The following is a 62554-nucleotide window of genomic DNA, read 5'->3' as shown; positions in this document are numbered from 1 at the left end:
GCGTGGTGAGAAATACAAATGGAAATGATATAGAGGCTAGTAAGTTTGGGTCACCTCTTCCAGTGCTAGTAAACTGGAACTATTTCTGGAGCCTAAAATCATCAGAAGGCTTTCACTTAGTTCTAAGAGCTCAAAATGGATTTAGCATTCCAACAAATGCCTCAAAATCCAATTAAAAATAAGAGATGAGCCAGGTGTAGAGGCGCACGCCTTTAATCTCAGCACTCGGGAGGCAGAGGTAGGGGGATCTCAGTGAGTTCAAGGCCACTCCGAGACTACATAGTGAATTCTAGGCCAGCCTGGGCTACAGACCTTACCTCGAAATACCAATAAATAAATAAATAAAAATAAATAAATAAAAGAATAAAAAAATAGGAGATGTTCCTTCAATCTAAATCTTAAACACACATGCTAAGGCTGGGGCTGCAGTTCCGTTGAGACAGTGCTTGTCTCACATGCACTAAGCTCTGGGTTCCATCCTCAGCACCACGTAAACTAGGCATGGTGGTACATGCCTGTAATCCTAGCGCTCCAGAGGTGGAGGTCACCTTAGGCCACACGGCGATTTTGAGGCCAGTCTGAGAGACATGAATCCCTGCCTCAGAAAAAAACTGTAGCTCATGTTTAATTTCAAAGAAGGCCTGAAATAAGCTAATGCTTGCAGAACATCACCCCCTCTAAAGTGACACACATGAGCGAGGAGGAAGCAGTCCCTACTGGAATGTGACCCAGGGAAGACAGGGCAGGTTTATAGGCTTGCTTGTTCTTCACCAGGAGCAAAGGTCGTGGTCAAAGTCTGAGGAGGAGGAGACACACATAGGTCCACACTTAGAGACATGGGAGTGACACAGGGGAGGCCAGTGTGGGTGAAACTTTGGACAGGCTGTTGGCAGTAAAGGCTGCTGCCCTTCCCAGAATCACCTCTGCACAGTGGGTATCCATCTGACTACTGGGGTCAGGACTCTATGCAGTGAGGTTCCCAGAGGAGACTGGATGAGAGTTACTTTCCCATGACATGTAGAAATGTGAACAGAGCTCGTGGTGGTTAATGTTGTCAACGTGACAGCATCTAGAACCACCTGGGAGACAAATGCCTGAGCACGTCTCTAAGGGAGTTTATACATTTGGTTGAGGAGGAGTGGCCCACCCCAACTGTGGGTAGCGCCCTCCTATAAAGTTCCACACTAAATAAAGAGAAAACGAGCTGAGCATCAGCATTCATTGCTGTTTCCTGACTGTGGAGGCAATACGACCAGCTACCTTCCACTCCTGCTGCCATGCCTTCCCTACCAAATTGTGACCCAAAGTAAGCCCTTACTTAAGTTGCTGTTGTCAGGTATTTTTCACAGCAACAAGAAAAATAAGTAATACAGAACTCAGACACTAAAAAACGTGACATCCAGACAAGGGCACTACAGATCCCGTGTGGTGTCCAAAGTCCAGATGCCTGACCCTTTGTTACAATGACAGCAACAGGTGTGCTGCTGTGCCAGGTGTGGTATATGCTTTATATGCAGTCTCCTTTGAGTTCCTCAGCATAGGGAAGGGCGTGCCCTGATCACTTCTAGTTAAAAATGAGGAAACCAGGTCAGGTGTGGGCCTTTAATCCCAGCACTCGGGAGGCAGAGGTAGAAGGATTGCTGTGAGCTCAAGGCCACCCTGAGACTACATAGTGGATTCCAGGTCAGACTGGGCTGCAGTGAGACCCTACCTCGAAAAATCAAGGAAACAAACAAACAAAAAAACTAGCTGGGTATGGTTGCCCATGCCTATAATCTCAGTCCTAAGAAGGCTGTGGCAGAAGGACTCAGGGCCAGCCTGGGCTAGAGTGAGGTCTTGTCTCAGAAAACAAAACAAAACAAAAAAACCACAAAACAAAACAAAAAAACCACAAAACAAAATGAATAAATGAAACTGAATCAAAGCAGAGCTAGAAAGTGGCAAGACTGGCATTTGGCCACTGGCTAAAGCCAAAACCTGTGGCCTCTACCCTTGTCTTGTGCTTCTGAACAAGTCAAAGCAGGTGCACCCTGCACCCATGAGCACCCTAAGAATCTCATTTAGCAGCATGTGGGGCTGAGACTCTACAGAAAATTTTGTGATGGAATGAGGAGGGCCCTGAGAGGCAGAATCTAAGTTGCTGTCAGCCCTGGCTGCTCTATGAAGGTCACCAAATTGACAAAGCCAGGCAGGAGTCCATTGTGGGGATATAGGGAGCCAGGAGCTGCCTTCTCTTTGGTGAGCATAAGAGGCAAGCAGCCAGAAGGAGCTTTTCTGTAACGTGTGATTAGCCTTAGGGGACCTGCGGTCTGTCATCATGGGCTTTTCCTGAGTGATCTGAGTCAGGGCACTAGCCCACTCACCTGTCTGCCATCCACCCGGCCTTCACTGGGGATCAGGTAACACATGACACGGTAAGAAGTAACATGAGATCTGACGGTGGAAGCCAAGGGATGGGTACTCATGATTCTGGATTCTACTTCTTTGTACCTGACATGTGGTACAAAGTGTGGGATCAGGAGTTGTGATGCCAGGGCAAGCCTGCCCCACAGAGGCACTGGTATCATCCTTCCCCATCCCTGGAGGACAGGGATGTTCCAAACACAGTGGGGGCTCACAGAGAGTGGAGTAGCTGGGCATCAGGGCTGGGGCTCCTGAGAATCATACACCTCCTGATCTCACAGCTACCAGCAAGGAGAGGCTACTCAGAGGTGTGAAGTTTTAGCTTCCTTTTGATCTGTCACAAATAGCACTCCTGCTGTGCAGATGCCCCCAAGAAGTTCTAAAGCACTGGCTTCGCCTCCTGTGGTAGGAGGCCTGCTTCTACCAAACACAGAATGGAGGTGGCCAGGAGTGGCTGCAGGAGGTCTGGGAGGCCCCTAATTGGCAAAGAATATGGGCATGAGGTGTGTTTTTCTCTGGGCATGATTTGGTGCTTTCAGAGATCTACAACTCAGTGTCAGGAGGCCCTGACTAATGGGGGGGAGGAGAAAACATCTATTTAAAGAGGGGTTGGGGAGATGGCTCAGTGGATGAAGTGTTTGCTACACAGTATGGGGACCAGAGTTTTGATATCCAGCACCCATGTACATGCTGAGTAGGCATGGCAGCTCACAGTTCCACAAGCACACACACACATGGAACCACATCCAGGCACACAGGCATAGAAACATTGACAGATATTTATGTACACACAGAACCACATGCCAAGATCCATGCAGTCACACAGCACACACAGCGACAGTGCTAATGCACATGGAGAACCACACAGATCAGATGATGAGCAGTCACAGATCCAGATCCATGTGTACCCACCAACACGTCCCCATCCTGACAGATCCACCTATGCACACATGCAGGTACCATTTCTCCACAGCCTCTTTTGAATCTTTGTTCTTGCCCCTTTTGGGAGCTCTCACACCCTGACAGGGTGGCTAGGGAGTGATGACAGTGTACATTTCAGAACTAATCCTAGCCTTGCCAGGACTCTAATCTTAAAAGACAATCACCAGTAAATAATCACATTTAATGTTTACAGAACAAACTTGTTCTTCACTACTCAGTTCATTATGAACTTGAATTGTGGTAATTTTAAAGTCTAGAAACCAACTTGGGGCTCAAGCAGTAACATCTTCAGTGGGCAGTGATCTGCTACACTTTGGGCAAAGTCTTGAACCTCCTTGTGTGTTTCTGAGCTTCAGAATGGTGCTGGCAAATCACAGCACAGCCCTATATCCTGTTGCACCATATGGAGATGACAGCAACTGTCACCGAGTTAGCTCTACAAGCTCAGAGAAGTGCTCTCCTCTGGGCTCAGCTCTGGTCTAAGGAGCAGCCCTAGATACCATGCGGCAGAGCTTCCCAGGCCCCAAGGGCAGCAGGGGCTTCTGAAGGACCACAGTGCTGCACCTGTACTGTCATCTCTACCATGTGTATCGTTGCCAGTGCTTGACAGCTGGGTCATGACCTCAGAGTGCCAGCTGTGGGGAGGTGACACAGCACAGCTGTGCTTCCTCCAAGGGCTCCTGTGGTAGGTAGTTCTGGCCCATCTGGAACATGGCCGTCTTCTGAGCAGGGTCTTGGGTTTGGGAGGCATGTGCTCAGAGCTTGCTATTCTTCTGAAACTGGGCTACCAGGCTGAGGATCTGCTCAGAAGCTTTGATGTTCTTGGAGCCTAGGTAGGCGATGCTATTGGGGGCTGTCTCCTCTAGGTAGTAGCGGTAATTGACCATGAGGCCACATGAGCTGGTGAGGCCTTTCAAGCTACTGTCTGCCAGCCAGTTGATGCGCCACATCACAGCCCCATTCTGCAGATGGAAGTTGGCCACTGGATTCAGGGCGTAGCCTCGGTGCTTCTCCCCATACAGGTACCAGGCACACAGCCTCATCAGGGGTGTCTGCAGTGCCTGCACCAGCTTCTCAGACTTCATCCATTCGCCACTGCTCAGGAAGCCCTTGAGAGTCTCATGAACAGGGCTGCCTGTGACTTCAGTGATTTCCTTGTACTCTGAGTCTGTGAATAGTTCATTCCTCCCCTGTTCCTTTGCTTGTGTGGTTAGAAGTCCCAAAAGCCACTTGGTGAATCCAGGTATAGGTGACAGGCTTGAGAAGACCCCCAGGTGAGGAAACTCCTTCTGCACAGCAGGTAGGTGGAGGAAGGAAGGTAGAGAAAACACTTTCAGCACATGTGGTATGCACACAAACACCACTCAGTACAAAGTCTATGCATCAACTGTGGCATGCTGTGCAGCTGGCAGCAATGTCTGACAGGGATCCTGTTTTCTTTCTTTCAAGACACCTTTATGAGGAACTTGGTGTGCCCGGAAACAACCCGAGTCCCTAAGACAAGCCTAAGGGTGGTGTCTCCAACCATACCTCTGTCACACTGTAAACTGGGAATGGGGAGCCTTGCCTAAAATCAGACACGGAATGTGGCCCTGTTTCTGACCACAGCAGCCCAGAGCCATGTCTCAGGCTCAGCACACAGATGCCCAGTGACACACATGGCTTAAAGGAGGCCAGGGAATAGGAGCTACAGGTATGTCACCATATGACATGGCTTAATCACTACAGTGCAAATTACACAGAGATTTTCAATGATTATTTCCAAAAACTCAGTATTTGCTGGCTACAAATATAGGTCCACAAAGGGTTTTATTTTAATTTATGAAGAAAGGAAACCATTCTACAACCCTGAGAAAGTCTGAGAAGGTGTGGTGCCTTCTGCCTGTCTCTGCAACTTTTACATGTTGGAGGCACTTATTTTTACACCTACCTGTTCAGGAATTTATGTCACAGACACTTTCTAATGTAATGTATAATTCAAAATAATGACTTTAATGATAGAATACTAAAATTTCAGTAACAGTATGGTTCTTCTCACTGGGCATGTAGAGTGGCTTTCATACTCCAATGAGCCTTTCCATGCAGAAGGGGAACAGCTTTTGCCAGTCTGCTGGGGGCAGCCCAGAGCCTGGTGTCTGGAAATGGCCCATCAAGTGGCTACTGGACCAAGAAGCCAATCAACTCTTCTCAGATACAGTTACTAGGCAGAATATTCAGAATTCTGGATTCCAGGCCTACTCTCGCGGCTTTCTTCTCCCAGTGTCCCCCCTTCCAATGACACTCGTTAACAAAATCAGCAAAGAAAAGGGAAAAGAAACAACTTAACTGGATGTGGCTTATCATTACCTCTGGGGAAAATGACAGAGAATTCCAGCCAAATGCTAAGCTCATTAAAACTTATTGCTGCCAAGCATGGTGGCACAGGCTTAGTATCTGAGCTACCTGGGAGGCTAAGGCAGGAGGACTGTGAGTTCAAGGCCAGTCTGGGAAACTTAGTGAGTTCTTACTGCAAAATAAAAAGGGGAGCTGGGGATGTAGCTCAGTGGTACTTTCCCTTCATGTGGACAGCCCTGAGTTAAGTCCCCAGCATGACAAACCGACAAACCTGATTCCTAATAACACAGAATGCAACATGAAGCATGAACCTGCTTCAACTATACTCTGTGTATTCTAAAGAAGAGTGTCAACCACAGTGCCCAGTGCAACCACAGAGAAGTCATACAGCAGAGAACAGCTCCCATGGAGACAATGTCTGAGGTCTGGTCTTACTTCCTGTGGTTCACCAGATTCCCTGCTGAGGCAGGAACAAAAGCTGAGCCCCGGACAAACCAGAGCACAGGTAGCAAAGAAATAGGAGCCAGCCCAACTCAAGTTCACACATTTACTTCATTTATGCTGCCTGGTCTAACCTAGCACTTTTTCACAATCTGCAGACTGGGTGGGAAGCCTGGAAAGGGTCAGCTTGGCATGGCAGGGGACCATGAAATGGATCATGTGGACTGCTGCAGCTTAAAGTGAAGGGAAGCTGCCCTGACATGTGCATAGCTAGGAAAGCCAGGCAAAGTCTCCCTGGAGAGCTCACTAGCCTTAGAACATGCCTGTGCTCTGCTCTATCCCACTGTGCAGCAGTCCTGTGGCTCTTCTGCTCCTCCTCCTCCACCTCTCTCTCTGCATGTGTATGTGTAGCATGCATGGTGTCTGTTCAGATGCACACACATGTGAAGGCCAGAGAATACTGGGTGTCCTTTCCTACTGCTCTTTTTTGTTGTTTCCTCAAGGCAGAATCTCTCAGTGAACCTGGAAACCTGGAGCTGTCCTCCCCCCCCCCCCCCCGCCCAGTTAGCCTGGCTGACCTGTGAGTCCCAGCAATTCTCCTTTGTCTATCCTCCACAAGGCTGGGCTTACAGGTGTGCATGGCCACACCAAGCTTTTTATAGGTGAATGCTAGGGTGGAATTCAGGCTCCTTCAGATCCTCATGCTTGCACTAGCCTCATCCTTTCTCTCTTGATCCTGTATCTCCAGAGAGGTGGACACAACTCGTCACCCAACATAACACCAGACACCTAGCAACTGAGCCACCTCAGGAGCCACAGCTTGCTCTGCTGGGCTTACCTGCAGCTCCTTGACGACTCGCTTTATGAGGAAGGTCCCCAGCTCTACTCCCTGCAGGCCCTGCTGGGCCAGGCTGATGGAATAGAAGATGGCAGCTGTAATCCTGTTCTTCTCCTCTGTTTCAGATGGAGGGTACTCCTTCACGATTGCCTGGAAAACATCAACGATGCCCCTAAAGCCAAGCTGGAGCTTGTGCTGCTCATGCTTCCACTCGCCCTTTTTTACTGCTCACAGAACAATGCACATGGAATGTAAAGCATGGATGGAGACCTCCCATCAGTTCAGGTGCAGGCCAGCTGTTGTTTTGACAACTCTCAGGAGGTAATAATTTCACAGATTCCCTCACTGTTTGCTGAGTATTATGTCTTTTCCATTATTTTGAAATTCTCATGCAAGCTTTGCTGACTAGCAGTCCCTTTCTGTCTTTTTCAGGTCTTTTTGCAAGCTGAAGCTTGCTCCTTACATTGAGGTGTTCCACACTGAGCCTTTGTCAAGGCCAATTGACCACGCATTAGGAATTTCTTTAGATTTTCTTCAAAGTCCTACAGCCCCTATCCACTAGTTATCTCTGCTCCTTTTCTCTGAACTCTTGTTTCTCAGATTCTCAGGATGCAGTCCAATAAACTTTTTTTCTTTTTCAAAAAATAATTCATTCATTTACTTATGAGGTGGGAGGGAAGGGAGGAGGGAGAAAGCAAGCAATCATGGGCATGCCTGAACCCCTTGCCACAGCAAATGAACTCCAGACACATGTATCATTCTGTGCATGTGGCTTCATGTGGCCATTGGGAACTGAACCTGGGGTGGCAAGCTTTGAAAGCAAGCTTTCTTAACTGCTGAGCCATCTCCCCAGCCAGTTTTCCTTTTTGTTAAATGTAGCTTTTTTAAAAAAATATTCATTTATTTGCAAACAGAGAGAGATATAAGAGAGAGAGAGGCAGAGAGAACGGGTACACCAAGGCCTCTAGCCACTGTAAATGAACTCCAGATGTATACACCTCTTTGTGTGTCTGGCTCTACATGGGTTCTGGGGAATTGAACCTAGGTGGTTAGACTTTGCAGGCAAGTGCCTTAACCACTAAGCTATCTCTCCAGCCCAGCTTTTTTTAAAATTGAATTCCAGACGCGTGTGCCATGCTGTGAGCATATGGGACCTTGTGTGCTTGAATCACTTTGTGTGTCTGGCTTATGTAGTCGAACATGGGTCCTTAGGCTTAAGGCATCTCTCCAGCCCCTATGTAGCTTTTTAAAAATTTTTATTTATTTATTTATTTGACAGTGACAGAAAGAGGCGGGGGGGGGGGTGAGGGAGGGAGGGAATGGGCATGCCAGGGCCTCCAGACACTGCAAATGAACTCCAGATGCATGCACCCCCTTGTGCATCTGGCTAACGTGGGTCCTGGGGAATCGAGCCTTGAACCGGGGTCCTTAGACTTCACAGGCAAGCGCTTAACCGCTAAGCCATCTCTCCAGCCCTATGTAGCTTAAAAAAAAAAAAACTTATTTCTTTGCAAGTGGGAGGTGGGAGGGGAAATGGGACATACCAGGGACTGTTGCCACTGCAAATGAATCCCAGATAAATGTACCATTTTGTGCGCATGACATTATGTGGGTATTGGGGAACCAAACCCAGGCTGTCAGGCTTTGCAAGCAAGTGCTTTAGCCACTAAGCCATCTCTGCAGTACTCCGTCTATCTTTTTGATTTGGGGCAAAACATCCTCATTTTGCTTAAATGAAACAGATCTGACAGTGTGGTCACTGGTCCACTGTCTTATGTGCTGAATGTGTATTTCAGAGCTTCCTGCAAGATGCCTTCAGAAGATGAGCTCCCACAGAAAAGTGTGGGTCAACTCACAAGCTCTGTTCCCTGTCACCCACTGGCCCACAGAACCAAGACTGTCTTAGTAGTTTCTCAATCACAGCTATACCAGGTCCTCAACTACCTTTCTCTCTTTTCCTCCATCACCACTATTTTCTGTTAACAGACCACAATCCTTCCCAACTCAAAGTCATTACATGTGAATGTCATCTTGTGCCTAAACTATGTTGCTCACTCCTGTATCCTGTAACTACACACTTACCTACCCAATCACAACATCCACTAAAGCTCAAAGCAATTTCTTTTTGAAGAGAACAGGGGTCTGGAGAGATAGCTCAGAGAGGTATTTCCTGCACAAGCATGAGCACCTGAGACCACCCAAGTTTGATTTTCCTGGCACCCACATAACAGCTGAGTATGGTTATGTGTCTGTAACCTTAGCCTTATGGGGATCAACGACTGGGTAACCACTGGGGTTCATGCAAATGTCATGCTCCGGAATCAATGACTCATCTCAAGGAAGCATGTATGTAGATGAGCAATGGAGGGGGACATCTGATGTTCTTTGGCCTCCTCATGTGTGCATGGGGTGCATGCATTTGCACATAGGCATGCATACACCAGACATCCACACCACCACATATACTACAAAAATATTAAATATTTAATTGCAAAAAAGAGGAGATAAACCATGCTACACTACCCTTTAAAGGACATGGTGACAGGCTCATCTTGTTCAGAAGTGACCGCTGACAGTACCTGGATATTGTTGGAAATGTCATTGGTCAGCGCCACATGTAAAACGATCAGGGGCTCCCCAGGGGTTGAGCAGTGGGAGAAGAAGTAACATCTCCTGTAAGGCCCCACACGACGCTTCATATCCATCCAGTTTTTCACAGGGTGCACTGCCTCAGACCTGATGACATTATAAAGAGATAACACAAAGGCATGACCTACAAGCTAAGTGGCAACTGCTGATTCCTATTCATGGTATCTACTAAAGTCAAAGAAAAATTTCAATAATGTGGCCATTGACTCTTCTGGACGACTCCAAGAAAATCATCTTAAAAGTAGCACAGCAATGACAGAAATTGCAATTAATGTGCTCTACTTCTGAACACCAGATTTATTTATTTAGTAATGGAGACAAAACGTCTCTCTCTGTAACCCTGGCTGGTCTAATGTTTTGTAGCTACAGTTGGCCATATTCTCAAACTCACAGGGATCCTTATGCTTTGGCCCTGAGTGGTGGGCTGGCAGGTACAAGCCACCTGACTCATCACGCTGTTTTCAGAGCATTTTGTGAGGCTCTTGGGGGAGTTCAATGCAAACTTATTGGAGTGCTTCACTGTTGAACAGTGTCTTGTTCTTTGTTTCCATGTGGCAAACCTGCAGATACACATCTCCCAATCTTACCCCACCACTATTCCGTTTCTAGCATCAGAAAGGACAGCACACATGATGGTTGCTGACGGCATTGGACAGTTTTCAAGTCTTAAGTTCCATAGGTGAGCAGAGAATGTGGGTGGAAAAACAGAATACACAGCCCATGTTACAAGTGAACAACTGCCCTGGAAATGCTGTAATTTATGCATGATAGAGCTGAGAGATTTTATCCCAGTGGGAAATTTTAACATCTAGGTAAGTACTGTCTTTACCACTCATGCCATACAACTCTGGTGACAGGGCTTTGGGAAGTCATAAAATGGGCCTGTTTATGTTAATTATGAGGTTATCAGACTGATGGGGGTGTTTCTGTGTCCTGCCTCTATCTTAGTATTCCATGGGAATGCTGTGTATGATATTTATCAGGATAAAATAAAATGGCATACAACACAAGAACACACAGATGGGCATACTTACTCACTGACTTTCTGAAGCACCTCACATGGTGAATGCCAGGTGACTCGTTCCAGATTCAGGAAGCCTGAAGAAAACCATTCGGAGAGCATGCCTTTCAGCACCCCATTCATCTCCTGGGATGGAGAGAGAAGGCAGAGAGTAGCCCCAGAGAAACAATCCCTCAGTCCAGGAGCCCTGTTTATCCACTCAGACAAGGATCTTCATGTCTTACCATCTTTGAGAACAGGGCATGTTTTTCAGCAAGGCATAAGCTATTGAGAATGAGCTTTGTACTACACCTAGAGCCATATGCCTGTGTTCTGGCTAGTGAGCTGTAAGCATGTGTTATGCAACAGATTTGGAGAACCTTAAGACATTAGAGACATTCTCTTTGCCACTCTTTGTCCTGTTCATCATGAGCTGGTTTTTGGTTTTTCAAGGTAGGGTCTTGCTCTAGCCCAGGCTGGCCTTGAACTCATGGTGATCCTTCAACCTCTGCCTTCCAAGTACTGGGATTAAAAGCATATGCACCATGTCTGGCTGGGATTTTATAACTTGTATTAAGAAAAATGGGTGCATTTATGGCTTCTGAAGGCTCCATCACAGTTGTATAAATTGGCTAGAGCAGGTATTAACTTGAGTAGCTTGGGAGCAGCCATGCTGGGGACCATGACAATGAATTTTCAAGACAGAATACTAAGACCACAATGCAGGACACCACAGAGCAGAATCAGCCCCAAGCTACTTTGACCAACTTTACTGGGACCAAATTTTCTCTACTTAAACCACTATGACTTTGGGTCTCTGTCACAGATGAACTCCATACAAGATTCATAAATATTTTCATAATAGTACACAACTCAGTAAATCTGGTACTGAAATGACCTTCTGCATCTTTGTATAAGGTTCACAAAGAATTTGATGGTTATCTACAAGCACTAGTTTTATTATAGCTGTAAAAACCTTACATCTTAATTCCTGATAAAAGATGAAAGGCCTCAAACTTGGTCATGGGAATAAAAGTTGCAGGCAAGAGCTGGTAGCTTGTAGTTGTCAGAAGGATATAGCATTTCCTTCATGGCCTTAACTACTAGGGCAAGAGAAGGCCCAAGGTTTGTTCTGTGCAACCTCAAGGTGTGCAAATTGAGATCCAGCTGGTGTGAGCCAAGGACACTGTTTAATGTAAGTTTTGAATGGCTGTCTGCCCAAAGATGTCATTCTGGGAAAGTGTGAAACATTGTTAGAGGTAATTGCACATAGGATAGATGAGTTGGTGGAGCTATTCTGGAAGGGACTTAAACCTTGGAGATGTGACGGGGCAAAGACGCTGTGCAAGCACTTTAACTAGGTTCTATGTGCTTTTCATTCAGACATAAGCTTTGAAGGGCTCATGGATCCAATCAGGAACAGGCTGGTTGGTGCAGTGTGGAAAAAGCTACACTTCTGATACTCATATGAGAGGGAAGACCCAGCAATGCCTAGCTTCAGTATTCAAGGAGAGAACAGTCTCACCTGACAAAACTTCTCAGCAAATCTCTTCATTCTATTCTGAGCCTCTGACAGCTATGACATGTGACGTTGGACACAAGAGCTGGGAATCTAGGCTAAAGGTGAAAAGTCTCACTGCTTAGTGCTGTCACTCACAACATCCAGTGGGGACTGATCATGAGGCCAGATCACTGGATCACACACAGGAGGCTACAATGAAACCTCCTCTGCTGTCTGCTAATTCAGGAAAACTGATGCATACTAGAGGCTGGGAAGTTCAAGTATGGGAGTAGCCGGCCTTCCATCTGTTCTGTGCTGTCAGTTCCCATTTTCCTAGAGGATGCTGTTTAGACAAGCCAACTTGTCCTTTTAGGAAAGAAAATGTTGCCTCCTGCCCTTCCACTGTTTGGTTCTCAAGATCTGTCTGTATTGAGAAGTTACTTGGCCTTGCTCAGAGCCCAGTGCTAGGGAGGGAGGTGAAGCTTACTGGTCAGGAAGGACTGCAGGATCTAGAAACAAGGCATAATTTCATCTCACAGAGCTGCTACCCATGGCTATACTGGAGTAAACTAAACTTTGGTCTAGCATGGCAAAGCACAAAACTTACTGAAATTCTTCAGGGACTATTCCATTGCCTTATAGGTAGAGCCTGTCCAGCAAAGCCTACTGTGCTGGTGGCTGTGGTGAAAGAAGGTGGGAGCCCTCTTCTGGCTCAGCTCACCATGATTACCATGTTCAAACCACCCATCCACAGTCATTTCCAGGATGTAAACACTTAACAACTGCAGAATACCTCTGAACCTTTCTTCTCTTCCCCAGGGACATTTTTGTTCCACTAGGTTTGCACCTCTGTAAACTAGAGTTCCAAAGATGTGCTCCATCTACTTTAAGCAAGGCTGAATGGATAGATAGAACTCTCATGATCATGGAGAGTTGGAATGTTGCAGGGTTAAGAGCTAAATTACCTTGGGTTGCCTCTAGCCCCCGATAGCTATTTATTGCCCACTTATGTGTCTAAACTAACATCTCTATCACCATCAGGTGAAACATTTCTGGAATGTACTAAGACCACCAACCTCCACCAACCCAAGGCTAACAATGTCATTAGGTAATATCGGAAACCTATAGCAGAAATTTCCCACTTTGCTATAACCCATCTCTCTGCAGCTGAGGAAAAGAAACATGGACTGCACAGTGAATTTACAGAACTTCCAACAGCAGAAGCGAACTCTAATGTGTCCTTGAACTCCCAGTGACGAGAAGCCGGTCATTTCTTAATACTTCTTAAAACCAGAGGATTTCAAACTGGATGGGACATTAAGTCACCAAGGGGCAGAGCTATCCAACAGCTGCTGTTGATTCCTGTGGCTAGGTGGGAGCCTTTCATGGCCTTTTTCCCAGCTCTCAATCCTGGGACAGAGCATGAAGCAGTCTGACCTCAAAGATAATGGTGACTCAAGGTCCCCAGCTGTCTCTGGAGCACCCAGAAATCTATCTCATCAACTCAGCCTCATTTCATTCTACAAGTTGTTTAAGACAAAAGCTCTTGTTCTCAAGGAGTTGCATGTTGCCAGGACATTTCCACCACTTGCACTGTGATGGAGCCTGGAACAAGGTCGACTCAACATAGTAAGAATATGGCTGATTTGTGGTGTAATGAACAGCTGGGGTTCCCAGTCTGGGAATCTTATGGCTGAAGGCCCATGACCCTGGGTAACACCTAGCATTGTAAATGAACCAGTTGTCAAGAGAAATCAATTAAAAACAAATGTTATCACTGAGATGAATTCTGTTCTTAACTACACCCAATTTTTCTTCATTAAAGCCCAGTGGCCAAACTGTTAAGAAACTTCCTTATAAATCCTGTTAGTCACTCAGCATAGTGATGACCTGTACAGCAAGGCTGGGGATGGTAATCAAAGCCATCTATTTGTCTTGAACAAGTCATACCATAGCAGTATTTATCTTCTTTACTGTAAAGGGGAATACATGTGTCATCCAAGAACAAAAGTAAAAAACCATTGTCAAGTTTTGCCTTTAGATGACTTGGGGCAAGCCATCCAAATATTCAGTGTTTTGAAAAGAACATAAAGTTCAGCTTGTTGGAAACTTGTGAAATGTTTGCATCATGGTGTAGTCAATAAAGGGCAGGTGAGTCTTCCTGGGCATTTAATATTAGTGGTATAAAGGCTGTGTGCAGTCTTAGGCAATTTTTCAGGTCATAATTATGAAATTTCATGGTTATTATCTCATATGAACTCTGGGCTAAGCATCTGCCTACCTCATAAATGGAGAATCACTTTTTAGGGCTTAGGTGCCCTCAGGGAGGTCAGTCTCCTATGCACAATTATTCGAAAGAAGGCCAGAGGGCACTGAGATAGACAATAGTGACCTTGACTTTTGGTCATCTTTATGCATCTCACGTCCTTACGGCAGTTTGACATAGAAGGGATCCAATTCATTTGCCCGAAGTCTACCAGGTGTCTGTTTCATACTTACTCAAGAATAGCCCAGTTAAAATAAGACAGAGTACACTCATCAGGTAGCAGGCATGACAGTCACTTTAAGGGTGGACTAGTGTCACGCACTGAGGTTTGCAAGGTGAGACTGGAGGGCAGCAGAGGCGCGCTTGGCCTAGGCAAGGGCTCAGATACTGGGAAGAAGGGGGCAAAGTCTGGGGGCTGTAATTACGAGGGACGGTCGTGAAGTTTCACGCAGGGGAAGGCAGTGTCTGGACTTAAGGGCAAAATGCGGACTGCAAAGCCCGGGGTCGGAGCGGCCCGGGCGTGGCCTTACCCGGACGTGCGGGCCCTCCACCAGCTTGAGGGCCTGCGCCTCCAGCAGGTCGGCCCGCAGCTGCACCAGGAAGCGCACGCCGCCGTCCAGCTTGCTGATGTGGTGGAAAAGGCCGCGGTAGCGCGGCACCAGCGCGTAGCGCAGCCGGTCCTCGGCCTGCAGCAGCACGGCGGGTTCGCGAGGCTGCTGGCGCAGCTGGAGCACGCCGGCGCTCTGCTCGGCCACCTGGCCGTGGTCCACGCCGAAGCCCTGCGCCAGGCGGCCGAGCAGCTCGGCGCGCTGGCCCACCTCGGCCAGGCCGTCGTAGAAGCTCACGAAGTCAGCGCACTGGCCCTCGGCGGGCGCCGGCGTCTTCTCCCGCAGCTCGTAGGCCGGCGTCTGGGGCACCGCGCGGCGTAACAGCTCGTCCATGGCCCGCTCCAGGGAGCCCGCCGTCGCCGCCGCCACAGGCCCGCTCGAGAGTCGGGGCCCGGGCGGCCGCACCGGCCGCGGAGGAAACCGCAGCGGGAATAGACACCGCGCCGTCAGACCTGGCCCGAAGCCTCGCATGGCACCGGGGGAACAGCTGCTGAGGGATGAAACCGGCGGTCCCGCCGCCGCTACCACGCTTCCGCTTCCGACTTCCGGCGCGCGCCACCCCCATTGGCTGAAACCAGGGGACGGGCGGGGCGCTGGCCAATCGGAGGGCGGAGGGGCGGGGGCGGGGCAGGGCGGTTTCCTCCGGCTCTAGGCCAAGTGTTGCCAAAGGTTAAGGGGGCGGGGCGGTCACTTGGGGCCTGGCAGCCTTCTTGGACGGCTCTTCTTCTGACACCTGTCCTGACAGCTAGTCACTATCCCAGCCCCTCTCCTCTTTCCCATATTTTCATACGCCTGCGCCTCTAGTTTCGAGCGCCTCCAACTTCTCGGTATATTTCAGTCGCCTGGAAACCTGGTACACACGCAGGACACTGGGCTCTGATTCTGATTAGGGTGGGCGAGGTGCCAAAGAATTGGCATTTGCCTGCTTAAGAAGAGCTTGTGGCCTTTCTCTGACAAGACAGCTTTTGTTTGATTGCCTAGATGCATTTCAGCCCTTACCAGAGTCCTTCCCAGAGAGTACTGCCAGGGACCCAGTTCTTGCCTCCTGTTGCATGCTGGACAGTGTTTCATATATGCTGCAAACCCAGTTCCCAGGTCCTTCTGTTTCCGCCTACTTGCTAGGTGACATTCATGTATGCATGCATTCATTCGAATATTTGTTAACTTCCCTGTGTGCCAGGCCCTACACTAGATTTGTGAAGAGCCCAAACCAAAGTAACGCCATGACAGACTTTAATTATATTAATAGGTCTAAGTTTCTGTTGCCCTGTAGGGCCCAAATTACTGACACAGCATTTTGCGGTTACTGGGAAAAACAACCACAAACTTCTCAGAACCCAAAATAATCCCTGTAACGGGCCAATCAAAAAGGAACAAGTAAATGTTATACATCCTGTGGCTCTTGTGACTATAGATAAATTTGCTTAAAGTTCCTCAGCCACTATGTAACCAATCAACTTGCAACATGTATGCTCTTGCTAAATGTGAACCCATCATGTAACTGCTACGTTGAAAATTCCCACTTTCTTTGTTTAAACCTAATAAAAGCTCCTCCCAGATACCATTGGGGGCTCTTGGACAGACCCACTGCATTGGTAAAGTCTGGAGCCCAAGCTTAAGCCCAAAATAAAGCTCTTTGCTGTTGCATACGTGTCCAACTCTCTTGGTGGCCTTTGGGGACTCCTCGATCTGGGCATAACAGTTTGCAATAAAAATGGTCCTGACCCTGTCCTAACAGAGTCTGAGGGAGTCAGATAATGAAATATCTACAAAAAAGGAAGTAGCGTGCAGCAATATAAAGTAGCAGAGCTAGTGAGGGCTCTTTATGGATTCAGCTTGACATGACCATAGCCATCTCATCGTGACTTGTGGTGACTTTCCCAGAGTAAGCATAGCCGTTCTTTCATGCATACTTTCCCTGAAAACTATAGACAAGCAAAACCACTAGATTGGTATGTGGGGCTTTTCAACCAGATCCTGGCTCCAGGGGTGTGCCTGACTGATTTGAACTTAATATGAACCATGCATTCCAGCCAAGATGATGTACCTCTTTGTGAGCCAAATTTTGTGGATCCAGTATATTGTTCTGCCTCTCAGGACCATACCTGTATCAATAGGTACCCCAGTGAAGTACACCCTATAATCTTATATCTCTCTGGCCCCCTTTTTAAATCTCGCAGCACCTTGGGCTGTGTATATACTAAGACCATGCTGTTATGGAACACATTTCCTATCAATCATGGATGGATAGGATAGTCAGGAAAAGGTTCTCTAAGGAGGTGACATTTAATCTGAGGCCAGAAGCTAGTTATGGGACAGAAAACTAAGATCTGTCTCATCTACTTCACTTGTTCAAAAGCATAGTTATACTTATTTTTTGTGGGTGTGAGGAGAGAGAATGGGATCTCCAGGGCCTCTTGCAGCTGCAAATCAACTGCAGAATGCACCACTTTGTGCATCTGGCTTTATGTGGGTACCTAAGAATTGAACCTGGGCCAGCAGGCTTTGCAAATGAGCTCTTTTAACTGAGGAACCATCTCCCCAGCCCAATAGCATGGTTTTATAATCTCTGCCCTGCCCTTCATTTTAGAATCCAACTTTCACTGATTTCTACTTTCTTCCCAGTCCACTGTCCTTGTCACCTCCACAGGACCACTCAAAAACCTTTACTTCCAGGCTTGCTCCCTCGAACCCACCCTGTGTACTTGCTGCTGAGAGAAGTTTCTTCATCACTTCTCTATTCTCTTCACTCATTTGTTCAATGACCAAATGCTGGGCCAGTTTCTGTGGTCCCTCTCCCTCTCCAGCCCCATCTTCTGTTTCTCCTTGCATCATGGTGGCTCCCAGTTTTGTAGATTTCAAGTATCAGTTTTGTCAGAAATTTTAAAACAACAAGAGGATCCATTCAGGACTAAGGGCGAGGGGAAAGTGTGGTCCAAAGGTATGGATGATCAGGACACCAAGGGATGGTGGACCTTTTCCTTCTGTGGTCACAGTGATCACTGTAGTCAATGATTTGTGTCCCCTTGACAAGTCTGTGAAGACACAGGTGTGCAGGTAGAAGTGGATGAACTCTTTCAGTACTTATACACACAAACAGCACCACTACCTTAGTATCAACTTGATGCTTTCTTCCATTCTCTTACTTAAAGGTATTATCTCATTTAGCCACCCAATAACCTTGTATGGTGAGAACGGTTACTCTCATAACAGGACCATACCTCTGTCAATAAGATCCCCAGTGAAGTGCACCCTGTAACCTTGTACCTGTCTGTCCCCTTTAAAAATCTCGCAGCACCTTGGGCTGTGTATATACTAAGACCATGATGTTATGGAACACATAAAGATGGGACAGAAGCACAGAGAACTCCAGGAAATTGCCTGAACACTCATAGCTGGTAAATGGCAGAGAGGATTACTAGATTGTTCTAAGACTTGGGTGGGTGTATTAAGAGGACTTGAACCCAGGCTTGCCTCACTCCAATCTGTGTTCCTTCCACCCTAGGACCCTGTCTGTGCCAAATGAAGATTACTTTAAAAATATTTTTATTTGCAAGAAGAGAGAGAGAGAGAGAGAGAGAGAGAGAGAGAGAGAGAGAGAGAGAGAGGAGAAAGAGAGAGAAAGAGAATGGGCAAGCCAGGACCACTTGCCATTGCAAACAAACTCCAGATGCATGGCTTTACATGGGTACTGAGGAATTAAACTCTGAGCCATTAGGCTTTGAAAGCAATGCCTTTAACCACCATCCCATCTCCCCAGCCACAAAATGAAGATTTCCGCATTGGTGAGAGTTGAGTTCATTTTTATGCTGAACTGTTGAGGTAAATGAGTCAGGAATTGAACAAATATCAAATCCCTCCCACAGGAAAATTTTTACATTTAAACCTTATATCAATGGCACCAGTCATCAGAGTCCCTAGCTTACACACAAGACACCCGAGGCTCAGGGGGCTTAGCAGGTCACTGTGTGCACAAGAGGCAAAGCCTACATTTGGCCCCTGTTTTGTCACTCTAGAGCCCTTACACTACTCCCTGGAGAAAGAGTTTCCTTCCTTCTACAGTTTGTAGGGATTCTTATTGCTTCACTCAGCTCCAGCACACTGGTGACACAGCAGGAAAGGGGTAGTTTTTATGCACCATACTTGGAGGATATTGAGCAGATCTTAAAACTGATGAAGCTGCCTGGCCTGGTGGCACAGGCCTGTCATCCCAGCTACCCAGGAGGCTGAGGCAGGATGATCACCACCTGAAGGCATGCCTGGACTACAGAGTGAATTCAAGAGCAGCCTAGGCAACTTGATTAGATTGTCAAAAAGAAAAAGTGAAAAGAGGGCTGGGGCTATATATAGGCCAGTGGTAGGGCACTGGCCCACCATGCATGAAGTCCTGGATTAAACCTCTAGTGCTGAAGAGTAACTGATGTAGCTACAGTACTTAAAATGTCAATGAAAAGATCAACATCTGGGAAACATAACCAATGCTCAGAAAGAAACCCAAAAAATGTGGGCCTGAATAAATCACTGGTTCTGTTGCAGATGAACCCCACGACTACAGCCACCTCTCATGTTACAAATTGACCTCCCTCAGTCCTCCAAGGAACAGCAGTCTTTGGCTATCTTCCTTGTTTTCCTGGAGAAGTATTACTTTTGTATTTTGGTAGTCAGCTACAGAATAAACTGTTTCTGGGCAAAGGAACTGAGAAGACATGCACCATAGATTTTCTCACCAGTAGCTTTTCCTTAGATTCATGGAACCCAGAATAATAACATGGTGACTTAAGAGAACAGCAACCAGTGCTGGGCTATAGCTCAGTGGCAGAGTGCCTTCCTGGCATGCACAGGAGCCCTGGATTCAATCTCCAGTGCTGCCCCAAACACAATCAACAATAGCAGCAACCAGTGCATCAGAAAAGCAGTCTTCGGGCTGATAACTAGCCTGGCACTGGCCTTGGCACCCACAGCTCCCTATGTAGGCTTGTGCCTGCAATCCAGTTGACGATAGCCTCTGTCTTCTTTGGTTTGCTAGCTTTTGCAGTCTGGTTCGCATTGCTGGTAGAAATCACCCAAGCAAGAGCAGCTTCTGGGAAAAAGAGATTTATTTTGGCTTACAGGCTCAAGGGGAAGCTCCACGATGGCAGGGGAAAATGATGGCATGAGCAGAGGGTAGACATCACCCCCTGGCCAACATAAGGTGGACCAAAGCAACAGGAGGGTATGCCAAACACTGGCAAGAGGAAACTGGCTATAATACCCATAAGCCCACCCCCAACAATACACTCACTCCAGGAGGCATTAATTCCCAAATATCTATCAGCTGGGAAACTAGCATTTAGAACACCTAAGTTTATGGGGGACACCTGAATCAAACCACCACACTAGCTTTCCAAACAAATCCTTTCCCTTACCCCAATAATTTGTCCTTGAATCATTGACTTCTTGGAGTGGCAAGCAGTGAACATGGGGTTGTCACTGGTTACAGGAAACATGACTCAATAGCCTGCATCTATTGAGATGATCATGTGATTTTTGCCCTTCAGTCCATTTATATCATGTTTTATATTTATCAATTTGCATATGTTGAACCATTCTTGCATCTCTGGGATAAGGTCTGCTTGGTTGAGGTGAATGATCTTTTTGATATATTCTTGTATTCTGTTTGCCAATATTTTGTTGAGAATTTTTGCATCTATGTTCATGAGGGAGATTGGTCTGTGATTTTTTTTTGTTCTGTCTTTGTTTGGTTTTGGTATCAGGGTGATGCTGGCTTCATAGAAGGAGTTTGGTAGAATTCCTTTCTTTTCTATTTTATGGAAAAGCTTGAGAAGCATTGGTGTTAGTTCTTCTGTGAAGGTCTCTTAAAATTTGCCAATGACTCCATCTGGGCCTAGAATTTTATTTAATATTTAATATTTATATTTATTTATTTATTTGACAGAGAAAGAGGGAGGGAGTGAGGGAAGGAGAGAGAGAGAGAGAGAGAGAGAGACAGATTGAGAGTGGGTGTGCCAGGGCCTCCAGCCACTGCAAATGAACTCCAGACATGTGTGCCCCCTTGTTAATCTGGCTAACGTGGGTCCTGGGGAATCAAACCTGGGTCCTTTGACTTTGCAGGTAAATGCCTTAACTGCTAAGCCATCCCTTCATCCCTAGAATTTTTTTTAGTTGGGAGATTTTTTGATAAGTGCTTGGATTTCCATACTTGTTACAGGTTTATTTAAGTGGTTAATCTCATATTGATTTAATTTTGGTAGATCATATAAATCAAGAAAAAAATCAAGAAAATTATTCCATCTCTTTCAGATTTTCAAACTCAGTGGGAGAGTATGTTCTTAAAGTATGTCCTTATAATTTTCTGAATTTCTTTTGTATCTGTTGTAATAGTGTCTTTTTAATCTCTAATTTTATTAATTTTTTTCTCTTCTGTCTTTCTTTTGGTCAGATTTGCTAAGGGTTTATTGATCATATGCATCCTTTCAAAGATTCATTGATTCTTTGTATTTTTTTTTTGTTTCTATTCCATTAATTTCTACCCTAATCTTTATTATTTCTTCCCGTCTACTGATTCTTATTTTGTCCTTTCCTTTTTCCAAGGCCTTAAAGTGAAGTATTAAGTTGTTTACTTGCGACCTTTCTAACTTTTTTGGTTTTTTGAGGTAGGGTCTCACTCTGGTCTAGGCTGACCTGGAATTAACTCTGTAGTCTCAGGGTGGCCTTGAACTCACGGCGATCCTCTTACCTCTGCCTCCCAAGTGCTGGGATTAAAGGCGTGAGCCACCACGCCTGACTTGACCTTTCTAATTTCTTTTTTTTTTTTTTAATTTTTGTTTATTTATTTATTTGAGAGCGACAGACACACAGAGAAAGACAGATAGAGGGAGAGAGAGAGAATGGGCGCGCTAGGGCTTCCAGCCTCTGCAAACGAACTCTAGATGCGTGCGCCCCCTTGTGCATCTGGCTAACGTGGGACCTGGGGAACCGAGCCTCGAACCGGGGTCCTTAGGCTTCACAGGCAAGCGCTTAACCACTAAGCCATCTCTCCAGCCCCTTACTAATTTCTTAACGTAGGCACTTAAAGCTACAATTTTCCCTCTTAGGACTGCCTTCATTGTGTCCCAAAGGTTTTGGTATGTTGTGTTCTCTTTATCATTTGAGTCTATGAATTTCTTTTTTCCTTCTTGATTTCTTCATTGACCTATTCATCATTTAGTAGTGTATTGTTTTGTATGCATGATTTTGCGTATGCTCTATAGCTTTTCTTGCTATTGATTTGTACTTTAACCCCATTGTGATAAGGTTTGCTTTGTGACCCAATATATGGTCTATTTTAGAGAAAGTTCCATGTGCTGCTGAAATGAATGGTATTCTGCAGCATTTGGATGAAATGTTCTGTTATGTCCACTTGTTCTATGACCTCAATTAATCCAGATGCTTCTCTCTTTATTTTTTGCCAGGATGACCTGTCAGTTGATGAGAATGGGGTGTTGAAGTCACCCAAAACAACTGTGTTTGGTGTTATCTGTGACCTTAATTCTAATAGCATTTGATGAAATTGGGAGCCCCCATTTTAGGTGCATACACATTTAGAATTGTAACATCCTCCTGTTGGAGTGTTCCTTTATTAAATATAAAATAACCTTTATCTTTCCTAACTAATGTTGGTTTGAAGTATACCCTGTCAGATGTTAGGACAGTGACACCTGCTTGTTTCCTGGGCCCATTTGCTTGAAATACCATTTTCCATTCTTTCACCCTAAGATAGTGCACGTCTTTTATGGAAAGGTGAGTTTCTTGGAGGCAACAAATAGAAGGATCTTGCTCTCTAACCCAGTCTGCAAACCTGTGTCTTATTGTTGGGGGACTGAGCCATTGATATTAAGAGTTATTACTTAAAGGTATGTATTTATTCTTGCCATTCTTCTTGTTTCATAGTACTTCCAGTTTTTCCTTTACTATCTTGTATTAACTATTATTTGAGTATGGTTTACTTTTTTTCTATTTCATTATGTGTATGCTTTTCTTTTTCTTCATCATTCAAATATCTTCTGTATAGCTGGTTTAATGTTCATATAATCCTTCAGCTTTTCTTTTTTTTTTTGTATGTGTGTGTGTGTGTGAAATGTCCTTTTTTCTTCATCAATTTGGATAGCTAGCTTTGCTGGATAATGTATTATTGGTTGACAGCTGTTATCTTTCAGAACTTGGAATACATCATTCCAAGCCCTTCTGGCTTTTAAAGTTTGTGTTGAGTAATCTGCTGTGATCCTGATGGGCTTGGCTTTGTATGTATCTTGATTTTTCTCTCTAACTGCTTTCAGTCTATTTTCTTTAGTTTTCACGTTTTTTTTTTTCTTCTTCTTTGAGGTAGGGTCTTACTCTAGCTCAGGCTGACCTAGAATTCACTATGTAATCCTAGGGTGACCTCAAACTCATGAGGATCCTCCTGCCTCTGCCTCCCGAGTGCCGGGATTAAAGTCATGTGCCAACATGCCTGGCTTTTTTTTTTAATTTTTTTTTTTTTTTAAGGTAGGGTCTCACTCTAGCCCAGGCTGACCTAGAATTCACTATGTAGTCTCAGGGTGGCCTTGAACTGAATGCAATCTTCCTACCTCTGCCTCCAAGTGCTGGGATTAAAGGCGTATACCAGCACACCCAGCTGGTTTGTGTGTTTTTTAGTTTAATTATAATATGCCAGTGAGAGATTCTTTCCTGATTTTGTCTGTTTGACACTCTAAAGGCTTCCTGTATCTGTATTGGTAACACTTTCTCTATTTTGGGGAAGTTTTCCTCTATGATTTTGTTGAAAAAAACCTGCTATGCCTTTATAGTGAAATTCTTCTCCTTCTACACTTTTAGTACTTCTACTTCATAGTGTCCTGAATGTCTTGAAATTTCCATTCATGCCTTTCTATTAGTTTGTGTTTCTCTTTGTTGGACTGCCACCTGGTCTTCTAGTTTAGACATTCTGTCCTCTCCTTGATCCATTCTACTGATGAGACTGTCTACAGAGTTTTCTATTTGACTTACCATGTTTTTAAATTATAGTATTTCTGATTGGTATTATAAATTATTTCTATTTCTTTACTCATGTCTTGTATTGACCTCCTTATTTCATTAAGTTGGTTTGTGGTGTTCTCCTTCAGGAGTTTGTTTCTTTGATTTCTTTAAACATAATGTTTTTTTAAATCTTAGATAATGATTTTTTAAAATACCACATTTTATTCAGATATTACACAGATGTGGGGAAGCAAAAATTGAGTTAAATAAGGTAAGATAAAGTGGGGAGAAGGGAGATATGCCACATGGAATCCAAGAACCCATGTAAATGAACACGGATCTTAGATTAAAAAAACATTTTCATCCATTTTCAGGGATTTTTAGAAATGTGTTCTTCCAAAAAGATTAAAAATGAAGACAGTAGTAAAAGGCAAAAAGTGTGTCTTTCTACCCTGACATGGCTGCTGTGGTGGGAGAGATAGCTTACCAGCACAAGGACCCAAGAATATTGCAGCCACAATTCTGGAGATAGGGTCCAGGAGGATATACTTTAAAATTTGTACCACCACACCTGGACACGACTACCTCAGGTGTCCCAGCCAATCAGTCTGAACTTAGAGAAGAAATCCACCCACATCTGGACAGGGTGCACACTTAAGAGAGAGATCTAATTGGGTGAGACAGGCAAGCACTAAACTGGTGACTGAAGCAGGTGGGGTGAGCTGAGTTAGGTGAGGCCAGTTGGTATAGGTGTAGCGAGAATGTGATGTCCTAATGTTCCTCTGTTTAAGGGCCATCCTGGTCCTGCCTAGTTAAACTGCCTACTCTGGCATCCCTAGATTTGCTCCTCTCATAGGAAGACACTTTTACTGCTATTAGAGGAAAGGGCATGATGACATCAGATCTTGAACTACTTCCTGCTGAATGGGGCATGGAGGTATGGCAGTTAGAGTGTTTCCCAGACAAAAGAACTATTTTAATGGCCCAAGGGAGAAACCTATCAGTCAGATACCACATCATTTAGATCTTTTTGGCCTGGTAAAAAAATTATAAACATTAGTTGCACAAGTAATGGGGCCTATCACAGAGACTGAGGTGTCTAGCATTGTGAGGTAGGGGAAGTAGGTAACCCCGTCAGAAGTGGTAAGTGTTCTGCTCTCAATGGATGTTTAAGTAGCCCATACAGATGGAGGTGGGTTGTTGTATAAACATCTGGGTATGAGCTGCCTGTAAGTGGGCAGAGATAAAATTAAAACAGGGGTTGAGTATACATAGGCCAAAGATTAACAAAATCACTACAAAGATTATAATGAGCATGGTCCATTCCCAGAACTGTTCACAGAATGACATGGAAGCATTGGACATGGTCTCAATCTGTTTATGCAGGTTTCATAAAGCAGATGAGACATTTCCAGAGTTATAAGGAATGTATACACAACATTCAGTCTTGATAATGGCACATGTATCACTTTGGGCTGTAGTGAAGTATGTCTAGAGCCATGTGGTTCTGTATGATGGCTTTTCTTATTTAACCTCAGAAGAAGGAAGATTCCCTCAGCTGTGTAATTCAAAACCTTTTACGTATATAGTTTTAAAAAATATTTTATTTATTTATTTATTTGATAGAGAAAGAGGGAGGGAGAAAGGAGAGAGAGAGAGAGATAAAGAGATTGGGCACACCATGGCCTCCACCACTGCAAACGAACTCCAGGTGCATGCACCCCCTTGTTCATCTGGCTAACATGGGTCCTGGGGACTTGAGCCTGGGTACTTTGGCTTTGCAGGCAAATGCCTTAACCACTAAGCCATCGCTCCAGCCCTGGGTATATTTTGTGAGAGTTTTCATGTACCAGATGACATCTTCTAATCCAATAGATGGAAGGAAGACTGAGACTAAGTGATCATGTCATTGAAAAACACTCCTAGTCCATCAGTGTTTTGAAGCCTGTAAATTGGCTGGGGCTCTAACATTTTTGTCACCCTTGCATCCAGGAAAATCCCAGAGTGTACCTTCCAATCCATTCTGGAAGTAGCCAGGGCCAAAGGTTGCTACCACAGAACAACTGGGTACCATTATATTTGGCCTCAGGGCCCATTCAGTAGCAAACCATTCTGATGGCTGGAGGGTAATGATGTTCTGGTACAAGTGTGAAGGAACCCATCCTAGAAAACCAACATTACTGGGATATTTTGAGAGAGTATGTTTTTGTTTTTTTTTTTTTTTCGTTCCCAACATAAGGGACCCTTTTGACTTAAACAACCTTTAGTTGGAGTTATCCACATATATGCATCCCAGATTTGAAAATAACCACCCTGATATATATGATTATTCTCTCTTATCATAGAGTTAGAACTGTCAGCTAGGAGAACCAACATATCTTCTCAGGACTTTGTTACTCTCCTCTTTTATTTTCATTCTATCTTTATCTTTTGGTTTGTCAAGATAGGGTCTTGCTCTAGGCAAGGCTGACATGGAATTCACTATGCACTCTCAGGGTGCATACTTGAACTCACAGTGATCCACCTATCTCTTCCTCCCAAGCGCTGGGATTAAAGGTGTGCACTCCCATGCCTGACCGTCAGTCCCCTCTTCTGAGAAGCTCTTTCTGTGTTCGGTTCATTCCTGGTAGAGTTGATAGGCCACTGAGAAACATCCCACTTAGTTACCTGGGTTAGGGTAGGCAAGCTAGCTCTTTTCTGGTTAATATATATTTGTAATTGGCTCCAACCATCCCCTTGGGGAGGACAGAATCCAGAGGTGCTGAAAGTGGGCAGAGATCCACAACCCAGTAACCAGTCAGATTACTACCCTATGCATACTCTTGGGCCCATACAAAGAATGTGCTTTCATCCTGGATATAGGCAGGTAGAATGAAAAGGCTGAACAACAGCAAGGATAGAAAGTTAGGCATGCTTTGTGTTGAGAGGAAGAGCAAACTTATCCATTTGTGATTCATTATATGTTTTGAGGTACCACTTTGTGCTTGGTTATACTTCCTTCTCAAAGTGTTTAAGACCAAGCAAGTAGCCAAAATTTAATTCAAGATGTATTTTTTGTGGGGTGCGTCACTCATGACTCTCCAAAGGAGACTTTTTGGACCTGGGTTTAGGGATACTGGTGTTGTCTATTATGATGAGTTAGGGCCATGCTGGCCAAGTAGCTTTCCATCCTTTGGGAAGCCAAGAGGATTGATTTTTCCTCAGTTGTGACTCTCCTGTTTCATACTGCATACTGATTTTTTGTTTGTTTGTTTGTGGGTCTCTGTATCTTTCCTGGTCAGGAAAATAGAGGACCTGTATAAAACATGTTAGAAGTCTCCCACCATCTCCCGTGGCCTCAGGACCTAGGAACATAGGCCAAAATATTGGCCTTTTTAGCTCCGATGATTCCAATTGGCTTTGGTTTCTGCATAGGTTATTAATACATTTAGAAAAAGAAGTTACACAGTGGCGGGGTAGGAACTTATCTCATGTTTGAGCCGGCTGACGTCTGAAAAACAGCTTGTGGGCTTCTATTGGTTCACAGGTGTGGAGGCTGGTCTCTGTCTCAGGTTGCTGTGGGGTCTCCTGGGAGGCATGCCACTTTCTAAACCTGGTGTGATGAATCCAAGAGTCTATACTTGTCACCTTGACAACTGTGGGTGTAGACAGAGTGACTGGGTAAGGGCTCTCCCGGGTAGGTTATAAGGAGGGGCCCTCCTTAAATGACTTTATTAAAACCAAGTCTCCTGGGCAAAATGAAGGTGCCCTGGTGTCATCCTGTCCAGGGTTAGTCTGTCATTTCTGGGGCTGGTGGAGGGCTCCTGTCTCCATGGGTCCAGGACTTTATACTTTAAAATTTGCACCACCACATTTGGACACAATTACATCAGGTGTTCCAGCCAATCGGTCTGTGCTTAGAGGAGAAACCCATCCACACCTAGGCAGGGTGTGTGCTCAAGAGAGAGCTCTAATTGGATGAGATGGACAAGCACTAAATCCTGAGACTGAAGTAGGCGGGGTGAACTGAGGTGAGGCCAGCTAGCATAGGTGTGGTGAGGGTGTAAAGTAGAAACATCGTAAGGTCCCTCTCCTTTAAGGGCTGTCCTGGTCCTGCCTAGTTAAACTAACTGCGACTCTAGGACCCCCACACTGTGACCAATGAAGAGACAAGCTGAGGTGGACTGGCTGTCTCAGGTTTGACTTCAACCATCATTTTCCAGAGGGTCAACCAACAAGAAACAGAAAGATGGTTAAGGGGAAGCAGTTGGAGCAGCTATATGTGCATGCAGGGCAAGTAGCAAAAAGCAGGTTGGCTCACACTGTAACAATCAGCAGCTCTGACATTACCAGAAGGGCCTGGGTGTGCACCTGTGCCTGCCACTTAAGGGGATCCGTGACCTTAAGTAAGTTGGGTCACTTATTTAAGGCTGAGCCCATCTGTGAGGTTTAGACCTCACAGGCTGCAGAGAATGAAAGGAATCAGCTCATGTTAAGAACACAGCAAGTACCATGGTGATGGCACACCAGTAATCCCAGCACTCAGGAGGCAGAGGCAGAGGCAGGAGGATTGGGGATTCCAATACAACCTGGATACAGAGTGAAATCCCGTTTCACACACAAAACAAAACAAAATACTTTAATGAGGAGAGAAGAGAAGGGAGGGATGAGCAAACAAGCCAGGACACTAGATGGATACATTCTAAATAAGATAAATTTATATGCTTCTGCAAAGTTGAACAAAAACCATAGCAAATAGTAAGAAGGGCTTTGTAACATTCCAGCTAATTTTTTTCCATTATTAGATATGGACATATTTTGTATGTAAACATCACACATTGGTAACATCCTTTCCTTCCTCCCTGCCCCTTTTCTGAAGAGTCCTTCATCATTGGGGATGCAGGTCAACCCCATGGGGATTATGGGTCATGCATTATGGGGGCAGCAGTTATGGGGGAGAGGTAATGATTCTGGGCAAAATGTCCCAACTTGTGGCTCTAACAATCTTTCCACCCTCTCTTCTGCAAAATTCCCTGAGCCATGCTGAAAGCATTTTAAGTCTACTTCAGTGATGGGCACTTAGGAACATCTAGATGTCTAGGTGTTTGGTAGGTATTGAGTATTCTCAGTATCTTTCTCCATCACCCTTGTCCAGCTAAATTATTATAGGTGAAATAAAACTAAAATATTTCAGTGTGAAATGTATTTTCATGTGTCCAAAATGAAGTACTACATTGAGTTAAGACAACATTATTTCCCATAGCTGTGAGAAGCCATGTTAGATAGTACCCTCAAACTGTGAGCTAAAATAAGCCCTTCTTTCCTTAAGTTGCTTTTGTCAGGTAGCTTGTCACAACAATGAGAAAAGTAACTAATACAATGCCCAACAAGCACAAGACAAGGCAATCTCATTAGTTACTAGGAAAATGTAAACATCAAAACCAAACTGAGGAATCCTTCCCTATCCACTAGAAGACTCTCATATTAATGATGGGAAAAATAATGATAGGAGACAGAAATTGGCGAGGCAGTGAGGGTAACAGAACCTAAAAGTGTATGTTTTTTTCCCTTGACTAAAAGTGGGAAATGTTGTTGAGCTTACAGAAACCTGGATGCTTTCCTTATCTTTCTTTCCTGGAAAGTTACATACTCCAGGAAAGATTTCTAGGTTAAGCTTGAACCCTTCCTAGATGACAGAAACTCTGATCCTTACCCAAGATTACTAGAAAAGCTGTAAAGTCTGGTCTTAATCATCTAGTATCCTTACACCTGGTCTTCCTCAGTAACCTAACCATTCTTCATAAAAACCCCAGGCAGATCTGAGTCTTGAGGTGGGCTTCTCAAACCCCCTCTTGCCTCCTTGGGCAAGAGCTCTACCTTGCTTCTTTCTCTTATGTTCTGGGCTTATGCCCCCTTCTCTCCTTCCTCCTAAAGCTGTAAGCTGTAATCAAAATCTTTTCTGAACCTCGTTCTCTGGTCTGTGGATTTTATTCTTTGACTTCATAGGACAAGGATCTGGGGAACACCCCAAATCATCAGCATGTTGGCATGCAAGGAACCCAAAATTCCCATACCAAATAATTGGTGGTGAGGTGTAGAGCAATTCAAACCCTTGCTCACTGTTGTGAATATTAAATGATGCAGCTATTGCGAGACTGCTTTCAGCATTATCTCAAAAAATTGAATGTAGAGCTGCCATATGGCCCAGGAATTCCACTCGTAGGACCTCAAGAGAATTGTCAACATATGTTCACACAAAAAACTTGTGCATGAAGGTTTATAGCAGCACTACTCATAATAACAAAAAAGTGGATATAACCCATATGTTCAACAGATGAAGAAAATAAACAAGTGTGTTCTAACCATGCAATGGAATATTATTTGGCTATAAAAACTATTGAAGCATCCACAGGTAGGTATTATAATGTGGATGAAACTTGACCACATGATGCTAAGTGAAAGCCGCCAGCCACAAAAGGTCATAGAGTCTATGACTCCAATTGTACGAACTGTTCAGAATATGCAAACCTGTAGAGACAGGAAGTTGAATGGATGCCAGGGGCTAGGAGGGGCAGAGTAGGGTCAGTGACTGCTAACAGACATGATGTATCTTATCAGGGCGATGGAAATATTCTGGAATTACATTGTGCTGATGGTTACACAAGATTGTGAATATATGGACACATTCTGAATTTAAAATCATTAAAATGGAAAGTTTTATGTTAAATTAATTTTATTAAAAAATAAGACCAGCTGGGCCTGGTGACTCACATCTGTAATCCCAGCACATAGGAGGCTGAAGTAGGAGGATCACTGTGAGTCTGAGAGCAGCGTGGGCTACAGAATGACTTCCAGGTCAGCCTGGAGTAGAGTGAGACTCTATCTTAAAACAAACAAGCAAACACCACCCCTTGTTTTTTCTATTTCCTTAGTCTAGTTTCAAAGACATATAAGTGCGAATTTGATTGGTTCAGCTTGGACAAGCTGTCCAGGGACCAGCATGAGCAGAGGTCACACATTGCCAGCAGGGCTATTGGACTTCATTATTTTGGGTGGGGACATATTGTTCAGACAAGAGGTGTGTGGGCTGGGCAATTGTCCCAAAAGATGTTTATTCTAAGTAGATAAAAATAGCACGAGGCCTGCAGGCATAGCTTAGTCAGCATGTACAAAGCCCTGGGTTTGAACTCAGCAGTGCATAAACCAAGTGTGGTGGCACATGCCTGTAATTAATTCCAGCAGCCTGGAGATGAAGGCAGAAGGAACAGGAGTTCAAAGATATCCAGATCTACATAATGAATTCAAGGCTAGCCTGGGATACTTGAAACCTCTCTCTCAAAAAATAAAAGCAGTAAAGAAAATGTTGGACAAAAAGTAAAACAAGGTCCTGGTTCCCCTGCTGCTAGCTTGGGGCTACCTAGATCCTGCCAGCTTGCTGTGGAAGCGGGCCCCTTGCTCTGCCTTACTGATTGAATGGCCCCTGGGCCCCCAACACCCCATCCCCTGCTTGGGAGGGTATGCTTGTGGAAAGGTAGCAAGACTGGAGGAGATAAACTACCCCTCACACTTCAGCCAAGTCACAGCTGAAACAATAGAGGAACTGGGGAGACAAGCCAGAGTGCTGCTTCCATGGTGAACCTGATCATCAGCACCAGGGTGAAGAAGACCGACCCTGAGGGTACCTAGCACTTACCAAAACAGAGATCTAGAGACTCCTAAGAGCTCATCACTGAAGTAGACTTAACACTCACACACCACGGCTCAGGGAATTTTGCAGAAGAGGGGACAGAAAGATTGTAAGAGCCACAGGTTGGGACATCATGCCCAGAGGCATTCCCACAGTGCATAATTCACAACCTCAGGGGGAATACCTGCAACCCCAATGAAGAGGGTCCCCAGTGGAATGGGGCAGGGATGAAGGAAAAGAGGTTACCAACGTATGATGTGTCCATACAAAATATGTTTAATAATCATATAATAATAAAAAGAACAAAGGAAAACAAATTTTCTATAATCTTAGCATACCAACAGCATTTATTCCTGCAATGTTTTCCTGTGTTTTTTCACAAGACCATGTATTTCTCAGAATTGTAATGTATTTCTCAGCATAATTCCTGTGCATGTCATGTCTCATCAGATCACTGTGTGTGCGCATGTCTGTATGTGTATGTACACGCCCATGTGGAGGCCAGAGGGTGGACATTGGGTGTCTGTATAAATTGCTTTCCACCTTATTTAAATAAATTTTTTATTAGAGAAAGAGGGAGAGAGAGAATAGATGTTCCAGGACCTTTAGCCACTGCAAACAAACTTCAGATGCATGTGCCACAATGTGCATCTGATTTATATGGGTTCTGGGGAGTCAGATCTGGGTCCTTAGGCTTCTCAGGCAAGCACCTTAACCACTAAGCCATCTCTCCAGCCTCACTTTTTTTGAGACAGGGTTCCTGACTGAACTTGGAGCTCACCAATTCAGCTAGACTAGCTAGCCTGTGGGGAATCCTGTCCCCACCTCTCCAGCACTGGAATTATAGGCATATGCCACCACACCCAGCTTTTCCGTGGCGCTGGGGATCTCAACTCAGGTTCTCATACTTGCAATGGTAAGCACTTTATCCACTGGGCCATTTCCCTAGCCCTCGCACAAATAAATATTTTCTAATTTAATCAGATTGAAAATCCATTCTAAGACACCCTCACAACCTTTGCTGATAAGAGAAACAGAGGTAATTGTGAGGAGTGAAATTACAATAACAAGAGTGAAACTCAAAATGATGAGATCCTGTAATGTCAATTAAGCAAAAAACGAGGGTCATGAGGTCCTGGCTCCTGGTCAACATCCTCACTGTCTGGTCTATGCAACTATAAAACTGTGCAGCTTGGCCATCCTTGTGTCTACTTGGCCTACCCATCTTCAGACAGGCACGATATTGATTTTAAGCTGGCAAGTCCTGGGTGTGAATCCCGTGTTCCACCATGGAAATGTTTATCCACAGAAATGAAATGTAGCTTAGTGTGTAAACTGTTGGCAGAACCACTAATGCGGAACATATGCCTTCTTTCTGACCGAGCAGTTCCCTCTTAGGTAGATACCAACAGAAGTGCAAACATATGCTCACCAAAATACACATTCTAGAATGTTCTTAGAAGTCCAGGCTTTTTTAAAGCTCAGATCTGGATGCCATTTTGGAGCATAATGGATTATTATAACATTATCAGCCTAGAATGCACATATTTTCCCTTATTGTCCCTGTCACCATCCTGGCAGGAATGAAGATATTCTAAAGAAACACTTGTCTCTATCAGAGTATTGAAACAATGGTACCCAAGAAATTGGAATTTCCCCAGGAATCTCATGCTGACAGAAGGAAAAGGCTGAAGACTTGTGCCAGCCAGAGGAGAAGCCTGTCTCCCGGGAAAAGATTTCACGCAGTTCCAACAGCTTGTCAGACCACCTTGAAGGCGAGGTTGGAGCCCAGACAGTGACGGGTCAGCGATGGGTAGTGGAACCATACTTTGACTTTGTACAGCTTTTTCTTTCTGTTTAAACCTGGAACCCATTACAAGACCCCAAAGATGGACTTGAGGTGGTAGTGGTGGAGTTGTTGGACCTCTTTATTTTTTCCTTTTCCAATGTGATCCCATTGACTAAATTTCCTTTCTCTGATGTTTACTAGTACTTGTGTCTTCATTGGCCATAGGATGAGTGGCTGAGCCTTTCCTATGGGGACCCAAGCTTTGATTCCAGAACATTTCCATGAGTCAGGAGTCTGGTCTTGGTCGTTGCCTCAGAAGGCCACAAAACTGAAATCTAGGTGTGTTTCAATGCTGGGCTGCCCTACAAAACCATATATGGGGTGATGTATAAAGAGCGGAGATCCATTGCTCAGCTCTGGAGCCTGGAAGTTCAAAATCAGGTACCGTTGTCTGCATGTCTGGTCAGAGCTGTTTTCTGGTCCACACATGACACCTAGCTGTGTCCTCACCAGATGGAAAGGGTGAGGAATCTCTCAGGTCTTTCTTATAAGGATACTGAACTAACTTGCTTTAATACCATAATTCCGGGTGTTGGGATTTTGATACCAAATTTGGAGGGGTATAATAAACATTCAGACCATAGCAAGGAACCTGCCAGGCCATATCTCATTCCGAGATTCAATATGCATCTGCTTCCAAGTTCACATGGTGATTGGCAGAATTCACTTCCAATGGTTGTACATTAACTGGGCTAGCATGGACAACAAGGATAGCATCAGTTCCTTAGCACATGAGCCTCCCCCCAAATGCTACTTGCTTTATCAAGATGGAGGTCACAGTCCTAGACATTGTGATCTTGGAAACACACTCCAACATACTTGGGTAGGATCAAGTCACACACCCTGTGCATCGTCACAGAGAGGGAATGAAACAGTAAGTGGGGATTTGGGAGCCGCCTTGGAGCCTGTCTTGCTCACAGACCCATCTGCAGTAAAGTGTGGCATAGTCACCGCATGACATCCTCAGGCTCGGGCAGCAGTGTGCACGAACTGCCCTCCACCTCCCCCAGAAAATTCTGAAGCAAAGGAGGGAAGACAAGAGTGCAGATAATATAATATTCTGTGGCAGAAAGTCCTGTCATGAAACAGATCTCTCCAGTCAGAAGTCAGTGATGGTTACCTGGAGTGTGTTGGTGACTGGATGAATCAGGAGGGGGTTTGGGGAGGATGAGAGAATGTTTCATTTCTTGATCTAAAAGCATGCTCACTTGTCTGTACATACATTAAGCATCAACAAAATTTAAAACAGGGCTGGAAGATGGCTCAATTGGCAAAGTGCTTGCTGGGAAAGCATAAGGACCTGAGTTCAGATCACTAGAGCCCATGCACCAGATGTGGTGGTGCACACCTGTTATCTCAGCACTGGGATGGAGACAGGTGGATCCTTGGGACTTGTTTGCTGGCCAGACCAGCAGAATCTGTGAGATACAGGTACAGTGAGAGAGCTTGCTTCAAAAGATAAGGTGGAGAGTGATTTCTGATGTTGATCTCTGGCTTCCACATTCACACTCACACATGTACATGCACAACACACACACACACACACACACACAGTTTAAACAAATCAGACTAATCAAAGAAAAAGCAGAAGACCTGAACACCCAGGGATGAACTTGATTTAGAAGAGGAGCTACACCATTCCCTACTCCTCTCAAGTGCAGGGGCAAATGGCTTGGTCTTAGCAAGTGGCACTCATCCCAGAATTCTTTTTTTTTTAATTTTAAAATTTATTTATTTATTTATTTATTTGAGAGCGACAGACACAGAGAGAAATACAGATAGAGGGAGAGAGAGAGAATGGGTGCGCCAGGGCTTCCAGCCTCTACAAACGAACTCCAGACGCGAGCGCCCCCTTGTGCATCTGGCTAACGTGGGACCTGGGGAACCGAGCCTCGAACCAGGGTCCTTAGGCTTCACAGGCAAGCGCTTAACTGCTAAGCCATCTCTCCAGCCCATCCCAGAATTCTTAGCTCAATGCTAGGTGCCTGTGTTTCACGATGTTCAAAATCAAATCTGCACCCCGACTGTGACCATGTGGCTCTGTGTTCTGACCCCCATCTTCTTCCATTCTCTTTCCCTGAGGCTCCCATCTGTTTGTCATTTCAGCACCTGTAGCTATCAGGCTCTTGCTCACCTCCAGCTTTTGTATACATGTTTCTCTTTGCTGGAACATAAAATTTCTCCCTTCCTGCTTGGTTCCCTCCATCAGAGAGGTGCCTTTCAGGTTGGTAAAGTGCTTATATTGCAAACCTGAGTTTGATCAGCAGAACCTACTTAAAGTGTCAGGCATGGTGATATTTACCTATAATTCCAGCACCAGAGAGGCACCCGAGGCTTTCTGACCCATCAGTCCTACCTAATTGACTGCTGCCACTCTTGTTGGCTGCTGGTGGTTCTTGTTTGTGCTGGTATTCCTGAGGATGCCACCCAAAGTGGTCCAGTGACGCAGTGTACCACACACGCACACTTGTATATACATGAGCACTCATACACAGGTGTATTCTAAAAAACATAAATTCAAGCTAGATGCAGTGTCTCATACCTGTAATGCCATCACTCATGAAGCTGGGGCGGGTAGATCGCCATGAGTTCAAGGCCAGCCTGGTCTACGTAGTGAGTTTAGGACATCTTAGGTTACAGAGTGAGATTATGTCTCAAAAAACCAAACAGGGCTGGAGAGATGGCTTAGTGGTTAAGCGCTTGCCTGTGAAGCCTAAGGACCCTGGTTCGAGGCTCGGTTCCCCAGGTCCCACGTTAGCCAGATGCACAAGGGGGCGCACGCGTCTGGAGTTCGTTTGCAGAGGCTGGAAGCCCTGGCGCGCCCATTCTCTCCCTCCCCTCTATCTGTCTTTCTCTCTGTGTCTGTCGCTCTCAAAAAAAAAAAAAAAAAAAAAAAAGTCCCAGGCTAGAGCGATGGCTTAGCAGTTAAGGCACTTGCCTGGAAAGTCTAAAGACTCATGTTCAACTTTCCAGATCCCATGTAAGTCAGACGCACAAGGTGATGCAAGAGTGCAAGGTTGCACAGAAGCACAGATGGTACATGTGTCTGGAGGCCCTGGTGGGCCAATTCTCTCTTTCATAAAAAAGTCCCTTTCATCCAAAGGATCTCCTTCCCTTTCTGCCCATTCCCCCATTCCTCTACCCACACCTGTGGTTTCCATCGTCACACTTATCACACATTTCTAATAGGCCCTATGCATGTTTCTTGCTCTCCGTTCTGCCCCAGGGTTCCTGGCACAGTGTGATTGTTAGGTGAGCGACAGTATGCATCCTCTGGTTTCCAGTGCTGTGAGAGAGGGGTCAACAGAGGGTCTCTAACCCTCCTCTCAGCTTCAGAAGAAGGTAGGTGGTCCTGGTCCAAGCAGCAATGACTAGAGGAGTCAGTGCCAAGGCAGTGAGGAGGCTGTGGGGTTGACTGTATTTTAGACATTGCTCCAACACCACCCCTACACACATCCCAGGGCTCATTTCTGCAACCTCCTAAGCTAAGTGATATGGACTAGGAGCGATATAGCCTTTTCCTGATAGGTAGTCAGCTGAGGATTGACCCAAAGAAACATGGATGACACCCTTTCTGACCTGGTGGGTCTAGAATCTCAGTCTGAAGCAGTCTCATTCAAGATGGCTGTAAGCAGCAACTTCCCAATCCCTTTTCAACAACAGCAAGAGCTTCCTGTTTCTTCCAGGGGCTTAGGTGTGAGCCCTTCCTCAATCAGCGTTCCTCATGGGCCCATCAACCAATCAGGTTCCTCCCTACAATCTGTCCCTGGCAATGAGGCTCATTCTAATTGGATGTCTGATTCGTACAAATGGGCCTGAGCCACATGCTACGACTTTGCCAGAGTCTTCTGTTTCACACGAGAGGGAAATTCTTCCCTCGTACTTTCTCCCCTGCCAGTAGTGCTGAATGAGGGGAGCAATTCCTCTTTCCTTTTTCCTTTTTTTTTTTTTTTTTGCTTCTCTCTTGTGTTCAGCCTGTCCCAAATACATTCTTACAACTTTCTGTTTCCTGTGTCTAGCTTTTCAATTCTTTGATAGTTGGACAAGGACCCAAAGTTGGGCTTCATGAACCTGGGGGTCTCTTGCATCATTATTAACATCTAATCCCACCTAGAGCTCCAATCGCACAACATAAGCCCATGTGGCCCACCCTTCCACGTTGGGTTTCTTTGGTGAAACTGACACTTCAGTGTGTTTTCTCTTCTAGGAGACAGTAACAGCTCTCTAGATTATTTGCAGAGCTGCAAGTAATATGTATTTTCTGCTGTTCATTCTCTTTGGAGCATGACTTTGGAGATGGAAGGGGAGGAGTGGTAGTTTTCACTTCACTTTTTTCTTTTTTTTCTTTTTGGTTGAGACAAGGTGTCACTGTAGCTCAAACTGGCCTAGAAGTCAGAGAGATTCTTCTACCTCAGCCTCTTGAGTGCTGGGGTTAAAGACATGTACCACCTTGCCCAGCAGGTGTGGTGGTTTTGATCAGATGTCCTCCTTAAAGTCATGTGCTTTGAATGGTTGGTCCCAAATGGTGACAATTTGGGAGGTGGAGCCTTGCTGGAGGAGGTGTGTTTCTGGGGGCAGGCTTTGGGGTGTTATAGATGGCTTTTCTTTGCCAGACCTTGGTTCACTCTCCTGCTGCTGTGGCAAAGGTGATGTCCAGCCTCTGCCCAGCCATGCTTTCCTTGGCCATTGACGAAGTTTCCTCTAGAGCTTGTAAGACAAAATTAAATTTGCCCAACCATCAGCTGCTTTTGTTCAGGTATTAAAAAAAATTATTTGTTTGGGGGTGGGTAGGGAGAAAATGGGCATGCCAGAGCCTCTAGCCAGTACGCACAAACTCCAGATGCATCTGGCTTTACATGGGTACTGGGGAAACAAACCTGGGTCCTTTGGCTTTGCAGACAAGCATCTTAAATGCTAAGCTATCTTTTCAGCCCATTGTTCAGGTGTTTTGTCCTAGCCAAGGTCCCCCATAGTCTCATGTGTTTTGAATATTTGTTCCCCAGCTGGTGGCAATTTGGGAGGGTTGTGGGGCCTTTGGGAGGTCTTACTGGAGGAGGTGTGTCACTAGAAGCAGGCTTTGGGGTAATATAAGCCTAGTTCCCAGCCCAGTAGTTAGTTAGACCACTTCCTTTAAGTTGCTGTGACAAGATGTGATTCCCCAGCTCTCAGAGCTTCAATGCTTTCCCTTCCAAAATGAAGCCTCCCCTCACAATTCAAGCTGCCTCTGGTCAGGTGTTTTGTCCCTGCAACAAGAAGGTGACTGCTGCAGAAGGGTTTTCTCCAGCACAGGGATTCTGCCAGTGGGATGGCTGTAATTTCCGGCAGGTGCAGTCAAGGAGACACAGAGTAGTCCTTTGAGATTAGATGAAGATTTTAGCTTCAGAGTTTTCCAAAATAGAAGAACACATACAAACATGCAGACACACATGCACACTGCTCACATTTACACATGCAAAAACGAAAAAAAAAGAAAAACCACCAGAAAGAAAGAACAGGTTGAGTGTGGTGGCTTGTCATCACAGCACTCTGGAGGCAGAGGCAGGAGGATCTTGAGGTCCAGGCAAGTCTGAGCTACATAGTGAGACTCTGTCTCAAAAAAAAAAAAAAAAAAAAAAAAAAAAAAAAAAAAAAAAATCAATCCCAAAGGTCAGAATAGTAGTTGTATCTGTAGCAAGCTCTGTATTTACCAGAAAGGCAGACTTCTGGGGTGCTGGGAAAATTATATACGTTTAGTGATGTAATGTAAAAACCACTGATTTATGAGCTTAAGATGTATGCACTAAGCCCCATAAAAAGAGAGGTTTTGAAGTCACTCCCTGTTCGTAATTAGACCATTCTCACTGGCGTTTCACAAAGCTGGAGAAAAGTGTGTTGCTTCCCAGAGCCCTTCGTGATCTGGTGCGTCCCACCCTCCGCACCCCGCAGTCACACAAATGCTCCTCTGCTCTGCCAGCGAAACTCCTCTTTGTCCTTCAATACCCAGAGCAGCTGCTGCCCTGTCCCTCAGGAGCCCCTCTTTCCCTCTCTTCATTTGTGATTCTCCCTACCTACACTAGGGTCCTTATTCCTTACCCCCACCCTTGTCCTGTCCCAGTATCCAGGCAGTCAGGGTATATCACTCCTTTTCCAAATAGGGCCATGGGACAGAGTTGCACTTTGCCAATGGTACCCCTCCCCCTGAGAGTTGGCTGTGAGATGGCCCTGGCCACTTTGGGCCTGAGGAGACCTGCTTAGCTGAGTTGAAAGTAGAACTCATCCACACTGAATCTGATGATCAACCCTTTCCACTGTGCTGATGTTTTTCTGGCGAAATGGGTGATTGATGCTGAGGAGCCTTGAAGATCAGCGTGAGATTGTGTTGGGTGGGGCTTAGAAGCCCCCACTAGCTGTCCCTTGGAGAAGCCATGCTTCTATGGCTGCTGAAACAAGATGCTTCTACTCAATCTCTCTGGCCCCAGAGGCTCAGCTCAGGGCTGGCTCTCTCCTGCCTCTACTACTTCTGACATCTGACTCTTGTCTGGAGTCAGCTGTACTCCTCACAGTGCTGGCCATGGTGGCCCAGAGCACTGGAACTCCCAGCCCAGGCCCTCATGGTTCAGAGTCCAGCTCACACTGGGTGTTTTTTTTTTTTTTTTTTTTTGGTGGGGGGCACATGCTTTGGAGTTACCAGTGGGAATGTATTTCTTTTTATTGACAACTTCCATAAAATATAGATCATAAACCATGATAATTCCCTCCCCTCTCCCACTCCCCCTTCAAGTGGGAGTGGATTTCTGCTCTTGTACACCTCTGAGCATGGGAAATTTTTCACAATGGGAGTCCTTCTTCTCAGGGTGCATGTTCTTGGGAACCCCAGATGACACAAGTGCTTCCTACACTCAGGGGCTGGTGAGATGGCTCAGTGGGTAAGAGCACTTCTACATGCATGAGTTCCTGAGTTTACTCCCCAGCACCCACTTAAAAAGCTGAGTGTGGTTGCACATACCTGTGCTGAGGGAAGTGGAGACAGGAGGACCACAGGGGTTCCCTGATCAGTTTGTCTAGCCTTAAAATGGTAAGAGCTAGGTTTAGAGAGAGAGAGAGGCCTTGACTCAAGGAAATAAAGTGGGAGAGTGACACAAGACAGTTGACATACTCCTCTGGCTTCAGCACATGTGTGCATGGGGCATGTACACACACATGTACACACATGCAGATCCCCCCCACACCACATAGTACAAGTACATCAAGAAAAAAAAGGAGCTGCATGTACTCAAGTTGCTGGAGGGAAAGACTTTCTCCATTCTCAGGACATGTCTTGCCCACAGAGGGCGTGAGCTTGGACGGGGCACGTAGACTGAGCCTGGAGGCGGGGATGCAGGACTGCTGCCACACAGGTGGCTTGGGCCATACTCAGTTAACCTGTCTTCTCAGGCTTTCTTCTGTGGTGGTGTAAGGCTCATGCAAATGAGGATACATGGGAAGTGGGCACAGTGACTGGCATGGTGAGGCCGTCATCATATGCATGAGTATTATTACATTATTGTTGTTTTGAGAAAGGGTTTCATGTAGCCCATGGTGGCCTCAAACTTACTATGTAGCTGAGGATGATCTTGAACTCCTGGAATTTCTGCCTCTACCTTCTGAGTTTTAAGATTACAGGCATGCATCACTATAACCAGGTTCTGTAGAATTATTATTGTTTGTTTCTTTGAGGTAGGGTGTCACTTTAGCCCAGGCTGACCTGGAATTCACTATGTAGTCTCAGGGTGGCCTCGAACTCACGTGATCCTCCTACCTCTGCCTCCTGAGTGCTAGAATTAAAGGTGTGCAGCACCATGCCCAGCTGAAGTATTATTATTTATATATATTTAATTTTTTATTTACTTATTTGTATGTGTTGCAAATAAATGCCCATTTGGCTTACGTGGATTCTGGGGGAATTGAACACAGGCTGATTGATAGGCTTTGCAAGGAAGTGCCTCTAACCTTCAAGCCATCTTCCAGCACCCACTCTCCCCACAGGAGTAGTAGTAACCCTAAGGTCATGTATCTGGAAGACAAATTGGGAAAATGATTTCTAACTCTCTTGTTACTATAAGCAGAATAACGATCTCTCAAACATGGTCATGTATTAATCCTTAGAACTGTGAGGATATTGTTTTACGTTGCAAAAGGGACTTTTTAGATACGATTGGGCGAAGGATCTTCTCCAATGAGGGATGATTCTGATTGTCTGGGGTCGGGGAGCAATATCATCACAAGGTCTGTTGGAGAGCGAACAAAAGAAGTTAGAGAAGGAGAGGTGACAACAGTAGCAGGGATCAAAGGCAATGTGTCAGCTGAAGATGGCAGCAGGCACCAAGACCCAAGGATTGTAGCAACCCTAGAAGGTGGGAATGGCCATGAATGGATTCTGTGCAGGAACCTCCAAGACAGCACAATCCCGAGACACTTTGACTTAAAAAAATATTTTATTTATATATTTGACATAGAGAAAGAGGGAGGGAGGGAGGGAGGAAGAGGGGAGAGAGAGAGAGAGAGAGAGAGAGAGAGAGAGAGAGAGAGAGAGAGAGAAAGAAAGAAGGAGAGAGAAAAAGAGAGACAGAGAGGGAGTTGACTTTTTCTTTGTTGGTCTCACTCTAGCCCAGGCTGACCTGGAATTCACTATGTAGTCTCAGGCTGGCCTTGAACTCACAGCGATCCTCCTACCTCTGCTTCCTGAGTGCTGGGATTAAAGGCGTGTGCCACCTCATCCAGCTGACACTTTTGACTTTTGCTTAGAGAGACTGACTTTGAACTTCTGACCTCTAGTCTGTATTTTTATTGTTTTACACCACTAGGTGTGGGGTTTTATGGCAACAGTGGGATGCTACTATGGTTATAATAATTGCTGTGGTTCCAGCACCTCCTCCTTCTCTTTTGCCTGTCTTCAAGATAAACACTTCTTATAAATAAACATATATATTATCTTCTTCTTTAAGACATTCTCTCCTCTCATGATCCCCAATAGCCACTTCTTGAGCTTGCAACTATTCCCCCTTCTTGCCCACCAGATCGTCTCAGAAGAGAACTTGGATGTTCAACCCTCTGGGTCGCATTGCTCTCCCTGCCCCATCGCTCCTTTGCTTCTATTCATCTACAATGAAAAAGTTCTCCTGGATAGTCACGTGTATCAGATTCTCTCCTCATAGAGGTGTAAGTGGTGGTGGTGGTGGGGGCTCCTGAGGAGACAATCACATGTATCCAACTAATTGTATGGATTAGGCAGGGGTATATGGGGGTTCCTGAGAGGGCATTAACTATAGATCTGAGATCCAGATCATTCTAAATCTTAGCAGAGGTAATTGGGTACAAACATTACTGTTTTAAAGCATCATCCTAGAATATTCTTACACATAATGAGAGTTTACGAGCCCTTACCAGGCTTAGACGCGAAAGGCATCCTTTTTGATTTTTACTTAATAAAAATTGCTAGCAAAACTCACACATTCCAGGAGAGGGTGCTGTTACTGCATGAAAGGAAAAATTTGCCAGGGAAGTGGATGTGCCAAGCCTTTCACTGTCTGGTCTTGTTCATGTCCCCAGAACTTGGGATACTGTAAGCACAAGGTGATTAAATTACCAAGAACTTTGCCTCCAAGGAACTTGGGGGAAATTATTTTGGCAGCGTTTGCCATGCCTTCTTTCTTGCTGTTTTCCACTGGTTCATGTCCATGGTTATGTTTGGCATTCTTGAGGAAACCATGAAGAAAACTGTGCTTTTTCATGCCCAGATGTAACGTGGTAGTCACCCTGGATCTATTTGCCCCCACCCCTGCATCTTCTACAGATGAGGTTGGCTTCCCAGGTGCAGGATCTGAGAGGTGGAACTTTTAATTTGAACTGGTATTCTTCGGTAGCTTTCCTGCCAGTAAATTGGGCCCTATAGCTTTTCCATCAGTAGCTACCTACAAAGTCTGTCCCAGGATGATGCTCTAACTCAGGAGCAGAGGAGCTCAGAAATTGGATGTGTTAGCTCTGCATTGCTATGACAAAATGCCAGAGATAAAACACCCAAAGGAGGATATATTTGTTTTGGCTCATAGTTTTAGATATATCAGTCCATGGTCAGCTGGCTCCATTGTGTTGGATATCATAGAGGGAGTAGGAATGTGTGGGGCAAAGACAGCTTCTTACTTTATGGCAGTCATGAAGAGAGGGGAGAGAGAGAGAAAGGCAAATTGATAGATGATAGATAGATAGATAGATAGATAGATAGATAGATAGATCGATCGATCCAGGGATAAATAACCCTTCCATGGTATACCCCAAGTGACCTATGTCCTCCAACTACATCTCACCTTCTAGTTTTCACCACTTCCCAATAATGTTACCAAATTTTGAACCCACCAGTAGATTACTATACAGATGAGGACAGAGCCCTTGGGATTCAGCCATTTCCCCAAAGACCATTATCTAACAATGAAGTCTTTAACCTATGAGGCTTGGAGGGCATTTTGGGTTCAAACCACAGCACTGCTCAGTTCACGCATGGTCTAAAGTGTGCACTTGAGAATCTGGACCTTGGTCTTGCTGAGTCAGTAGAAAGCAAAAGAAATAACCCCCTGCTTGCTGTTTACCTAAGAGAAGGAGATTGAGGATGAAGATGAAATTCCACATGCTGAAGTTATTTTTTTAAAATATTTTACTTTAGTGAGAAACAGAGAGAGAGAGAGAGAGAGAGAGAGAGAGAGAGAGAGAGAGAGGCAGAGAGAGAATATGGGCACTCCATGGCCTCCAGCTGCTGCAAATGAACTCCAGACATGTGTGCTACCTTGTGCATCTGGGTTACATGGGTCCTGGGAAATTGAATCTGGGTCCTCTGGCTTTGCAGGCAAGTGCCTTAACCACTAAGCAATCTCTCCAGCCCACCCCCCTTTAAAGATAGATAGAGTCTTGCTTGGCAGCCCTGAATAATCTTGACCCTTGATTCCCTTGCCTCAGCCTTCTGTTTGCTGGGATCACAGGCATGTGTCACCACACTCAAGTTGCCCTTCAGTTCCCAGGCAATGAAGGCTCTACTGGGGAGTTGACACTTTCACTTTGTTCATGGCCATCACAGGATCACCCGCTTCCTTGAGTCTGTTTTGTGATTTTTGCTCAAGATTTTATGGCTGGCAGCATCGTGGCCTTCTCAAGATATCCGCATCCTATTCCCGAGAGCCTGGGAGCATGTTGCTTTACAGGAAATGGGTTGTTATAGGTGTGAGTTGGGTGGGGATCTCCATTTGAGAGATTATCCTGGGTTCTTTAGGTGTTCCCATGTAACCATGGTGTCCTTATAAGAGAGAGGCAGGCGTCGGCTGTTGACCAGGAGCTGTGACCATGCCCATGAAAGTAGAAGCTGCATAGAACAGAACTCGAGAAGCTGCAAGGCCAAGAAGTGATCACTCCTGGGGCTTCCAGAAAGAGCCCAGCCCTGCTCATCCTGAGATTTTAGCCTTTTGGACTTTCTGATTTCCAAAATTACTAAGTTACAATTTTGTGTCATTTTAACCCACAAAGGTAATTTACTATAATAGCAGCAGAAAACTTATATAGTGTCTATTTGATTGCACCATACCAATAGTAAAAAATTCTGCACAAATATATTACATACAATGTAAAGCAGACAAAAACAGAAATCTAAACAGGTAAAATCATAAGGACACAACATATTTCAAAGTGCATTTTAATTTTAAATGTATTTTTGGAGCTGGGAGTGGTGGCACATGGCTTTAATCCCAGCAGTTGGGAGGCAGAGGTAGGAGAATAGCCATGAGTTCAAGGCCACTCTGAGACTACCTAGTGAATTCCAGGTCAGCCTGGGCTACAGTGAGACCCTACCTCGAAAAACAAAGCAACAAAAAAAAAATTGGTACAAAGCTCTTTTTCCATTAAAATTATTTCTATTATGATATTAATAATCAAATAAAAATGATTAAATGTTTCATACTTTTTAACACTTTTGATAGTAAAATTTAAGGACCAACCCAAAGTAAGGCTTAGTAGGTTTTGTTTTTTCTTTTCAAGGTAGGGTCTCACTCTGGTCCAGGCTGACCTGGAATTAACTCCATAGTCTCAGGGTGGCCTTCAACTCATGGCAATCCTCCTACCTCTGCCTCCCGAGTGCTGGGATTAAAGGCGTGCGCCACCATGCCCGGCTTGAGGCTTAGTAGGTTTTAATGCACATATTGAAAGGCTACCCTAACTAAAAAATACTGCATGCTAAGGTTTTCGGCTCTGTGTGGAAGAACCTAATGTTTATTTCCCACTCACAGCTACTAGTTATGCAGTGATTTCTGCTGACACCTGGTGAATAAATGTCCAGGCTTCCCAAGCAAGGTGTTGTCCTTGGAAGGTGTTTCCTTCTGTGAGCACATGCCTACACACACACACACACACACACACACACACACACACACACACATGACGTGCTTGTTTTTCTGTGCTGTGAGTTGAACCTAAAGCTTCATGCATTCTAGGTGTTCTCTACCACTGAACTCTACCTCCAGCCCTTGATGTTGTTTCTTGAGACAAGGTCTCATGCAGCCTAGGCTGCCCTTGAATTCCTGATCCTTCTGTTTCTACCTCCCAAGTACTGGGTGAGATCACAAGCATGCAACACCAGACCTGATTTCCTTCTGATATATTTAACAAGTGGCTTGAAAGCCTATAACAACTTTTTACTTGAAAGATTTTATAAGTGGTTAAAAAGGTTTATCTCTAAGATTTCAAGCATTAAGCTATGAACACTTTAAAGATGATTCACTTAAGTGTGTTTTTATTCTGTTTTTTTTTTTGAGGGGGGGTGAGATGATATAATGAAAAACATTCCCTAAATGCTTTCTCCATAGCAGGTGTGCCTCTAGAAAGGCAATTACTTCTCAATATTGAGTGGAATCTGTATGGAACAGATTGGTATGTTGATCTTTTGAAGTTGTCTGCTGGGTTAGGCTTTATTCCTCAGAGTTACTCGTCTCTTCAGAACATATTAGCAAATGTGAGACACTTGTAGTTTTGTGTTTGAGAAAGTGTAACTTCTTTGAGCTGAACAACTGTGAGTACTTGGCTATTGGCACTCGTGACCTTCCGCAGCATCCGGCCATGGTCTGCTTCTGACTTTTCCAAGTTCTCCCTACTCTTCCCCCTTGAGTCCAGGTAGGGTGAAGTATCCTTCTCTCCTTCTTCTCCTCTTCTTCTTCTTTGGTTTTTCAAGGTAGGATCTCCCTCTATCCAAGGCTGACCTGGAATTCACTATGTAGTCTCAGGGTGGCCTCGAACTCACAGAGATCCTCCTACCTCTGCCTCCCAAGTGCTGAGATTAAAGGTGTGTGCTACTACTACTATGAGACAGAGAGAGAGAGAGAGAGAGAGAGAGAGAGAGAGAGAGAGAGAGCACGATAGGGACTCTAGCTGCTGCCAACAAACTCCAGATGCATGCACCACTTTGTGCAACTGGCTTACACGGGTACTGGGGAATTGAGTTCTGGTCATCAGTCTTTAGACAAGCACCTTAACCACGGAAACTTCACTGCAGTCCCCTTCTCAGTTCTTTTTTTTTTAATTTTTTTGTTTTTATTTATTTATTTGAAAGTGACAGAGAGAGAGAGAGAGAAAGAGAGAGAGAGAGAGAGAGAGAATGGGCACACCAGGGCCTCCAGCCACTGCAAACGAACTCCAGACACATGTGCTCCCTTGTGCATATGGCTAACGTGGGTACTGGGGAATTGAGCCTTGAATCGGGGTCCTTAGGCTTCCCAGGCAAGCGCTTAGCCATTAAGCCATTTCTTCAGCCCCCTTCTCAGTTCTTAACACACCATTGTTACTGATATTCATAAGGATTGTTACTTTAAAAAAAAAAGTTCCTAAAGCTGGAGAGCTGGCTCGATGGGTTAGAGTGCTTGCTGCACAGTCATGAGGATGTGAGTTTGATCTGTAGCACCCATGTAAATTGCTGGGCATGACCACACATCCTGTGACCCAAGTGCTGAGGGGGTAGAAATAGGAGGATTGCTAGGGCTCACTGGTCAGCCAGTCTAAATGAAACGGGGAGTTCCAGGTTCAGTGAGAGATACTGTCTTAGGGACATAAAGTGGAGGAGTGCTAGAGGTCTTGACATTTTTGTCTAGCCTCTGCATGCATGCCACACATGCACATCACACACACACACACACAGAGAGAGAATTCTCTTTTATTTGCGTAGGACATTCTCATTTTTCCAGTCCTGCAAATTACTCATCTAGTATACTTAATGTATTTTCTAATTTTTAAAAACATTTTATTAAATTATATTTATTTTTTGAGAGAGAGAGGGAGAGAATGGGCATGCCAGGGCCTCTAGCCACTGCAAATGAACTCCAGACACATCTGCCACCTTGTGCATCTGGCTTATGTGGGTACTGAGGAATCAAATTTGGGTCCTTTGGCTTTGCAGGTAAGCTCCTTCCTTTACTGCTGAGCCATCTCTTTAGTCCCTTAATGTATTTTTAAAAATATGTGCTCCTGAAAAATACACCATTGTTTTGCAATGGACTAGATGGCCTCTTGGGTGAATTTTACCCAACATTTAGAAATTAAAATTAATCCTCTTAAATTATTACAAAAACTAAAAGAAGCAATAGGACTTTACAAACTCAATTATAAGAGCAACATAACCCTGACAGCAAGGTTGGAGATTGTTAGAGGATAGAGAATTAGAGGCCATTATCACCCATGACATAGAGGCAAAACTTCCGGTAAAGTGCTTGCACACCGAACTCAACAGCATATTAAACCATGACCACATAGACTTTTCCTCTGGGATATAAAGATGGGTCAAACATGCACACAATCAACATGGAATATCACATCAACAAAATGAAACATAAAAACACATGATTATCTCAATAGATTGGGAAAAAGTATTTGCAAATTCATTATTTAATCATGATAAAACTCTTATATGTATAGAGTTTACCTGAATATACAAAAGCCATATATGAGGAGTTTATAGCTCAAATCATAAACAGTGAAGAAAAATCAAAAATTTCTCTTCTAAGATCTAGAAAGAGCAAGAATGCCTATGCTTGCCACTCAACACAGAGTTAGAAATCCCCAGAGCAACTAGACAAGGAAACAATAGGAAAGTCACCCAAATTAGAAAGGAAGAAGTGAAATCATTTTGTTTGCCGATCACATACATACAGAACTCCATGCGTTGGCTGTGCAGCCCTCAGTGGCACTCAGTGGCTCTGCGGTAGCAGCTTTTGGCCCTGGCTACCTCCAGGATGGATTGGAAGATGCACTCTGAGATTTCCTTGTATAAAAGGGTGAAAGTAAAAAAGCAAAACAAAACAAAAAACCAAACAAACCTTAGAGCCCTAGCCAATTTACAGGTTTAAAACACTGATGGACTAGGAGTGTTTTTCAATGGCATCATTTAGTCTCTGCTAGAAGACTTAGAAGATGTCATCTGGCACTCTAGAAACTCACTCAATATACCCAAAAGGCTTTATAAAACATAGCTAAGGGAATATTCCCTCTTGGTTCTGAGGTTCAAGTGATAAAAAGACAATTATACAAAGTTGTATGGCTTTGGTCATCTTCAAGGCAGCCCATGGTGGCATATTTGCCATTACCAAGGTGAAATGCTTATATATTCCTGATAATTCTGCTCTACAAGACCTATAGGAACAGATTTGTACCATGTCAGACACTACTATACCATTTGGTGAATAGTTGTTGGAGTGGATCTCAGTCAGCCTGCACTCAGATGGTCCTCAGACAACCCAGCTCCCTTGAAAGCTGTCCACGGCCTAGAAGTCGGCAAGAGTGGAAACCCTAAAGGTGTCCAGGTTGCTGTGTGTCCACTTTCCCTCAGCTCCTTGCTTTTATTCTTTCTCCTCAACATTTTCTTCCAGGACTGTCTTCCTGAATTCTACCAATACACTTCCGGGGTGCCTTAGATAGTCCCACTGGAGAAGTTTCCTAACAATATGGCACTGATATTGAAAGAAACACATAGACCAATGGAGTAGATTGCAGAGTCAGAAATGCAGGATATTTTCTCCAGCAAGCGGTGCTGAGAAAACTGGATGTTCACTTAGATCAAAAATGGCTCCTTTTCTTATAAAACAAACTGAACAAACTCAAAATGGATTGTAAACTTAAATGTTAGACCTGAAACTACAATGCTACTAGAATAAAGCATCAGGAAAAAAGCTCCTGAACACTGGTCTTGGCAATGATTTTTATTTTTTTGTCTCTCACAGTAAAAGCACAGACAACAAAAGCAAAAAGAAAAAAGGACTATATCAAACCAGGACAGGCCTGTCACCTCAGCGACATGGGAGACTGAAGTAGGGGAATGGCAAGTTCAAGGCCTTCCTGAGCTTCAGAGGCCAACCTGGGAAACAGCGAGACCTTGTTTCTAAACAACAGTTTTTCTTTTTTAATTTTAATTACTTTTTTTTGTTTTGTTTTTTTGAGGTAGGGTCTCACTCTAGCCCAGGCTGACCTGGAATTCACTATGGAGTCTTAGGGTGGCCTTGAACTCACGGCAATCCTCTTACCTTTGCCTCCCGAGTGCTGGGATTAAAGGCATGTGCCACCACACCCGGCATTAATTTTCATTGCTTTATTTATTTGACAGAGAAAGAGGGAGAGAGAGAGAATGGGTGCGCCAGGGCCTCCAGCCACTGCAAATGAACTCCAGACACGTGCACCCCCTTGTGCATCTGGCTAACGTGGGTCCTGGGGAATCGAACCTGGGTCCTTTGGCTTTGAAGGCAAATGCCTTAACCACAAAGCCATCCCTCCAGGCAAGTTTTTCTTTTTTTAAAAAAAATATTTTATTTATTTGAGAGAGAGAAAGAGGGAGGGAGAGAGAGAAAGAGAGAGAGAGAGAGAGAGATTGAGAGAGAGAGAGAGAGAGAGAGCGAGCATGCCAGGGCCTCCAGCCACTGCAAATGAGCTCCAGATGCATGCGCTCCCTTGTGCATCTGGCTTACGTGGGTCCTAGGGAATCTAACCAGGATCCTTTGGCTTTGCAGGCAAAACATCATAACTGCTAAGCCATATCTCCAGCCCAACAAATGGTTTAAAGAGGGCTGGGGATGCAGCTCAGTAATAGAATGCTTGCCTGGCATGCATGAGACATGAGGTCCAATCCCTAGCACCAAAACAAAAATCTGAATCAAACTGAAAGCATAGTGGAAGAATTGCTGGAGCCTGCCAGCTGAAAGGGTTCGAGCCTGATGGGGAGTGAAGTTTAAGGAAAGACAGAAGAAAGAGTGAAAGCATGGACCCCGGTCCAGGGCTGAAGCAAGGCCTCAAGCCAGGACTGAAGACACGGTTTATTTCACAGCATTCCTTTTTATATCTTTTTATAAACAGTTTTTCCATGGACAAAGATTTTATGAGCTTTACAAGTTCCTTATCAAAAAACCTTCCCTTACAGAGTTTTTGCATTTCAATCATTTCTCAGTACAAAGGACCAGCCAAATGGCTGAAGATACCTAATCTTGCTTACAGGTAAGGCTGTTATGGTTATGCTAATGTCCTGTGGCCAGAAGCACAGGGCTATGGATTCAAGTCCAGCCAAAATGGCTCCCAACAAAGAATCAAGTGAAAGTCAGGGTCAGGTAGGTGCTCAGTAATCAAGGTTCTTGCTTGCAAAGCCTGCCTGACAAGGTTCGATTCACTAGTACCTATGTAAAGCTGGATGCACAAAGTGGTGCATATGTCTGGAGTATTTTTTGTTTGCAGTGGCAAGGGGCCCTAGTATTATCATTCTAATCCCCCTCTCTCTGCTCACAAATAAATCAATAAAATATTATTTTAAAACAACGATGTTGATCTATGGAATGGGAGAAAATAATTGCAAACTATGAGTTTGCTATGATGTACTATTTTTTCTAATTCTTGTTTATATTTATTTATTTATTTGTGAGAGACAGAGAGAGAGAGAGAGAGAGAGAGAGAGAGAGAGAGAGAGAGAGAATGGGTGCTCCAGGGCCTCCAGGCACTACAAATGAACTCCAGATGCATGTGCCACTTTGTGCATCTGGCTTATGTGGGTAATGGGGAATTAAGCCCCAAACTAGGGTCCTTAGGCTTCACAGGAAAGTGCTTAACTGCCAAGCAATCTCTCTAGCCCATGATGTACTATTGAAAATGTTTTATGAACTCATACAACTTGGTAGCAAAAAGGCCAGTATGGTTATAAGATAGATCAAGGGCCTCAATAGGCATTTCTCAAGAAGATATACATGTGGCCAACAGATATAACAAAGGCGTCTGACATCATGAATGGGCACAACAAAGCAAACCACAATGAAATACCATTCCACATGTGAGAGTTGCATGGACCTAAAAACATCAAAGAATAGGTTGGTGAAAATGTGGAGAAGAGAGAACTCTTGCATGATTGTTGGTAAAAATACATTTATATAGCTCCAATTAAAAACTGCGAGGAAGTTCCTCAAACAAATTAAACATAGACATGCCTTATAAGTCAGTAATCTCATTTCCAGGTATTTATCCACAGGAAATGAAGTCAGTTTGGTAGAGGCTTTTCCTCCCAAGTTCACTCCCAGTGTTCACAACAGCCAAGATATGAAACAAGCCTCATTTCCATCATTAATGGAAAAGCACATAAAGAAAATGTGATCTAAAGACATACACACGCACGCATGCACACACAGAAATATAGAGAGAGGAATAAATATTTGGCCTTTAGAAGAAGGAAATCCTTCCACTTGCAATAGCATAGGAGGGAATTAAAATAATGTAAATCAGCCAAATACTGTATAATCTCACTCTAATGAGGAATCTGAAAAGGTCAAGCTCACAGGGGGAGAGAGTGGAATAGTGGTGGCCAGAAGCTGGGTGGAGAGCAATGAGGGCATTTAGTCACAATACAAGGCTCTGCTGAAATCATGTATGTGGCTCACACAAGTAGAATGGATGTGTTTTGGAGATGGAATGGTAGCATGGTGACCTTAGTTAATATCATAGTGCACACTTGGGACACAGGCATGATGGGAGATGAGGAATGCATTTAGCAGCTCGCCTGTGGTGTATGTATGTCTGAACACAAGTTTTACACCCTAAACACATGGGATTCAAATATATTTTATATAATATTTCAATTATAGCAAACTGAAAAAATTACGTGGGGTGTGGGGGAGATGGCTTGGGGGTCAAGTGCGTCTTGAGCAGGCGTGAAGCCCTGAGGTCTATTCCCCAGAATCCATGTGCTATAGTTAGTTCCTTGCTGCTGAGACCAACATCCAACTAGACACAGCTTATGGGACGAAGAGGTTTAGTCCAGGCTTACAGAGTCCAGGGAACACCATCAATGGAGGAAGAAGCTGGCTCCCTTTCGTAGACCCAAGCAGAGAGAAACAACTGCAGTGAGCAAACAATATCAGCAAGCATGAACCACCAGAGCTTAGACTGCTCTCTCCATGCTTTGGGCTGGAATGAAGATCTACCCCCGAATATAGCTTAGGGCTGGGCTCCAGTGATAAGGCCCCCAATGTAGCAGGGATCTGCCTGCTAAGGGCTCAAGTAGGAAGCTCAACTTTAATGAAGCATTTGAATCTATGGGGCCATATATCCAAGTCATCATACCATGTAAAAACTGGATGTGGTACACACATCTATAATCCCAGAGCTGGGGAGGTGAAGGCAGGAGGATCCTTGTGACTCACTGTCTAGCTAGTCTAGCCAAATTGGTGAGTTCTAGGTGTGTTAAGAGACCATCTCATAAAATAAGTTGGGAAGAGACTGAGGAAGACACCCCATGTCAACATCTGTCTCCCCCACATGCATACCTGCTCATATGTATACACACACACACACACACACACACACACACACACACACCACAGATATATAAATGCAAAAAACTCCTAGGTGGTCACTTGCTTGCAAAATAGACCCCAGAGTAGCATAGCTGGGTCATGAGGGGGTGCGTAGCTCCTTCCTTTGAGTAACCATGATTTTTACTAGATCAGTGACATTATGCAATGCTGTTTTCCATCTGAGGTCTGTTGTCACTCCATATACCTACATTTTGTCACCACTTAGCATTAATCTAGTTGCTAATTTTTGTCAGTCTATTAGGCAAAAAGCACTTACCTCATAGTTTCTGTCTTGATTTCCATGATTATGAATATATGTGGGCATTTTTCATATGTTGTGGGTTTCCTCTTTTGCATAGTGGCTGCTGTGATGTCTTTTACACATTTGTTGCAGTTACTGGCGATTTTTTCTTGTTGAGTTTTGGGGACACTGGAACTTATTCTCTAACTGCCATGTGATATGTGGCTACTCAACACCTTTGTGAGGGAGCTCCCAAAACATGTAAATCATGCCAGCAGCTCACATTCCAGTCCCGTGAAAAGTGCTGGGCATTAGAGATGTGTCCATTGGAGGCAGGATTCACGTCTCCTAGCCTGTCCTCTTCTTAATGCTGTGAAGTGTTGCCTTTTTACAAAGCTGTCATTGTGCAGTCACGCGGATTGACTTTTCTTGTGTATTTGCCATACACTTTATTCTTCAATCTTTTTTTGAGCATTCCTTCTATAGCGGAGTACAAAAACATTGTTGCGTTCTTCTTGTACAGCCTTTCATTGTAGTTTCTTCTCTTTCTTTGCACTTAAATTCACTGGAGGCCCCTTTTCTGAAGATGGTATATAGGAATCCTGTCTTACTGAGTTAGGTTTCCTATTACCATTTATTAAGTAATCTGCCTTCTATCCACCTATGTGTGATGCTGATGCTGGCTTTACTGTACGTGAAAATGTGTAAACACATACACAATGTACTCATATATGCATGCACATACACCAGGAGCATGTGCACATACATGTATACACTCCCACATGCATTCCAAGTTCTCTGTTCTGCTTCATGACAAGGTATACCTGGACAACCTTTTCCCTTAGAATATTCTTATTTAAAAAAGCAATATACTATTGAGAATAAGTATTTCCTCATATATCTTTCCTTTAATGAAGTGAAAGTAGTCTTTTGTGCATTTCCTTATTGAAGCAAAATGTAGCAAAATACCATTAGCTATGACATGTTTTTCTAAAAAAGAAAAAAAACCCCACCCTACTCTAAACCAGTTGTATAGAAAACCTCCCACACAGTGTGATTCCTCTGTTCTGCTTTCTCAAGTGTTTGAGGTTTTCTATGCTTTTGCCCATGGTGGTGCCAGCAAGAAAATGCATTTTATACTCTCCATTTTTTCCTCTATATTCTTCACCTAATTTTTACTACAGCAGGCAGCGCAAGCACTTCCCCAATGACATATGTCTCCTTTGTGTTTTACTAAGAAATCTTGAGAGACTTTTGTGTATTCTGAACCATGTTCAGAAGAAGCTTGTAAAGCACTACACTAAACACGGCCTGAGTTTACTCATCACTGGACAAAGATCTACTGAGACTCAGACTTCATGCACTAGGAGTTTACTTTTTACAAGGTCTTATTAATCATAACAGCTTTGACCCTTGCTAGCTGACATGTTTTGACCTACTATCAGGTGCCATGCAATGAGATAGACATTTGTCCACTCTGTTTCTTCATTAGATTTGGTGACATTTCACCCTCTACAGCACTTGAGTTCTTTCTCCAACTGACACCAGACTTGTGATCCAGAGATGAACACAAGACCCAGGCCCCGTCAATCAACCTGTTCCACCTTTATTGCCTGGATTGGCTCAAGAATAGAATCATAACCTAGGATAGGCTCATGAGACTCCAACCTAGGGTTTTCCTGGAATATTATTAAAGAGATTTTTTTTTTCCTTCCCCCTGATGTTGCTATATCTGAAGGTATTAGCCTTCTTAGAAACACAGCCAATGGGAGGAAAGCAAGCTGTCTGGAAGCTCCTGAGTGAGGTTGAGTCCCTTCAACCTGGGCATGACATGGTATGATATGATATGATATGATATGATATGATATGATATGATATGAGCCAACAGTGCCTCCCTGCCTTTTGTTTGTAGTGGCTTAGTTTTTTTTTTTCTTTTTTTTTCTGGTGACTTCCAAGCTAGACAGACTCCATAGTCCTTGTTCTTGGCCTCAAGGCTGACTTCCCAAGTTACAAGGTCTGTAGTTAAGGCAGGGACAGAGTGACTGATCATTTCTTAGGTGGCCCGCTTGTAGGGGAGGCATCACTTGCTATATTGGGAGACCAGGTATGTGTTAGACCAGTGCCCTTCTCCCATACAACTTTATGAAGTAAACTGATATCACACTAGAGGGAGCACTTGCCTCTTATTCATGATCTTTGCAGACACTCTGGGAAGGAAGGACCATTGCCTTCTCTGCACAACTGATTCCAGGAAGCTGTTGTGACTGACTACATGGATCCAGTGCATGGGGTCCAGAGCCCAGGCCATGGATCTGAGCTATGTACCATGGAGCCTCGTCAGAAGGCTAAAGTGAGGACTGAGGAGAGATGCTCCATAGTTAAAGCATTTGTTACACAAATTGAGTACCTGAGTTCAGACCACCAGTGCCCACCTAACAGCCAGGGCTGTGACACATACTTGTAATCCCACAGCTAGGGAGGCAGAGCTAGGATTCCCAGGGCTTGTGCCCAGCTTACCTAAATGAAGTGGTGAGTTGCAGGCTCATTGAGAGATGTGTCTCATGAAAGTAAGTAGTAAGGAATGTGCCCAATGTTGACCTCTGGTCTTCACACACATAAGCCAGTGCATGTTCTTCAAGCACACACATACAAGCATGCATACAGACCTGCAGCATTCACACACGGGCACACACATGCGAGCGTGCATGCAGACCTGCAGCATTCACACACGGGCACACACATACGAGCGTGCATGCAGACCTGGATGGAGATTTGGGAATTAATAACTCCTGGAGGGAGTGTATTGTTGGGGGCGGGCTTATGGGCTTTATAGCCAGTTTCCCCATGCCAGTGTTTGGCACACCCTCCTGTTGCTGTGGTCCACCTTATGTTGGCAGGGGGTGATGTCCACCCTCTGCTTATGCCATCATTTCCCCCTGCCATCATGAAGCTTCCCCTTGAGCCTGTAAGCCAAAATAAATCTCTTTTTCCCAGAAGCTTCTCTTGGTTGGGTGATTTCTACCAGCAATGTGAACTGGACTGCAACAGTAAAGTGGTACCAGAGTGGGATTGCTGCTAGACACCTGACTATGTGGCTTCAGCCTTTTGTAGCTGATTTTCAAGAGGAATGTGGAAGGAGTTGAAACCTTGGCCTACGAGATGCCTTGCAGTGCTGTAAGTACAGCTTGATGGACTATTCTGGTCAGAGCTGAAAGACCTGAAGGCAGTAAGAACTATGGACTGTGAGGTTTGGCTTATGAGAGTGAGAAAGAGCTTTGCTTGGACTGGGCTAGCAGTTTGTGTGAGAAGCTTGCTCTTATGTCCATGTCCTGAGAAGTTGTGCAGGGTTGCTTTGCATAGAAATGAACTGGTGTGTGCAGAGGGATATGGCACAGAAAGAAAAATCCTTGGGTGAACTGTTGCCTGTTCAGCTGCAACTGAGAGATTACAACCTTTGAGACTGGGCTAGCTGACCTGCGCTGGGGCAACAAGAAGAATGTAGACTCTTTTGAAAGGGCCTGAGTGCTCAAGGAGTGTCTTGTTCTTCAAAGTCTGCTTTATTCCCCCCTGGATTAACAAATTGGCACCCTACCTGGTATCGTGGAGTATAAGAAATGCTGGAAAGAGGGTCATTGAGTTTGCAACACGGTCTTGTGTTTTGGAAATGGCCATGGGCAGTGTGAAGCAGGTTTGCTGGTTGCCTTCATAGAGACCCCATGGGACCATGAAGATGAACTGTGGCTTGCAGTGGAGACCCAGTGGAGATGTCGGGACCATGAGATGGCTGCCAAGGAGTTGCCGGCCCCGATGAAGTTTCCCAGGACTGTGAGTAGCCTAGCTGGAGGGGCGGAATTGGAATGCCAGAGACTCGTTGCTGGTTAGAATTATCGGACTTGGAGATTTGTCACTGGCTAAAGTTGCTGGACTTGAAGCTACAGAGTTTGATGTTTGCCCTGGTTGTTTTAAATCTTGTATTGGTTGAATGTTTCTTTGCTATGCCCAATGCCATCTATTGCAGTGTGAGTATTTATTCTGTGCCATTGTGGGTTATTTTGAGGTTATTTTTTGGTATTATGGCTCAGTTAAAAGATCTTGGACTATGGGGATGTATGAACATCTTTGGGATTGATAAAAACTATGGGGACTTTTAAAGTCAGACTGAATGCATTGTATTTTACATCATGTATGGATATCAGTTTATGGGGGCCAGGGGCGGAATGTGGTGGTTTGATTCAGGTGTTCCCCATAAATTTAGGTGTTCTGAATGCTAGGTTCCCAGCTGATGGATATTTGGGAATTAATGCCTCCTGGAGGGAGTGTATTGTTGGGGGCGGGCTTATGGGCTTTATAGCCAGTTTCCCCTTGCCAGTGTTTGGCACACCCTCCTGTTGCTGTGGTCCACCTTATGTTGGCCAGGGGGTGATGTCCACCCTCTGCTCATGCCATCATCTTCCCCTGCCATCGTGGAGCTTCCCCTTGAGTCTGTGAGCCAAAATAAATCTCTTTTTCCCAGAAGCTTCTCTTGGTTGGGTGATTTCTGCCAGCAATGCGAACTGGACTGCAACAGTCTCTAAACCTAGCACTTGGGTGGTTGACGCAGGAAGATGGAAAGTTTGAGGCCATGCTGGGCTTAAAGGGAAGCTCTGATTCCAAAAAGTTCTGGAAAAGTAAACAAAATTAAATATTCACCTGTCCTGTGACCAATAATTCCACTCCTAGACAGTCCTCCAAGAACAGAGAAAATGTATTTATGCAGAGATGCGTGTGCAAGGGGCTCCACTGCTCTACGCATAAGAGTTCCAAGAAGGAAAGAACAGAAGCGCCCACCAGCAGAATGGAGTCTTTAAAGTGACATGCTCTGCAATGCAATGAGTGAACTACTGAGAGCGGCAACAAGATGGGGATGTCTTAAAAGCACTGTGCTGAGGGAAAGAAGACAGGCACAAAAGCCTAAGTGTGGGGTTCCGGTTCTATGGAGGGAGTCCTCACCAGGAAGACCTGAACATGATCAGCACACGCATCTCGGGAGCTTGCACCTATGGGCGTCTGTAGCATAGAAATTGGAACCCTGGAGAGGAAGTGGCTGCTGCTGGAGAAGAGCCCAGAAACAGCAAGCGTGGTCTTCACCACAACAGGTGCACCATGCAAGGCCCCCTGAGCAGCCTCTGCAGGTGCTCTCTCAGCCAGATGTGTGACACCTGAGGCCAGCAGCCTTCCCGCTCTCAGCTCAGCCACTATTATCAATAATCAGCCTGTCATTACTGGCCAAGAAGGGCAATGAAGTGGTGAAAATCAGGACTCAAGCTTCAGGGGACCCCGTTGAAGAAACAACATGAGCTTCTTTACATTTTGTGAAACTAGGCAATCATATAAATTATGCCTGACCCCCCATTACGGCCTCGTCGTGAATCTTTCTCACTTAGGACATTCAGGTAGATGCGTGCCGCTGTATCTCTGCACATCTCTGTCATTAACACATTATCAGTCATTAATTGCTCTGGGTTCTAGCCACTTCTCGTAATGGGCAAAGTTTTCCATTTGCAGAATTTAAAATATACTAGAGCAATTTGGTTTGCTTAATAGCTACAAATTTGTTAGCTTGACTCCAAACCAGCAAAACCTGGGAAGCTATTATGTAAATATAGATAATGTCTCTCCAATGATAGTAATTAATGCAGAGGCTCCAAAAAGGCACTCTTTATGATTAGGTCTGTAACTGTGAGCAGTTCAGCTTGGGGGAGGAATGCACAAAGGACCCTCAACAACTTTCCTGGCTTCTCCACAGTCATTCTTGAGTCTGAGCTAGACCTCTCACTTTGCTTCTGGGTTGCAAGTCATGGAGGACAAAGGCCCAAAGCCAGCCATGAGCACAGTGGCCTTGGCAGCTCTTCGTGATCCTCTTCCCTCTCTCTTTCTCTCTGCCTGCCTGGCAAAGGCATGATGAAATCTTTCAAAGTGGAGTGCCAGAGCTGACAATGAGTCTTCTAATTTGTGTTGAAGTCAATGGCACTAAGGACAGTGCAGGGGCTGCGGGAGTAGCTTAGTGGTAGAGTGTGAGCTTAGCATGTCCAAGGTCCTGGGTTTGACCCCTGACACCAGAAAGAGGGAAAGAACTGTGCTTGTTCTGAGTGTGCATACTCTGCATGCTTCCATAATGCTGTACATTGAGGTTCTGGTGACCTTCAAGAAATGGCTTCTTTTTTTAAAAAAATGTACTTAGGGCTGGAGAGATGGCTTAGTGGTTAAGGTGCTTGCCTGCAAAGCCTAAGGATCCAGGTTTGATTCTCCAGTAACCATGTGAGTCATATGCACATGGTGGTGCATGCATGGAGTTTGTTTGCAGTGGCTGGAGGCTCTGGTGTGCCCATTCTCTATTTCTGTCTAATAAACAAATAAATAAAATAAATATTTTTTAAAAAATAAATATTTATTATATAAAAGGCATTTATTTGCAAGGAGAGAGACAGAGAGAGGGAGAGAGACAGAGAGAGAGAGACAGAGAGACAGAGAGGGAGAGAGAGAGGGAGGGAGAGAGGGAAGGGGAGGGAGGGAGGGAGAGGGAGGGAGGGAGAGAGAATGCAGGGCTTTTTGCCACTGCAAATGAACTCCAGATGAGTGCACCACTTTATGCATCTGCCTTCACATGGGTGCTGGGAGATTGAACTCCAAGCACTGTTAAGCTTTGTGAGCAAGCACCATTAACCACTGAACCATTTTTCTGGATCAAAAATGTATTTTTTTCTTTTTTTGTTTATTCTTACTTATTTGAGAGCGACAGAGAGAGAGAGAGAGAGAGAAAGAGGCAGATAGAGAGAGAGAATGGGCGCACCAGAGCCTCCAGCCACTGCAAACTGAACTCCAGATGCATGCGCCCCCTTGTGCATCTGGCTAACGTGGGTCCTGGAGAATCGAGTCTTGAACCAGGGTCCTCAGGCTTCACAGGCAAGCATTTAACCGCTAAGCCATCTCTCCAGCCCCAGAAATGTATTTTTAATGCATTGATCTCACATTTGTGTTCATAGAGGAGGATACTGAGGTTCAAAGATAGGAAATGATTCATCAACGCAACAAAGGTTATAGATGGGGATGTGGGCCTTGACTGATGTCCCGCCCCAGTGCACATTCCTGTCTTTCTAGTAACTCTGGATCACATATCAACAACCAACACTTTGCTAGTGTTTATTTGGTTTCTATGTGCTAAAAGGCTAGAGTGATCAGTTAAGGCTAAGGTATGGCCTTGGTTTCAAGAAACTCTTCACAGGTTGTGGGCGGGGGGGGCGGTAACTGAGAGGTACAGTGCTTGCCTAGCAAGTGCAAGGCTAGAGGTTGAGTTACACTGCACAGGCAGGACAGAACAACACAAACAGACCTGAGGAGCCTGAACGGGTTGCTAAGGATGGAGCTCAGTGGGAGAGCCCTTGTGTAACTGCAAAGCCCTAGGTTCAATTCCCAGTACAAATATACAACAACAAAACAATGAAAATCTTAACAGGTTGCTGGGGATGTAGCTCTGTGGGAGAGCACTCTCATAGCAAGTGCAAGACCCTAGGTGCAATCCTCAGTACAAAAACCAAACAATAACAAATAACAACAGAACCTTAACATGTTGAAAGGATGCTTGGAGACCGACTTAAGCCAGTCAAGCAAGGCTGAAAGCTAGGAACTCATCTTATGATGGACTCTTCAACCCCCCACATATGAGACATAGCTAAAGAAAAGTTCATATAAAAATATGTGGGGGATCTGGGCATGGTGGCGCATGCCTTTAATCCCAGCACTCGGGAGTCAGAGGTAGAAGGATCACCATGAGTTCGAGGCCACCCTGAGACTACATAGTGAATTCCAAGTCAGCCTGGGCTAGAGTGAGACCCTACCTCAAAACAAAACAAAACAAAACAAAACAAAACAAAACAAAAAACAAAAAAGAAAGAAAGGAAGGAAGGAAGAAAGAAAGGTGAAGTTTATTTTGGATCAGTGTTCAGTGGGATATAGTCCATCATGGTCAGCTGATGGCTCCATCCACAGTGGCAGGAGCTTGAGGGGTCACCTGTGACATTTCTGTGTAGAGCACGAAGCAGACAGCTTAGGCCAGAAACAGGGCTGACTATGTAAGTCCCGAGCTTCCCCTATCCCCAGCAATCCACTTCTTCCAGGAAGGCCTTGTCTCCTAAAGGTTCCACAGCTCGGGAAAGAGTGTTCAAAGACACGAGCCTGTGGGGGGATATTTGGCGCTCAAACCATCACAGACAATGAAAGACTCTGCAAACGTCAGTCAGAATCCTTTTTTTTTTTTTTTTTTTTTAAAGTTTTCGAGGTAGGGTCTTGCTCTAGCCCAGGTTGACCTGGAATTCACTGTGTCATCTCAGGGTGGCCTCAAACTCATGGCGATTCTTCTACCTCTGCCTCACAAGTGCTGGGATTAAAGGCGTGCGCCACCACACCCAACTGTCAGCATCCTTTTTGCAGACATTCACTGCTCATGCCTGGGACAAGTGCCCCAAGCCCACTGTCTGCTGAGGGCAGGAGCAATGTCCCACCAATTCACCTGCATGAGAATGGGGTGGGGAAAATTCCCACAGGGCACTGAAGGAGGGGGACATGGGTTGTGGGTGCACAAGGAGCAAATAAACACCACTAGTATTTTATTAAGGGCATTGACTTGTGTCTTTACAGACAAAAAAAAAAGCATGGTGGGGAGGAACTACAGCGCTATTTATAAAGGGGAAACTGGGTACAGTGTACATGTCTGCTTATAGGAGGAAAAGACTTCAGGTCTATTAGCATTCAGTAGACTATGCCACATTCGGTAAATGGAGTAGGCTAAAATCACTTGGGTACATTTCATAGACAACATGGAATCAAGAAAGCAGGTTATAGAATCACGCATTGTGAATGATAACATTTATAGAAAGAGGAGAAAACAATTCTACTTCTTGTATATGGATGCAGGAATGTGCATTAAAATGTAAAAA

The 62554-nt window shown here is 44.8% G+C and overlaps 1 protein-coding gene across 1 annotated transcript; it reads right to left on the bottom strand.

Moving 5' to 3' along the window:
- Positions 1 to 3507: 3507 nt before the first annotated feature.
- Positions 3508 to 15470, bottom strand: Mlycd (malonyl-CoA decarboxylase). Its single transcript, XM_004659580.3, has 5 exons — positions 14905 to 15470; positions 10642 to 10754; positions 9538 to 9694; positions 6959 to 7108; positions 3508 to 4634 (listed from the first exon to the last, which is right to left on the bottom strand). The coding sequence occupies exons 1-5, from the start codon at positions 15451 to 15453 to the stop codon at positions 4101 to 4103; spliced, it is 1503 nt and encodes a 500-aa protein (XP_004659637.1). The 5' UTR covers positions 15454 to 15470; the 3' UTR covers positions 3508 to 4100.
- Between the last annotated feature and the right edge of the window lie 47084 nt (positions 15471 to 62554).

The sequence above is a fragment of the Jaculus jaculus genome, chromosome 1, assembly GCF_020740685.1.
Source record: "Jaculus jaculus isolate mJacJac1 chromosome 1, mJacJac1.mat.Y.cur, whole genome shotgun sequence".
NCBI classification, from domain to species: Eukaryota; Metazoa; Chordata; class Mammalia; order Rodentia; family Dipodidae; genus Jaculus; species Jaculus jaculus.
Note: the sequence above shows the minus strand (reverse complement) of the source record. Positions and strands in the feature narration are given on the sequence as shown.

What these genes read in the sequence shown, in the direction of transcription:
- Mlycd (XM_004659580.3), bottom strand. Translation starts at nt 15,453, where the DNA reads ATGCGAGGCTTCGGGCCAGGTCTGACGGCGCGGTGTCTATTCCCGCTG. An exon ending in TGGAGGGCCCGCACGTCCGG is followed by an intron (nt 10,755 to 14,904) that starts GTAAGGCCACGC and finishes TCTCCATCCCAG; the next exon opens with GAGATGAATGGGGTGCTGAA. An exon ending in ACATTTCCAACAATATCCAG is followed by an intron (nt 7,109 to 9,537) that starts GTACTGTCAGCG and finishes GATGTTTTCCAG; the next exon opens with GCAATCGTGAAGGAGTACCC.